At 34.8% G+C, this 60586-nt stretch overlaps 1 protein-coding gene across 1 annotated transcript; it reads left to right on the top strand.

The window, feature by feature from the left end:
• The first annotated feature begins 11823 nt into the window (after nucleotides 1–11823).
• On the top strand, nucleotides 11824–20369 carry LOC118737592 (putative tyramine receptor 2). Its single transcript, XM_036468192.1, has 3 exons — nucleotides 11824–11832; nucleotides 13262–13420; nucleotides 18872–20369. Exons 1-3 carry the CDS (start codon nucleotides 11824–11826, stop codon nucleotides 20030–20032), a joined length of 1329 nt encoding a protein of 442 aa, XP_036324085.1. The 3' UTR covers nucleotides 20033–20369.
• The last annotated feature ends 40217 nt before the right edge of the window (nucleotides 20370–60586 follow it).

Raw genomic sequence — 60586 nt, 5'->3', positions numbered from 1 at the left:
AAGTCCCAGTTGTAGAACAGGAAATGAGCGAAATGACTAAGTGACTGACTAACTGACGCTTCAGAAACTATGTAAGAGCATATGACTTGTTGATTTTTTTTTTTGTATGTGTTTTGCTTTGTCATCTCTGCCGGTGTTGACGGCAGTCCCACTGCTCCTGCCACTGGCGTTGCTGCTGCATATTTTTGCGCGCGCTATGAAAAGGCAAAATAACTTGCATACTTTGAGAGTTATGTGCAAAAAATGCAAATATGAAGAATGACGATGAGTTCAAGGTGGTGCATACATATGTATGTATATATGTCTATATGTACACCAGCATGCCAAGGCTTTATGCAGAGTAGTTACTTCCATTTCCATATAAAGGACCAATAAATATTTTTACTTGAACGAAAGAATGCTAGTTTTTTGCATACTTTTATACTTAAATATATTTGCATAGAAATATCTATGTATAGGAGAACAATTCGTTTGTGCTGCGGCAAATAAACGTACATATATTCATGCCAGAAATCCATATTTTCTTTTGAAGTGCACCAGAATATCATTGTGGAGGATTTGTAATATTTTGTTCAAATAGTTTCATACACACTCGCCATCGTATCGCATGCTTGATAGAGGGTTTTCAACGGCGTTAGCGAGTACTCCAGCAGAATATGCCCTGATCCTCTGAGAAAGTATTTAATATTTGGAAAAGCTAATTTCTCATGACATCGCCAAGACGACAACATGCCATTGCCACAATAGAGCATTTCAGATGCAGTCTAACTGGGTCCTAGACAGGCTTAAAGAGATTTCAGGATATCAAACCCATCACAGATGGCCAACTGGGCTAATAGTAAATTTTTGTTCTCTCTTTATCTCTATCTAAATTTCAGAAATCGGAAGACATCCTGAGATATAATGAATGAGTTCTTTTCAGAAGAAATATACAAAGACCAAAATCTTTCTAAAATGAAAAAAAATCCTAAATAAATATTCAAGAAGTGTATAGGCAGCAAGTGGCGTAGAAATCTGTAGTGTCTTCATATCTAACTTCTGTGCGGATTGAAGTCGGTTTTGGTTTTTGCTTAAAAATTACTTGTTTATTATTGCAAACAATTTTCCGGAATGAATTTTTTATCCCATTATTTGGGTTAAAGGTTAAGCCAGGAAAATATTTGCTAACTCAGCTGATATTGGGCATTTTTTGAACCATTTGCTGATAAAGCGCGTCCTTCAAACGAATTCCGAGATAGTGCATTTTTCAATGAAATTCTGAGTTAGGGCATTATTCAGCCAAATTCTGTAGTAGGGCGTTCTTGAGCCATTTTCGAACCGGCTGCCAAAATAGGTTGATCTTCCACTCAGCCCCCATTACTCTGTTTTCTGCTGATCCTAAGGCTTTTTCTATACATAAGAAAAAATTTAAGTAAAATAATGCTACAATTCGTGGGAGTGATGGGATTGATTATTTTTTCTTCAAGTTCACTTATCACAATTGGTTATGTTGCTTACAACTCTTCTTCCTTGCGAAAAATACATACTTAAATTAAAATTTACTAAGCAAATTTTTTGTGTTCTACTGTGTCACTACAATCGTACACCCACCTTAAATTTTTATAATATATGCGTACATACACATACATATATGTATATACAAGGGCGTAGCCGGGATCTTATCTAAGGGTGGGCAAACGAAATATACATACTTGTGAATTTTTTTTTGATATATTTTTATTTAATGATTTTTACGCTAATAACAAACGTCTCGGATTTCCTGTTCCGAGTTTTTTTGCACCTTAAGTTCTATCCAGAATTACAGCAGTGGACGGTAAGTGAACAGCTGAACAGTTGCCGCAGTGAGATCCGTCAGAGTAAACACAAGCTTTTTTCCACACGCTTTCCGGGCAAGGTCCGGTAATTACAGCGTAAAATTAAGTCACTCAATCACAAGTGTCAAAAATGTGTCAACATCTGCCAAAGTGCCCAGAGCTTGAGGAACGCAAAAAACCACATTTCGTGGCACGAATTTAAAAAATCAGCTCTAAACAATGATTTTATAAAATTTGCTTTCGGATTTAAACAACAACAGCTGTTATTTCAAATTGCAATTTTGCACATTTGTGCCCTGAAAAAAGTCCTGGCTGTTTCGTGCACAAAGAAGAAGACATTTCCGATCCAAAAGTGGAACGTATTCGCTCTCTATTACCGATTTTTCTAGCATGAGGAAGGCTTTCTGCGCTGTTTTGGTCACCTGCGGGATCACGCGGGCTCGTGTGGAACAAACCTACAATTGCGGCGTTCGACGGCTTCCGTCAGTTGTCATCTTGATTTTAAAATTTTCATTAAAATTAAATATTTTTTCGGTACGTGCATGTTGTACTGTTACTCCCAAAATTGAGCGTACGGCGCGTATTTCTATCAGTTCACTAGTTAACTATACCACCTTTACTTGGTATTTATTTATTCACTTTTTATGTAATTTTTCTCCTTGCTTTGCCTTCTTCTTTACTTGACTATATTAACAATATTTTAAGTCATTATAATTTGAAGCTTAACTAAAACAAACCTGAATACAAATGCTCTCTAAAAAAGTGTGATTGATTCCACCTGGACTATATATTTTTTTTGCTTTTTGCCGAACTTCATTTTGAAATTTTCTGAATTATGTTGAAATCAGCTGTCCGCTACACGGTTCCTTTGGCTTTCATTCGCTGTTATGATAGTTACTTCACTGCTAAATAACACTGTCTTGAAACAGAAAGACGAGCCTCTACTTTTAATTGTCCACTACTCATTGCTTCGCATATCAAAGAAATTTATATACCAGTTCCTCCTTTCTCTTAGCACATTTACCCATTTTTCTTACGTAATTTGCGTTGTAACAATTCATAACTACATATTTAACTTGCACTTTATTTTAACCTTCCCATTCGTGTTCGGCGGATGTTTTTGTGGCATGTCCATATATATGTATTTACATCGAAATATTTCTTTCAATTCGCATAAATATTTTCTTGCCATACATCTACCGACTGGCCGGCGTATCATTAACAATTCTTTTATTCCATAATCGGCCGGAGGGCAAAAGTTTGCTGTACGCCATTGTTCGACGCAGTTGAAGGCCACAGTGACCAGCTAAGCGGGCTGCTTTGTATTTTGCAATTGGTATTTAAATTTTTTATGAAAATTACTAAGAGAAGTAAATAGAAACCGGGTTCTAAAAAGGGGACAAATTTTAAAGCTCGTATTGACCGAACATTTGCAAGATGTTTTTCTAAGCAAAGCAATTCGTAATTAAATTTACAGAAATCAAAATAAAATGTGTTTATTCTGTTAGTCAGTGGCCCACACGACCTATACGCGACATATCGAGCCCTAACCGCGAAAATAACGAAAGCAACATTTTTTTCAAAATTTTCTTTTGGATGCAGAAATATTCCTAGAGCATTTAGGTGCATTTCTGAATCAAAAGGAACATTTTGAAAAAAATGTCGCTTACGTTATTGTGGCGGTTAGGGCTCGATATGGTACCACCTTAATATCACCGCATACAGCTTTGTATAGAATTTCCTAAAGCGTTTTTCATGATAACTAAATATCCAGTAAAACTGCTTAACATTTCCTGTTCTGTTTCATAATCAACACCTCCACATTAATTCCACCACTTAATACTAGCCACTCAATGCACTATTTAGGCATCTATGTACATAATTGCATTTTCACACCGAATAATTGCATTGGCACGAATGATTTCTTTAAATCCGGTTTCTGCGCTTCTTTTCCAAAAAATAGTAACTCACTTTATTAAAAGAGCTCTCAAACAGTGCTGCCAGTCATTCACCTGTTACCTCCATTTTTATTCCTTTTGAACTCAACGCGAAAAAATTGCTTCATTTCCATCAAAGAAATTCACCTGTTTTGTTTTCCTGGCGCACACATATTTACGCACCCCCCAGCGTTAGTGTGCATTCCTTCTTCATATTCTTCTTCTTCTTCATTCCAATTGCTTTCTTTGCCATTTAGCCATTTTAACCTTAATGAGTTTGCAGAACAAGTGTGTGTTTGTGTGTCCATGTGTACGCGCGCGCGCGTTGACGTGTGTGAATGTATGCGTCAACGTTGTTGAAAAGGCAAAGGTGTATGATTACCATTTAATTACAGAACTGTAACTACAATAACAGCAAGAATAAGAGTGGGAGTGCAAATATCAACACACACACACTTATGCACACCTTCACGATAGCTGCCAACAGCCATTCATATTTCACGCTTTTTTCTATCGCATTTTCGTTCTGTAAAATAATTTTCATTATTTACTTATTTTTTTTTTACTATTTTTGTCGCGCGTTTTATTACATCCTTGAATTGCCTTTATGCACGCTGCTCTTCGACGTATTGGATTAAATGCAAATGAAAATGTCAGCAACATAACGCCGCGTCGAAAAGCAATTAAATGCGGAAATTTAATAGCTAACGAATAAATATGTTGAATGCGGTTTTCAATCGCTTTAAATCGATTTTATTTTCTTTGAAGACTTTATTTAAAAATTTTCATATGAAGGCAATTTTATGAAAACTAAAAGCTGTGTACATATCGTCGCTACCATGTCAAACTATCGAATGTGCAAGAATGCCTTTTCAATTACGATACCTTGCGCATGCGTTTGGAATGATATTTTTTCCACACTCTTGTGCTTCCTCATTTCCCAGAATACCATTGTGTCGCGGTCATCTCAAGACCGATGTTAAGTTCCCATTATATTGGGAGCATGGTCCTTGCCATTTGTTCGCAACCTTTTAAGCGCCCGCAGCCCCAGACCTCTCTAAGCTGCGCTGCGAAGCTTTTCTAGTAAATGTGTACAGGTGCAATGTCTAGAATAGTGGAGCGAATCGCCTCCGTTGCACGTTGATCAAATAGAATTGGCTCCCCGAGAACAACATCAAATGGGCGAAAAGAGCAATCTCACCAACCCCATATATACCCATTGTATTTTTTGGGGGTCGTTGCCTTTAGCCCTTTCCAATGGACTTTATGTGAATTTAGAGCTCATTGAAGTTTTATCTGCTCTTCAAGGTTTCCAACATGGTATAGGGAGAAAAAATATCCGGTAAGCATTTCACTGCTTTGGCTCCTCTGTAGGAATTACCATCCCCACCGTTGTTTTCTACCCTCTATGCCAAATCATTAAGCGTAAGGGGATGAAGGCGCCTTTTACATCCCTCTAGGGCTTTGGTATGTATGTAGCTAAGAGCGCACTGGCCCCTTAAATTTGTCGTTAGCCAGACCGCTATTATGGTAAATGTTCTTGCTGCTTGGAAATTTTGGCTGAAAGAATCCGAGAGCTCATTCTGCATTATTTTCTGCGGCGAGTTCATCGACTCGACTGTTCCATTTGAAATTGAAGAACATTCATCAGATGTTTTAGTTGAGAAATGCTTTTAGTGTGTTAACCTCTGAATTTTGAAGGAATTTGGAAGGAGAAAGACCCTAGAAAAGAAATTCTCTGAATACTGGGGTTTATGTGTTTTCGGAAAATGACGAGCGGTTGAAGTGTTTTTTTTTTTTAAATTGCTCCCGAAGTTCATGTTTGGAGAAAGCAAGTAAGTGATTGAAGCATCAGCCTACTGCGAGCGTACCCAACTTATTCGCGTATTTTCGCTATCATAGTTAGTCGCAACACACTCTAAACCCACAAATAGAATACTTAAGCCCAACTAACCGACTAACCTGGATAGCTGAGCTTCTTGTCATTATCTCGTTATTACAAACAAAGCTTTCATTTTTCCATATGCCAGACTCCGTGCACTAAGTGGGATAGCGTAGTTTGTGTGACCTGCAAACATAAGCAAATGCATATGCATGTATGTATGTATTGAGGTGAAAATATAAATATTGCACTGAAAAAGTTTGAATGGTCTGAAAACAAAAGGAGCTAATTTAACGAAATAAAATTACAAATATTTTAAACATATATAAGTAGTTGTAACTTCACATATACATACATATGTGTGTATGTATGTTTGAGCAAAAACTAGAGCGGAAAATCTATCTAATTTTCAAATGTTTGAAAAGAAAAATAAAGCAAATTTGAATTCAAACCAATTACCTGTTTGCCGTTTGAGACTAGACGGGTTTTTAGGTTTTAACGTGCATAAATATATGTGCATTAGGGTGTTCCTTAAATGTGGGAAGCAAATTTTTACATCAGATTTCCTAAGTTTCGTGAGCTTTAGTGAAATCCTTAAATAATTTATATATATACGTATCTACATATGTATGTATATATGTATTTATGTTAGCATAATCTGATAGATGTTTGTTTCATTTATAATAACTGTTTTCAGTAGGGGAACTCTAAATATTTCTTTCTGCTCATTTATATAATGTTGAGTAGCAAGGCACCCTGTATATGTTCGTAAAATTAAAAGAATTCAAGTAAATGCACACACACACACAAGAAACGCATACACATTAATTTGAAAAGTAGCAACAGGAAAGGAATCAAAAATAAAAACAAAAAGGCAACTAGCGCTACACACTGCAAAGCCCTCAAGTCAAGTCAAGTCAAGTCGAGTTGAGAAGAGAAGAGTTGAGGCAAAGTGGATTCCATTCATTTACCACACGGCGGATCACATCCTCCACCACTCCTTGGATATGCTGAATGTGCAGGTTGGGGGAGCATATACATAAACGAAAAGTGCATGGGAGCAGCACCAACAATGAAAAACAAGAAAATGAGAAACAAAACTAAATGAAAAAAAAAAACACAAAGCGAACACTGAAGCGAGCGAAGCAGAGCAACTGTGGCATCCGTGCAATGGATGTGAAAATGGTGCAAGGGAAGTGACTACATACTTATACATACATACATACATATGTATGTAGTATGTACAAGCAAATAACCTATTGCATGTGTTAAACGTTAATGTTGCACATACGCCCTGTAGGTCGCGCTGTTGCTCGCCGACCGACCCCAAACGCAAGTGTGCACCGCGTGTAGACATTTCCAGCGCCGGGTCAGTCGAGTGAAAGCTGAAAATGTGTAGCAACAACAAAAACTAAATAAAAGTAAAAGTAAAAATACAACTATGTAGAAAGGCGAAGTGAGTGGAAAAGGTACGAAACCGCAATTATGAGGAGATGCGATAAAATTTGTTAAAGTAGTGAAAGGTTAATTTCTCTGGGCAACAACTGACGTTTTCACAATAATTATGAAAAAATTAAGAAATGTGGTTTTATGAGAATTACATTTGGAAATTTGCCATTGCCTACCCAGGGGCGACCGCTGCTAGCAAAAACTTTTACTAACTTTAATTCAGCTTGGACCAGGGATCGAACCCAGCAGCTATGGAGTGGTAGTATGCACCTCTAACCACTCTGCTGCAGCAGGCGTTAACAAGAAAGGAGAGAAATACTTGCAACTAAAATCTCACATAACTTCAACTTCGGTCCGAAATGCAGGACCTTGTCACCCTGTAGAAAGAATCAAGCCACGCCAAGAAATATTGTTTCCTTTGTTTACCAAAAAAAAAAAGTTGATATTATTTGAAGACAAAGTAGCCGGTAATTTTTGTCTTTTATATTTCACAAAGTCATACTCCTAACAAGCTAATCTGAGATTTTAACGCAAAGCCGGTGGCAGATGTCAATTCCGACAAAGCCCTTAGCGCTAATTAAAAAGAGCAATCCAAGGTATTTAACTAAACACCCTCGCATAAGAGACAGTTTTGACCTGATTCCAAGTAATCGAGAGTTGTGGTTTTATAAGAATAAATGATCATTGTTCTGATTTTTCTCCAGCGCTCGCAATCAGATTGATTTTGCATAGTCTTTGTGGCTTAGCACCCATAAAAGGCTTACTAAAAACACGATTGGTTATCAAAGCAGACGCCACGGATTAGATCATCCATTACTATGCTTTTGTAATGGCATCTGTCTGAAAAATGAATTTGTTAAATCTATAAGTCCTTTAAGTTCCAAAGTGGCTTTGTCTGCTGATCGTTGTCTTTCGTAACCGAATTGTTAGCTTGTATTGATTCGTACTCCAGATCTTCGGCCCCTTTGGTGACCGATACAAGAATTAATATCTCTCCTTCCTCTTGGACTGCCAAGCCGATAGCAGAGCGTCTTGTCGCCTTTTGTGGCAACCTATACTGATCCAGGTTCTGCGTTGCTTGGATGACACCGGGCTTAGGGTCAGTCCTTGAAGCGTGCAGAGCCTCTTAGGCAGTGCTCCCGGATCCTGCACGACGTCGAAGAATGTTCGAAAAGACTTGGCAGTCGCTCAGACTACACTGGGCAGATGACGCTTGCAGTCGGTCGACGGAACAAAGCGGTTGGCTTGGATTCCCAAGAGACGGACTGCAGTTTTCAAGTGGGAGTTGTATATTTGGAGGCACTTTAATGGTGGCGCTAGGCCTAGTTTCCTGGAGGTCATTATCATTTACTTCGTTATACAAACACCAAACCACAGCCATTCGGCGCTTGAATTGAAGTAAAATCAATACCAATATCCTGAACTGTGGTAATTCCACGGTCAATGCCAGCGATGACAGGTGTGCGATAAATACTGCAAATACGTATATATATATATATTTATATGTATATGAGTATATGTTTTTATAACTTGTATATTTCGCAATCCATATTAATTAACACAGAATTTGTGAAGAATGTGTAATCAACGAATGAAATTTGATTTAAACCTACTCTCAAATTATCAACAATATGCGCCATGTCCGAATTTTAATATTTCATTATACTTACATACATAATATGTATGTATATATAGATATTAAATTTCAAAGAAGAAGTTTACCAGTATGTAATAATTTATTTAAAATGGGGCCGGCTAACCTTCTAGTTTAGACCACACAATTAAGAGACCATTAATTATTTTCACTAATACTTGAAAACGATAAATTCCCTGGTAAAATGTCGCCTACATGAAATGGCAGAGATGTACTAGAGGTGTGAGTATTAATCGAGTTTGTTTACCTATTAGTCAGAAGGTGTGCATTGATCGATGTGTGTCCACTCTTTTCACAAGTTTAAAGTTTTAATTACCATGAATTTGTAATGCAATTAATACTTTATTGTATGTACGTCTAATATGTATTTTTTCGTAAATATTCACTCATAGTAGTTAAATTAAAAATTAACTAAGAATTTTTCACTCAAAAAGCCCTTTCCAGATTCGTTTAAATATATACTTACACACCCACATTAACATTTCCAATAGAAAACATTTAAAACTTATTTGCATGCCAAACTGTTTTGCGTCTATGCGTTGCCCAGTCCCAGCACACCGGCTAATGTTAATTAAAATTTTACACAGCAAAACGCAAACAAGCTTTTGCTTATCTACACACACATACATACATATGTACATGCATACGTTCTTTTACTTTTGTATTCAAAGCTAGACCACCACTTGGCTGTTGCCGCCTGATTTCGGCTTCCTCGAAGTTAAGCTTTGTATTGCTTTATACTTTCGATCCCAGAATCCATACACACCCAAACATAGACAAATATGCACCAACCCATGGAAACATTTACGAATTTGCAAATTAGGAAAATGTAAAGTTTCTGCCGTTCGGTGCGTGCATCGAATTTTCAATACAGCCCAGCCAGCTTCAGTTACTACTCTGACTTTCTTGCAGCAAAATTATATCAAAAAAAAAAAAGTCTTAAGGGAAGCACAGATTGGAGTAGGAAGCTTGGGTCTTCACTTTGTTTCGAACTCTGTGTTTTAATTAAATGCAGATTACGCACTTCTATGCAAAACTGGTTTTCTTCGTTTCAGCAGTGAGCACTCAGTATTTGTTTCATTGAAATTCAGACAGATTACAGACAACACCCACGGTACCCTCTAAGGAACTTTGTGCGAAAGATTCGAAAGTGTTTCTTTGTATGCAAAAGTATCGATGTGTGGTACATTTAAAGGGATATGGTTTTAAAGTTGTTTATTTAGGTACAAGGTCGTACAAAGTGGAGAGAGCTTTGCAGAAGATCAAAAATCATTAAATGCTTCTAAGGTCGTTTGACTTAACCAGCTGATTTTGATATGGCGAGCAAGTTTGGCATCATTAACACAGATGGTTCTAGTATTCTAGAACCCCCCAAAAAAAAAAAACACCAAGGTCATTTGATATATACAATGTCCGGTACTCTTCTGTTAGATTACTGGTTATCTAAGATAAATATCTAAACATATAGACATAATACAATTATTAAATATTTTGAAACACTCAAAAATTTTCAAAAGTATCAAACTACAGATTTCTTGACACACATATTTTTATAATTCCTATGACTTGTTTATAAAGAAAACTAATTAAATTCGACTTTTCGAACAAGTGGCAACCCTCTGTAAAATATTTTCTAACTACAACTTTCTTAAACATCTTTCGCCTGGAAGCCATAGTATGCTATATGCATATAATCTAATTTTCTTAATTCCAGTTCAACTTGCTTTTCGAAACAGGCGGTAACCCTAATACATGTAAATTAGATTAGAAATAAAACCTCTTCAAAACGATTTCGATTGATACCCATATTTTAATTTATGAATAAATTGTCCAGTTAGAACGACGAGTCTTAAAAATTCGCAAAAAAATTAGAAGCTTCGCACAACATCTTCTTACATGGATAACGTTAGTCCACAGCGACTTTTGACCTTCCATTCGAATCTTTTTCAACTTTGGATTCACTTGAAATAAACTTCTACATTTTTGCTGTTTTAATAGCATTTATATACATAGCTGTTACTATATTTTTTTGTGCATCGAATCAAAAATATACCCCTGTCTGACAAAATGTGTGATTCATATTCTGATGATAGAGATGATTATGATGTGCTATGACCCATGAACTCCAAACCAACGCCCTGCAAAGGGCTAGAGTGACATTTGTGAACAAAGTGTAAGAGGAAGTTTAGAAAATTGTTGCATATTATTTAAAAGGAAGCATATTTGTTTTTAATTTTCTGTGGACATTTATTAATTAGCTTATTAATTTTTCAAGCTTCGGAAGCCTAGAAAAAACCTCCAATAAGAACGACACCTGCAACTTCAACTGATTAATCGGCCAGTTGATATTTTAGTTTACTAATCTGTAATTTATATATTTGTCAATGTTATTGTGGCTTGTTAACATTTTTTTATATATTTTTAATTTTAAAGTAATTTTGAGTGGCAGCTAAATATCTTCCATAAAACTTCCTCAAATTTAATGATTGAAACACAATTTCCAAGGCCAGCTTCACCCGTTTAAGTAAAAGAGGCAAACTTTTATATTTGCCAACCATTTAAAATTTTATTTAAATAAATATAGGTACAAATGTATATCTAAAGTAAGATATTGAAACGCGTTTAGCGAATGAACGTCTTTTAAATGCACTTTTATGTAGAAGTGGTAATTTTGATTAGGGTTGCAAACTATTTATCTAAAGCGTTAAATCTCAATATATATAGAAAACAATGCCGCTTACGTACGACCACACATAACTCTAGAACGGATCGTTTTATTTGAGCAGACTTTCTTGTTGGGTTTTCCTCAACCCATTTTTAATCTTTTGCATAAAGCGATATAATGCATGCTTCTAGCATGTTTCTATATGAAAATAATATCAAATCATTAAAAAAAACAACGCAGGACATATAACTGCTATGAAAAAATCTTAGTATGGGATTAGTATGAGTTTTATACAATAGTCGATGGCGGCACATTCAAGAGTAAATAAGGGCCAAAATGAAACCACGAACCATTTACCGACTTATGAAAATTAAATTGAATAAAAGTCGCTCGTACGACATGTGACACCCACTACTGACAGCATGTTGAAGGTAAGCCGGAATTGTGAATTGTGGTTTCGGCAATAAATCTCGATACCGGAAAACGCGCCAAAAACGCAATGAAAGTGTTGCAAACACTGGAAAGTTTAATTAAACTTAAATAAATGTTCATGAATAAATAAATAAATTGCATAAAGGTTTATGAAAGCAGCAGGAATTTTTTCGTCTGAAAATTCAACAAATGTTCTGAATTTTAGGGAGCCTCAGTGAGTTCAACACAAACGAAATAAAAATCATACGTTGTCATTCCAATACAAAACCGTATCTGCCTTATTCGTATTTTAAAGTCACAACGCGATGGTATTTAGATCCAGAAATGCCTTAGGAGCAGCATGTGATACTGTAGCAGAATAATCCACATACTAGCACACTTAAATGCTGCGAGACTTCATTTAATATTTGCCCTTTACAAACACTGCTAAATACATTACTACTTGTGTATGAATCCTTATGCTTTCCAATTTTTATATATGCAAATTTTAAAAGATTTACGCCATTTACCCATTTTAAATGTTTTCCGTCAAGCAAAAAAATTTTCGGTGCAAATGCAATGCTTTATTCGCCTACGTGGCTGGTAAGAAGAAGCTAAAGAAGAAATTCGCGCAAACGTATTCTTCCCTGCAGAAAACTAATATTTTGTCTTCGTAAGTGGGTCAGTAAAATTTATTTTTATTTATGATTGCAGTTATTCGGTTATGGTTTTTCCGCCTTTTGATAAATGTCTTTTGATTTTGTGCAATTTTCCTAGAAAGGCTAAAGGTTTATAAAACTCTAAAAGTTTCTATGAACATTGTACGACAGAAAGTTAATCTGAATGCTGGTAATTTATATAAAAATTAAAAAAAAAAATGGATTGGTTTGGTGCATCGCATGCATACATCCATACATATTTATATGATAGCTCTTACATAAATAGCATTCATTGAATACTCGATGCATAAAATAGCGAATTTTTGGTGAATAAATAAGCCGACTTTGTGATAGCAGGTCAAATTTTCAAACTGCTAATATTTTTAACCGCTCGTTGACCTTCAAATCTTTATGTGTTGTGGTTGAATTTCATAGATATAGTCATATATCATATTGGGAATTCATATACATACATATATCAATAATACAATAATATATGTACATATATATATAGATTTTATATATTTTATACAAAAAAATTTAAAAGCATTAGATCGTTTGTATTTTCATTTATTACGAAAAAAATTCTACATTTCTTTTATGCAATGGACGCACACTGTACCTGGTGCATTGCTACTTTTGCAGGCTGTTTCTTTTTATGAATGCATCACATATATAGGCTCTGTTTTTTGTCCTTGTAACAGATATTTTGTCATGCAAATATTCCTTCCAATCTACTACTGCTAAGACCTTTCATCTAATAGCTTATTGCACCCATTTTTATTTTCAGCTAAGCGAAGACATCGGCTACGTGTTATACTCGGCGTTAGGCTCCTTTTACTTGCCCAGCTGCATAATGGTTTTTGTCTACATACGAATTTATTTTGCTGCCAAAGCGAGAGCGAGACGCGGCATTAAGAAGCATCCACGTAAAACGAACAACGAACAGGTGAGCATTAGAGAAGTATATACGTACATATGTATTTTTTCATATTTTTACAAAAAAGAGGATACATTTTCTGTATATGTCAGCTAGTGCACGCGAATCATATGTCAATATCCTTGGAAGTAACGTGTATGGTTTTTGTGATTTTTGCTGCCAGCAACAGCACTCGTGTACACGCATGCAATGATTTTTGCTGAAACTCTCACTCACACAACTACATACATGTGGAAAAAAAATGCCTTTGCTTGGAGGTGCAGAACTCATTTGCAGCGATTATTGCTGATTTACAGGAATATCTGCTGTGAATATCTGTATCAATTGCTGGCATTTCCAATTGCCACTATCAGATGAATGTGCAATATGTACATATGTATGTATGTATGTGTGTGGGCAATGGATTTATCCTACATATTGTCAATTCGCTGAAGAACAAACAGCCGTTTTAAACGATGCATATGGTGCTTCGCGTTGTTGCTGCAAGCGGTCTTTTAGAAAAGCCTACAGCATTGATGAAACAAATCTGACGAGCTAAGAGCAACAGCAACACCGAAATTGCATACAAAATTCGGCGAGTTATAAATATTAGCGGCATGCGTGTCCGTCTGTTTATAATTCTCTGCATTCAGTGATTTTTAAAAGCTCTTGTGGTTTGGCGTTTTCCACTCAACGGAGTTTTTTTTTTGGTTTTGCAATATGAGATATTCACTTTCTGATCGGGGAAAGGCCATTGGCGAACGTCTAATTGAATATTGTTTATTTTTTGTGGCAGCTGTGGCCGCGTGATTAGAGGTGCGTGTCGCCACTCCATTTAGCCAGCAGTTAAATTTAGAAAAAGTGTTGAAAGTGCATTTAATGTCGAGGGTTCCGTATTATGGAGATGTAGGTTTTGCTGTAGATAGAAAAAGAGTCGTGGATATGTAAGGATCACTGAATTATTTTGACCGACGATCAGGTTTTTATTTTCACCTTAAAAAGTTAGGACAATCACAATTGTTTCTTTTTTGAATAACTTTGAACAGTTTTCAAACAGAATGTTCATATTAGAGGCAATAGTCGTTGGCATCAAATACCACATACTGTGAAGTTTCAAGAGTGTATAACGAAATTTAAAAAAAAAATGGCAGCATGCAGAATATCTATCGCTGCCATAGGCGTACGTAGGTAGGGGCTGGGGGTGTTGCATAATCCATAATCCCTTAAGGGATCTTCACGTCCATTTCCACAGTTTTGGTAAACTGCTGATTGTTACTCGATATGTTTATAAACAAATGATTGGTACTTCTTTGCTGTACAAAAAATAAATTGTAACAGAAAATTTAATATATTTTACTCAATCATATCGATCATTTACTTAAAAAAAAAAAGGTAAAATAATTACTTTCTTCTAATATTTTCTACTTAGCTTGTACTTGAAATTTAAGTTTATATATGCTTAGCGTGCACAGAGATTTTGTAGAAAAAATAAATAAAAAATAAAATCATCGCTAAAACAATTTATTGATTCGCAGAAGACCCCCTAAGACAATTCTTTAAATAAACAAGTATTTTTTTAGCAAAAAAACAAAAACGAATGCAGTTCCCATGTAAAACTTTAAGATTACCGTTAATTTCTTCATGATCCCATGATCGGATATAAGCCCAATTAGGCTAGAACCACCTCTGAGGTACTACCTTTCCATAAAAAAAAAAAAATATTATTATAAAAAAATATTCCGACGTACAGAAAACATCCTCCTTTTTTTAATTGGTTAAAAAGAGAAAAATTAACGAGGTGAATTATTATAAATTTTTTAACATATCTAATAAAATTTACATCACAAATAATCTCAGCTAGTTAATTAGTTAAGATACTTCCAAATGTTAAAAAAAAACGGTGAAAATTTTCTTCTTGCCAAAACGAACGAATATAGTATATTAAAACTAGTGTGTCGCCAAAAAAAAAATTACATCGAGTAAAAGATGGCTATGATTTGAGAAACTAAGATTCGATTTTTTAAATTTTTATTGGCACACTCTCGGTTACATACGTACATGAATAAAGTAGTATATATGTGATTTATTTTGAAACGAATTTCCGTCATCGCTTGTCAAGCTTGGTTTGCAGACACAGACTAAGAATAATTCAGTCAAATGAGGGCATAAGTAACAAACTGACATGTACATACATATATGTCTGTATTTCCCAGTAGAGTCCTCGCTTAAAATATTAACTGCAAATTTCCGAACGCCGTCATTTCTAAATGAATTTTTGTGTTGTCATACCACTGCAATATTATAGCTGATTTGTTACTTAGCACTTTAATACTCTACTAATTCTGACTAATTACTGGAATTAGAAAAGCTGTAAGTGTTCTTAAAATGACATTACTACTGCTAAAGCTAAACATAAATTAACTCATTTGCAGCTGAAAAGCTACTTAAATGAATGACAGCTAGATTAGAACCAACATAAAGAAAACTGATAAACGTGGCTAATTGCAAAATTTAGTGACAGAATCGCAGCTTAAACTGATTGCAAATTTACTTAGGTAAGCAGATTTAAAATATCAGATAAACAGTGGTAATCAATTAATGCATTTGAGTAATGGCTAGATTTTAATTAACCTTTTTCGTTTCTGCCAAAGAGCGATTTCATATATACACATACATGTGTAAACATATATATGAATATAGATATATACATACAAATATGTATGTACATATGTGTCACGAAAATTATAAATGAGTACGTTGAATCCAAATGCCTTAAAAGGAGCGCACAGAACTCGTTTTGGCTGTGGAGCAGCAGGATGTGTTGCGCTTGGCATTCTGGTTGCTTGTCGCGCTGTTAGTTGAAACCCGTGTGTAACGAGCTCAATTCATTATTATTCCTCATGATGCTCATATTTTAGCTCATTTAAATGTTACGAAACGCGAGTAATGAAAAATGACGTATGTACGTGCCACTTTGGCGCACTCACTCATACTCGAATAACGCTGATAGATGAGCTAGCGAGCGCAGTAATATGTCAATTACAGCTATGTATGTACAACCATAAAAAAAAAAAAATTATGGAAACGACTAAAACGAAAAAATTGGAAAAAACACAAAACCAATATTGTAATTGAGAATTTTCCAATTTCGTACATTTGTACAATGTTTGACATATTCTCATTATTGCTTTCGAAGCCACTGGGGACACGTTTGCGCCGAAGTTTCGTTGCCGTATTCGCGTATCGCGCGGATTATTAATGAATTTGCACGATGAAGCATACAATCGCTGTAAAATGGATTTCCAATTTATGTTGTTGCAGTTCATTATCTGTATTGAGCCGTGTTACATATTCATGAAAAAATTTGCACACATACATACATATCTACATATCGTCACCTCAAATGCAAAAAGACGTAACACACAACAACGTTGAAAATGCAAAAAGCATAACTAATGAAAATTCATCAAATTACAACTCCCCACAACATTTTATGAAAATAATTAAAATATTAGTCGCGACTTTTTCCATTTCATGTACGATGTTGTTACATACATATGGGCATATACATACATACGTGTATGAATGCAAGTGTGGACAAAAAAACAATGGAAAACAGGTTAAATAGGTTGAAATGTCAAAGCAAACATGAAATTGTTTGAATAGGTATTTAGTGTTATTGAAATTTAGGTTTCAATCATTTTCGTGGAAGAATATGCTCACTTAAGCATGCACGGCACGCTTGATTTTTTCGTTTCGGTGTTTTACGATTCCAAATAATTTCCTAACGATTTTCTTTCAGCGCTGCCGCCGATTACACTGTGCTAGTCGGAAAATTTGAACATTGTTAGGTCATATGTGGTAAACATAATTCAATTACGTTTGTTTTGGCCATCACAATCGTTTTTCTGGTTTGGCTATAGTTTTCGAGTTACGGTTGAACTGATTCGAATATTTTTTTTTTTTTTATGTTCGGTGTAATACCAGGATCATTTGTAACAAAAAAAGCTTCGAGTGTTGCCACCAGTTTGAAAAATATTGAAATTGATAATACAAATTAAATATTACATTATGAGTATCATACCAAAGCAGTTTAAGAAGGTATTCAGTTCAAAAAAATTTAGAGAAAATTTTCCACCTGTTTGAAAGTCTTAAACTCAGTAAAATTGATCAAATTAAACAAATATTTTAATATGGATATCAAATTAAAAAGGTTCAGAAAGACTACAAACACATACGAATATATATGTATTGAATTTTTATTGTACCTAAATATTGAATAAATAGTTAAAATATAAAAAGTAAGTATTTTTTGGGGTCATGTTGGTGAAAATTTTAAACGCGAATAACTCGAAAACTAGAGCCAAACCAGAAAAACGACTATGATCAATGCAATAAGCGTACTCGAATTATATTTATTTACCACTTGTGAACCATCGATGCTCAAAAGAAAATTTATCGAGCACAGTGTTATTGAAATTTGATTTCTCTTGAGGTCACACGCAGTAGCATGTAATGGTTGTTTACTCGACAATCAAAATGAATTTCATCTATTTTTTAAATTTTTATTTTTTTTGTTATTCTATGAATGGTTTGGAGCACTCACTCACTTAGTTTCGTGATAACCCCTAAGCACGTTCTAGATATGGAATCGCGTATTTATACCAGATTATGAAAATAAGCATGCCCTGGTTTATACAAAAAAGCATAACAGATATATGTACATATGCACACTAGACTGCCTCACTCCCTTATACAATAAAAAAAAAAATAAAAAAATCGGTACTGTTTTTCCATTGGAATTATAAAATCCATTATATTTTAAGATGTGCACCAAAATATTTCGGAAAAATATTAAGATTTAAGCGAGCTGGTCCAATTTGAAAATACCTCCAAAAATGGAGTTTGTTTTGAATAAAACTAGTTTCTTAAAGATGTTTTTGAAAAAATCCCCTCAAATGACAAAACCGTTTAAAAACTAAAAAAAAAAAATTAACGGAATCGTAATAATGAGATTTTTGATGCTGTTTTTTAACCTTTTTCAAAGATTGGCATAAGAAAAACTTAAATACCTGAATCTAAACTCACCCTTTTTATTTCTTTGCTAATCAACTCATTCAAAGTTGAATTAAGATGTGTTGGTATTTGAAAAAAAAAATGGGACACGAATGACTTTTTTTTGGACGGCTGAGATACCATAAGTCTAAATCAAAATAGTTTTGGCCCAGTTATTCAAGATTTTCGTAAATCAATCTTTGAAAAAAGTAAAAAAGGCAGCATCAAAAATCTCATTATTCCGATTCCATTGCACTTAAACCTAAATATTTTTCCGAAATATTATGGCGAACGTCTTAAAATATAATAAATTTTGTAATCCCGGCGGAAAACCGCAACTTTTTTTGGTGATGCAGTCTAATATACATACATATCTACTCTTTTGTTCCAAAAAAAAAACTTATTTGAATTTCCATTCTCCTGCAGGTCACCAGCTTCACCACCATCGGCAAGAAGGGCACCATTCCAATGCCGTCGTCGAGCGCCATTAGCGCGCTGCAAATGAATCAGCAGCGTCAAATAGCCACCATTGAAACACCACCGAATAGCGCCTCGCTGCCAATGCAGATACCCACAGTGACGTGCGATCTCGCGTCGGACATTTCCACATCGGAGGCAGCCGACATGGAGCCGCATCCACTCGTCTATCCGAATGGCAACTCAACCGTACCGTCCCCGCTCAGCATGCTTACGCCTGGTTCACCAAACTGCACGCTGTCCGCGACGGACCGGGAAACACTGAAGGTGAGTACAATAGCGACGAGCCGCGGCGCCCTAAATGTGCCCGTGCCACCGTCAATGGCCGCTGCAGCTACGTCCAATTCACCAGCTTCCAACAATAACAACAATGATAGTGCCACGCCCATCGGCACTGATGGCGTGACTAGTGGGACGGCGCCAACAACAACTGCCACAGGAGCCTCCAATGCCATGTCCACCGGCGCGACGCTAATGGCACCGAACGCGAGTGGTGGCGCAGCGGCGGCGACAGCAGGTGCATCACCAAATGAGTTACGCGTCTCCCCAATAGCAGGCCGGTGTCGCGCACTCTCGGTAGGTATTGACACCGATATGGTTAGCGAATTCGATCCATCCAGCTCCGATTCGGGTGTGGTAAGTCGTTGCGCAGTGGTAAAGCCGCTGAAGTTCCGACTATGCCAACCTATCTTCGGACGCAAAGCGGCAAACCAAGCGCGACGAAACGAAGCAAAGGCGACTGCCACAGCGGTGGCGACATCGAAAACATTGAAACCCTCCGAAGTGGTGAAAGCCGCACTGGAACCGGCCATACCAAAGGTGCAAAAACCACGCGATCCCGAAAAGGAGAAGCGGCGCATCGCTCGCAAAAAAGAGAAGCGTGCCACACTTATATTGGGTCTAATTATGGGCAGTTTTATAGCCTGCTGGCTGCCGTTCTTCTTCCTCTACATCCTGGTGCCGGCCTGTGGCAGCTATTGCGACATACCGGATTCGGCGTTCGCGATCGCTTTCTGGCTGGGCTACATGAACTCCGCCTTGAATCCGGCCATTTACACCATCTTCAATAAGGACTTTAGGCGCGCCTTTCGACGTATACTATTCAAGTGATGTTTGGCCTATGTGTGCTGTTATCGGTGCGTTCATGCGAGCATTGAGAAGGCCACCGAACGTGCCATGGGCAGCACACCCATTGGTTATGGCATGTACCATTATAGGCGATAGATTTGGTTATTTGCTTTTGTGCGCTACAAAAAAAAAGAAACAAAAGCTGGAAGCGGAAATGGAAGAGAACAACTCCAAATATGTATATTTGTCCAATACCCATTTACTGTGAATGAATGAAAGGTATAGACTAGGATCGTCTTTAAAAAAAATATATAGTCCAGTACTTGCAATGGTAATTTCAAATGTTTTTTTTTTGTATGTATTTTCGCGTTCAATCTAATTCGGTTATTGCAATATTTTTAAATTGGAATATGCAAATTTCCACTGACTGCACATAAACGTTATTTCATCATTGTGTATAATCGTTACGAAAATTGTTGACAAAATAAAATTAATGCTCATTTTAAAGCAATGAATGGCTGTGAAACCAATGGGTAATTCATATTGCTTTCCAATTAAATAGTTTTGCAATTTGATTTCTTAGTTTCTCTTTCGTCGATTGGCTTTCTATGCCAAATCTTAGTTTTTCTGTACCTACTATTGGAAATAAAAGTTATCTACTTGCAGCGAGTCATAACTTTGCACATTTTAAAACCAGAGGCAATATTTACCTACGACTGCTAAGCTCAGTTAAATATTTTCTTTATTTTCCAACATTTTCAATACTACAATGCTTATATTTTTTGTAATTCATCAACCAAGGCTAATAAATTACTTCTAGATACAATCTTCGCTATATACATATTCACATGTGATATATTTTATAACAAAATCCACTGGAGTTACTTCGCAGTACGTAATCCCACCCTCTCTTAAGCTCTGCCATATCTCGAAGCTGTGGAAGGAGGTTAACTCTGGCCAAGATAGATGCAAGTCTATTTTGCAAGACAATTGAAGGACAGTAGGCAAGATAGTTTGTTTATTCTCCTTTGTCAACTTACATGGTGAAAAACTTGAGCATGTATATCAGTTTGCTTGCGCTGCTCTAACAGTCGCAATGGCCGAGCGGGCAAATTACTGGCGTGCCATTCGAGAGATCCGAGGATGGAATGTTCAGGTAGCGCGATTTGTTTTCTTCATTTCATTGAATTTTTTGTAATGCATTTAATTCTCTTTTCATTTTTGGACTTTATTGTAGGGCAATGCGATTGCTCGATTACTCGAGCAAGTTGGTTAATTAGTTATTCGGTTAAACAATTACTCGAGCGATCAATATTTTTGACAGTTGCCGGAATTGCATTTCAACCTTATATATTTATATCAGGAACAGGTAGAGCCTGCGAATTTAGGACTGCGGTGACTTTTTTTTAGTAAAATCACTGAAGAGGACAACGCTCAGAATGACTACACAACCCTCTTCCAACTCGACACTTCTATCTAAAGAACATCCAGCCTACTCTACTCGTAAAGGTGGAGCCAGGTTTTCATTAACTTTTAGCGATCACTTTAAGTAAGTTAATAAATCTTTGTAGCATCCTTTGAGGGTAGCAAGATTTCTCAGCCATGATTACTCTCGGGATAGACAGGTGCTTTGTTGACCTCGTACACCAACTGCTCATCCGCAGAGTGGAGAGTACGAAACTGGAAGTTGAGGGGCAATATTGAATTAGAAAATTAAACGTAGGCTACCTAAAAGAGTCGTATTTTGCTTCTCTAGAGGTACACCAAGCTAAAACGCTATTTTTAAGGGACCGAAAATAAGCGTTGTAATGTTTTTCAAAAACTACAAACTTTTTTCACAGAGTAACATCGTTGTTGGTCTTCTGATCATCAATACATCCTGCAAAAGAAGTTTACTATCAAATGTCAAATGATACCAGTTAAACTGAGCCAAATATCTTCCAAATTTTTATACCAATCGATTGGCCAAGACTTTTGCATTTCACTGAATAAATAAGCGAATCAAAAACAAGTTACAGTCGAATTTCACTACTAAAATTTAATGGACTATAAAACGGCATTCTCGAGATATTCGTCGAGTTCACTGTGACTTGAACTAACTCGGAACCCCGGCCTTCAAAGCCAATGGTCTTACCTACTGAGCTAAGTTCGCCATGTAAACTGTTGTTGCTTTTTCCAGTTTTTAATTTGGTCAACTCAACTACATGATCAGGGCAACGATTTTGTTGCTATTTAGAATTGATGATATGTGTATTGTGGTTGGTTTTTGTATTAAAGTTCTATTTTTCGAATACAGATATTTGTTTTTTATGGCCTTTTTTACTTGGCTCAGTTGGACTGATATCATTTGACCGAAAAAATAAAATTAACCTTTTTCCGGTAGAGTTTTATTTTTATTTATTTTTTTTCAAATAAATACCTTAAAGGTCCAAACATTTATTTTTTTCTCGAAACTTTTATTATAATAGGTATAACTGGTAGGTCCCAACTACTTTTACTTCTTCCATTTCCTTAAATGGTGGTAAAAAGTGCCGACTTTCTTAGATGGGAACAACATAATTTTCCGAAAAATAAAGCCAAATACTCAAGGGCTAACACCACAGCTGCACTAACAGTATAGAAAAATTGCTACATTTACTTATAAAAATAAATTTTCTATTCCATTCAATTCATTTAATCAGATTAAAATGGCAATTCAAAAATTTCTAAATTTGTCAACTATTTTAAAATTCTCTTCCGTTGGCTTTTTCCCAACAATTAAAAATCTCTGCAGCCAATTCGACAAATTTTCCAGTCAATTATTTATTTTTTTTCCCCCCCTTTTGATTGCAGTTCACAAAACATTTACAAAGTTTTCTACAGATTTGGTTTTGGCATACATAGGCACACATACTTTTTAGGCCTGCAGTTGCACTGAAGTCAACAGCAATACGTTTGGGTATTTGAAAATTTAATAAAAGAAGATAAATGTGTCGTGCTGAACGTTTACATATACATACATACATACATACATACTTAGGCACATACTGCAAAGCACTCATGTAGAAACGTTTTAGTGAAATATCAAAAAATTTGTTGATTTCAGGCTGTAAACCATTATTAGATATACTTCAACAACTTGTCGATAAATCGAGTTTTCGAGTTGAATTTGTTGATAACCCCAAATATTTCTGTAATGGTACTAATGGCCTGACCACATGACATTTGCATGCCGAGAGTCGAACAAATACAATCTAAATAAGTATGCAGCAATGAAGCAAACGCCTCCAGCTAGGTACGATATGAGTTTATGACATTTATGCAACTTCATTTTATGGTGCTGACTGCTTTAAATTGCACGATATTTGCACAAATGCATTTGCCATAAAAACATTTTCATATGTACATATGTTTGTTGAAGCCATTATAAAGAAAGCACATACATATGGCCAGTCGGATCGTGCAGCATGTGGTTCCGAAAATAATTCCTTTTTAGGTAAGAATTTATTTACTAGTGAACCCGCATGGCGTTCAAACGCCCAAAATGGAACATAAAAAACCTAAATAATATTCCAAATATTAGTCACAGTTATCACAGCGATCAAAGTGCCATATTTCATCCAAATCACCATTTACCGATAAAAAAGATCTTAGGTAAAAAATTAAAACTTTACCGCACGTCTACAGGTTATGGTCTTTAATTTGACCTCTCATTTTTGAAATTCAAAAGAACGCTGAAAATTGAATGAATATCACAGAAAATACCTTCTCGTATAATACACATACAAACACTTTTAGATTAATATGTTTTTTTTTCGAAAAGGTGGCCAGCCTAATTAAAGATATTTTCAAACTAAAGCGCTCATAAATTTCTTTCGATTCACACCCATATCTAAGTATTTGATAAAACTTGTGTAAACGTAACTAAATTCGACTTTTCAAACAGATGGATGTCCTTTTCAAAAGTTATTTCAAACTAAAATCTTCTTAAATCTCTTCCGCCTTACATCGTGATACACAGATGAACTAAATAATTTGTATTTGATGAACATGTTGCAACCCTCCTAAATAAATGTGAGAAATAAAGAGTTTTCAAAACTATTTCGATTCCTTTAATAATTCGTCGAGCTTATTGAATAATTTGAATGTAACTTTTTAAAAACGTGGCAGCCCTTCTCAAACGTTTCAAATGTTCGCACTAAATATTTCTTAATACTTTTTCGTTTGACTCCCGTATTTATATAATTTACATAAATTTTGCATTAGTTAATTAAACTAAATCTTTCAAACAGATGGCAGCCCTCTTGAAAAGTATTTTCAAGCTAAACTCTTGTTAAGGCTCCTTTGACTAAAATTGCGATACATATTTTAATTAAGTGATAAATTACGTTGAGTTTGATTTTTTAAACATGTGGCAACCCCACTAAATATAGTTCAGAAATAAAGATTTTTGAAACCTCCTTAGATAGATACCCAAATTTTAATAATTCATTTAACTTATTAAATACTTTGAATTTACCTATTTAAACAGGTGGCAATCCTTTCCCATCACCCCGAAAATAGTCTTAGCGTTGAAAATAAAGATTTCTTAATACACTTGCGTTCGACATTCATATTTTGATGTTTCGTATAATTTCTATATAAGGTAACTAAATTTGACATTTCAAGCAGGTGGCAACCTTGTTCAAAATATTTTCGAACCATTACCTTCTGAAATACATTTCTTTCTTCTCTACTTCTTTCTTACTTCTCTTACTTATTTCCCTTAATTCAAATTGAATTTATTTCTCAAACAGGTGGCAACCCTCCTATAGTTAAGTTAAAAAACAAAGCTTTTCAAATATATTGCGATTAGTACCCATTTTGAATAATTGATAAATTTGGTTTAAATAATTTGAATATAGACAAGCTTTTAAAAGGTGGCAACTCTTTAAAAAAAAAATCCTTACCCCACATCTACAGCCCGAGCCCTTTAATCTGACACCTCACTTATGAAAATAGAACGAGCGGTACGGATCTGATGGCATTTATTATTAAAAATTTTGATTTTAATTGTTCAACAGGTGGCAACTCTTTTCAAGCGCTTTAATTTGACATCCCATTTTTGAAAATCGAACGAACAGTGCAGATCTTTTATGCGGAACACCAAAATGCCTTCGCGCATTATATATATAGATATAAATTGGAAATTTGAAGTACAATTTATTTCTGTATGAAAAGTTAATAAACATCTGGTGAAAAAGTATTCGCATCCTTTCTTTATCATAAAAAGGCTGAAAATCTGTAAATCATGAAAACTTCACTGCTAAAATCAACATTTTGCAATGCTTTGACTTCGGCAAATTAGTTCGAACGAGAATAAAAGGCTTTACAAAGCTCTCCAAACCAACAACAATCACCTTATGCAAAATTGACTGCTTAAAAAAAGCGAATTAAAAACGTCCGGTTTTTGGAACTACATACATACATACTTCTGAATGGAAAAAGAACCGTTCAATAAGTACATTTTGGAAGAAACCTAGTCCGACTGAGTTTCATTGCATACAAATATTAGCATTTATACTCACACATACATACATACATACATACATATTCAATAGTGAAAAGCCAAGACTTACTACTTAATTAAAAGATTTGGTTAATTAACTGGTATGAGCTGATTAGTTTTTAAACCGATGCGATGCGATGCGATGGTTTCGAATTTCTATAGGAATTTCTGATTAGAAAGTGCATACTTAGAAGTTTTATTTCATTTCAAAATGAATGCATAACCCATATGCAATCAAAGACTATTTAGATTGCATAGTATTTAACATTTTCGCCCACAGAAGGTGCAGAAGGTGCGTGGAAATAAACCAATTTACAACATTTATTGGCAAATTGTTGTTTTCTCAAGTGAATTAAAAGTTTGTGGCATATTTCAAAAATTAAAAAAAAAATTAAAAACTTATTAAAGTTTTGAATACAAAATGTTAACCAGTATTTTATGGTATGCACAATATGAGTAACTCTTATCAGATTTTCTTATCGTATTTTTTTTTTCTTTGTATAAGAAGATGTTTTATTTTGAATGTTTGCTTTTTTGCTTTTTTCGTTCACTCACACAAACACACTTATCTCCATTTATAAATATGTATGCAACAGTTTCAAGTATATACATACCTAAATGAAGCAGCAAACATTAAATGAATATGAGAGCTCATCTCAGAATATAAATGTGTTGATCAGGCGTTTTAATATCATGGCACTTTCCACTACCTACATACATATCTATTTACTATCCTCTTGCTCGTAAGCCTTTAAAAGCCACTTCAAGTAAACAACTCGTTTTATGATCAGTGCTAATCCACTTATTTATATTAAATGGACATCTCATAACTCTGCACTACTGATGCAGATGAAAATGGCGCGCCATTTCTTGAAGTGAAAGTATGCATTCATCTTAGGTAACTAGATAATACACATATCGCCTTGATTCGAATATGGTATGCGATGGAGGGAGAGAGAAAGACAAGGGAAGTGTGTGGAAAGGTAGGATTTCATAGAAGTTTGTACGTACAGTTTTTATTGTCTTGCCATCAAGCAATGCACATAATCCTTGTCGGAAATTAAAAATTGATGCATACTTCCACTCCCACTCGCACTCACATACACACACACACGCATTTATTTATTTATTTATTGCGTGCACGTACATACATATATAAATTTCCTACGGCGTCTTATCGACTAAGATATTCATAGTGCGTTAAAATAATCGGTTGCCATAAGCTTCACGAGCACTAAAGTGTAACGATATTTGTTCGCAGGCATATGTATACATATGTGCATATATGTAGCTTGCATTAATATGCATCCACCTATATATGTATATGTATGTATGTATGTACCTCAAATGATTCATGGAAATTGTGTCTCAGATGTCGTCGTCGTCGAATGAGGATTTTCGAAAATAAATTAAAATTGCTTTTGCTCGAGCATAAATTGCACACGTACAAAGAAATGCTTATACAAATGCGTGGGTATGTACATTTTAAAACCTTGAGTGTGAGAGTGCTGCTCAAATTTGCCAGCCTATTTGTTGCATTCATACTCAAAAGTGCAGATTTAAAGCGCTTGCTACTTAATTATGAGTGTTTATATTGCCCTACTTATTGGCTTTTCAGACGCTCTACAAAATTGCTTCACAATTAAAACTACGTATGCGTTGTGCTTAGCTACTATTCAAGTTCACAGTCTAAGTATAAATTTATCAGCCATTTGCGAAAACCAAAATAAATTCTCGCTTAAAGCAGTCTTTGACATTTTCGGGCATATTTTGAATTGGTGCAAATAAGAACATTTTCGCAATGTGGTTTAGGCAAAGCCATCCTCGCGTCGATGTCTTTGACTATATAGTTTTATCAGGTTCATAATAATAAAAACAACTTTCACTAATTTTTGAATATGTAAATATATTCTGTTGCACAAAGTCAATGTCATTGTCTATATTTAAAGAGCGTGTTGTAAAACCTCAGTCACCGTCAGCGCAGGGTTAAAATTAGCAACAGTTAACCTTGCAGTTTTTGTGCATCTTCAAGCTGTTGTCGCTAAGTCACTCGAAGGCATAGGACACATAAACATAAATCAACACACATGAGCATATGCACACATGCATACATGCATACATGCACACGAGTATGTACATAAATAAAGCTAGTTAGAAGAAATGTGTTATAAATAACATTTGTGAAGGTTACAAGTTGCCCACGGCCGAAGCAGTGTCATACAAAAATCATGAAGAAGAAGAAGAAGAAGAAAAAGGGGCTGCGGAAGGACGTGCAGGACTAGGAAATTTCACAAACGAACGAATAAACTCATTTAAATTATCATATGCGCTGGTGATTGTGCATGTTCATACATATGCATATACCTGCAAAAATTTGTGGGCCAGGTGGTCTACTGGGATGTAGTTTTAAAGTGTAAGCAAACGGACTAGGTTGCATACTAATAGTGAAAGAGCGATAACACGAGTACCGAGTACAGAATATCGATGATTTTCATGTGTACTGAGTAAGTATCACGAATACGTGTTAAAAACTTTTTAAAATAATTTTTGTTTTAAATTACATAAAAATTTCGAATGGAAAAAGAAATCGCCTCGCCTTCGACAATGAATGGGGGAAGAGGGTGGTCTTCGACTCGATAGCTTGGCAATTCTGCAGTATAACTGAGCTTCCATTATTCAATGTATTCTACCTTAATTGTAAATTCGAAATCAACGCCATTCTCGAAGAAAATTTTTTTGAAATAGAGCAAATCTTTCCTTTCCGAAAACGGGCTTCACCACATTTGTTTCTTGTTTTCTACATTTCGTCAACGTTTTTGCAAAACCGCCCATCGACCAGTTGCAAAACCGCCTAAATCGTCGTTGTGGCAAAAATGAGATTTGGTAACCCTGAACCCCAGGCTTCAATATGTATGCATAAAAATCGTTAAATCGTTATTAAAACAACAAAAACTATCAAGGCAATGCCTTCAATGAATAAACCGTTCTTTCGCACGTTTTTAAAACGCACCTTTAAAAATTATCAAATATTCGGTTTATATAAAATCTTATGAAGTTCAGTCCATAGTCCAAAAGGTGCAGTGTTGTCTAGGTGGTCCCATGTTATGCAGCGGTGGACCAGAGGGGGTCAGGTGCAATGACATCGCAATGTTAATGTAACCATATTACCATATTATCTCCATATGTTTGGACCAGTTTGGTTACAAGGAAGCCTGCTTCTGTACTAGTATTTAACCTAGTCACACTTTTTGCAGGGTACATACACCCTCACTAAGGTATACAGACATACATATGTATGTGCTTAGTCATACATATACATACATATGTACCAGTTAACATACTCTCTTCCTGAGTGAGTTTTTGTGTACTCCCATTGGCAACACATTAACCCAACACACTTGCACTGGTGGAGACAATATTGACATTGACACTTTCGCAAACGCATCCGTTTACTTTTTTGCTACTTTAGCGAAGGACTCGACGAAGGACGATGCCTAGCCAAGCCAAGCCAAGCCAAGCCAAACCAAAGGCAGTACTCAAATACGTCACAGCGGCATTGGAATTTTTTCCTCAAGCCAACATTCGGCACCACATGTGCTAATACATTTACATATGTACAAACAAGTGCTTGTTCAGTTCACATATATACAAGCACACACACAGAGATATATTTGATTGAGGACTTGCATTTGGCAAATATTCTACACCTTTCCACAAGGCAAGTAAATATGTAAGCACATTGAAATTTAAAATATCTTTATTTTGTTATGACATATGGGCATTATCTATATGAATTTGTGTTTATGCAATTCTAAACATTAGCAAAGGAATATTTTCGTTCTATGGTATGTATGTATGTATTGAAAATGTATCTATGCAATCGTTGGTAGAATGCGTATTGGTTTGGTTAGGTTAGATTAAGATCGGTTCGTATAGTGGGAAAGCGTTTCTGAAGGCTTCTTATTTTCCTACCGTAGAGGTACAGATTATTACTTCCGTTTATCAAGTCAACTAGAAAAAAAAAGCGCGATGCCAAGTGCTTGAGTCACCATTTCTGGAATGCTGGATAACAACATATCCGATATCTTCTTCAGAGCAAACTTGTTATTGTTTTTGGTTGGCACGAACGGATTACAGGAGTGGAGCTACGATTTCACAACTCCGAAAATTCGGATTAATTACATCATAGGAGCTTTATTTTTTATAAATATGTGCATATCTTTTTCGCAAATATTCAACATTCTTTCGTTTAGCATCTTCGGGATCTTATTTTCAGCTTTTCCTTTCATTTTTGTCACAATTTAACGTAAAAAAAAAGGCTAAGCAGATTTTCTGAATTTTTGAAGGTTGCCGTTTTTTTTGTAAGTGTCGAGAATGGATTTTTATCCTGTCTCGCCTGCAAATCTGTGGGTCCCAACATACCGTGCCCATTTCCAGTTCAGAACTCTGCACTCATGCATATGTATCGATGTATGTATGTATGTGTGACCTCATCTCGCATACTAAACAGTAACAATTGAAATGTTGACAAACGCAGCAAAGTTCCTTGTGCCAGGAGTAATCGTCGCGGATTTTCTGTGCTTTCACTTCGAAGCTGTGCAGAAAAATTTCCAAAAATCTTCGAGCGCCAATAACAACGAAAACTTCAAGCAAGAACAGGCAAAGAGATGGAATCAGGAATATCAACTTAAACCAACAAACAAAAGTAGCAATCACTCATATCAGTCACTGTAAAATCAACCAAATCCATCGGGCATCCCCATGAAAATGAACACGGAAATTGAAATTATTTACGAAGAGTATATACATCCGTTGTACTAAACAAAACTCTGGGGAAAGGTATTGTCAAAGATCTCCGTACGAAGCATGTCGCTAACTTTTAAGCTTAAATTCGTTATATAACAAGCGTACCTACCTCGCTGCCTCATTTGCGGTTAATATTCTTGAAGGTTCGGTAGACTGGCCTTATGTTTTGGAGAAATTATTTTTGAATGTTCCATATCACAACTTGCGTCATGTTTCACCATTTTATATTGGCATCCCGAAATCAAACTATGCAAAATTCGCGCCCCTAAGCGGGATGGCAGATTTTGATCCGTCTCTTTCAATTGGAACAATTCGTAATGCGTTAACAATTTACTACAACTAGTTCCTAAGCCCTTTTTTATTATAGTCAGTAAGGAATGGTTTTCCATTGACTGAAATAAATAAATAAATAATTAAATAAGATGGCTCTACGAAGCTACGAGTAAACTATACAACCAGTCTGAAATTGCAAAAGAGATTTCTACAGTGATCCAGAACCATAGAGAATATTACAAATTATGTTTGCATGTATCCTTTTTGATATTTGTTGCGATATCTGCGAGCTTATCTCTAACTACACAAATCTTTATGTTTGCAAAAGATTCAAGTTAATTTAAAACGTGCGTTCATGAAAAACGCTTTCCAGCATCATTCAACTGTTTCACCTTTTCCAATTCAGCAAGTACTCTCAGCTTTATTTTGCCTACTTCCATGGCATGACGACTCCTCCCTCTCATGCCATTGCTGGCATTTTTTCGTTATCATTCAGCAGCAATGTGCGCTTTGTAACAATTGGAGCCTGCAATACTTATATGTATTTCCATAGCATTGAGTACTCTTTTTGTACATATATGCTCTTCTTCCTAGCTTTTCGTCGGCTCAATAGGAGCAAACAATGATGTCAATCTGTATGTCAGAAAAATTTCATAGTTGTTTGCGTACACGTTTGTACTTCAACTCTGGTGTCACGCGAAATATTTGAAAATTGTTTTTGGCAATGCTGTTTGTCTTCCTCCACGCTTTTGTTGTTGTTGTTGTTGGTAATGCATTGGCAGAAAACTTATACAGAATGCCTACAAACACTCATCAATTTGCTGCTACCGAAAGGTTTGTATATATACATAGCATATTTGAAGGGTTAAGCACTTAGGCAAAGAGGCACTAGCTGCCTTATTGTTTCAATAAGTACGTTTGGAGAGGAAATATTGAAGCTACTGTAAAACAAAGATATGCACGTATCAGACAGATGTTTTGTTTTCACAAGAACTTCAGTCTTTTTCGGCAGGAATCCTTTGCTCTATCGAACGCACAGAAGTCAAGTTTTATTAAACAGAGTAGAATAAAAATTAAAATAAAAGAGCCATGGTTGTTGCCAAAGAATCACTCACATTTGAGTGAGAACTATAATATTTACTCAATTATTTTACACCAGCGCCTTAGTCCTAGATTCAATACAACACACTTGAATTTAAATGTGTAATTTTTAAATTGAAAACTTAATTATTTACATGCCAGCAAATACAAAAAAAAAACATTTAATTAACATCAAAGTAATACAGGCTGGCTGCATTATAGATTTTTCCTCTTGCTGTTGTTGTGGTCTCGTTGGTGTGCTATTTGTATATACAGTCATTAAATATCAATTAAATAAATAAATGCCAACCATTTGTTATGCAAAAATGTGCGCACATTCGCCAGTGCAACAAAAACAATGTGACTTGAAAGTACAACAACTGGCACACTTGAAAAAGGTACAAACACAAGCAAATTGAGATATTACCATAAAAAGTGTTTGTGTTTAATACATTTCCATATATGTACGTATGTAAGTGTATGTGTTTGTGGTATATGTGGCTACTTAATATGTAAATTAAACTGTTTGTATGCAAATATTGAGAAATTCATCGAAATGGTCATTGTGTAAAGAAATACTGATTGTCATTTTAAATTGGCATTGAAATATTAAAACATTTACATTTCAGATATTAAAACACAAATTAAGAAAACTTCTCTATTCAGATATGTAATGAAAATGAAACTCCAACCAAATTAACACGATATGTTCGGCACCGAGTTAGAAAAAAATGTTAAGTGAGCATGCCTTTTGCTCGAGTTCTGCTAAAAAACTTCTCGGCTAAAAAACTTTTTTCTAAAGAGTGTAAATAAAAAGTGCAATATTTGGATGAAAATTTGCGGAATTTTCTTTACTTTTGCATTAGGTTTGGAACTCTGAATTTTGCGGTTTTATCGTAGAATTAACCACATTTTTATAAAAGAAATTACCGAAAAGTAAAATACTTAAAAAATAGTTGTCGGTATTGTAAAAAATTCGCTGTACCTAAACCTTATTGACTGACTGCACATATTGACAATTTGAGTACGAATTTCAGACATAATTTTGTGGTCAGCTGATTATGTTATTATTATTAATTTATTCTCGAACAAATTGAAAGTAGTAGAAAATTTATGTAAGCAAACTTCCTTCGGTGACCCTTTTGGCCACTTGGTCGTCAAGGGTTAAGATTTTTTGGCTAAAATGTGAGATCTCATATGCCAATAAATAAATAAAAAAAAACATGTTTGTTTAGCCATAATTAATTGTAACCAAAAAATGTGTCAAGTTTCCAAAAGTGCGTTGGTTTAAAATTGCTTTTTTTAGCTAAACGATATATTAGGTAGAGGCCTGTATGACTGTCAGCAGGCTGAATATGACTGTCAATTACATTTGTCCAAGCTTGCACCGAACCGAGAATTGCAGCTCGGAATTGCCTTAAATTATGTTTGGGCCTACTGCATAAAGAAAAATAAAACCAATAGGAACAAGAAAATTGTCTCTATTAAAAATTTTAGGTTAAGGAATAAAACAAGCGAAGTTTCGTAGTTTATTATTGATTTTTTGTAAAAATCCTATATAAAAGAATGAATTGACTTCTTTAATAAATCGTAAATTTCTTCTTTTTATGTTGGCTTTCCACTATGCATTAAATGGCAAAAATGACAAATGTCAAAGTTGGGCATTCAGAAATAATCGTCCATTACGTAATAAAAATAGTCACTCTACCTTATACTCAGTTGCGCCTAAAAAAAAAATCACCCAACAATTAGTCATTCGCCATACTAAAACCATGTGAAAAGTGAACCGGTTCGGGGAAAATGAAACACATGATAAGGCTAATTAAGTTCATTTCCACAAGGCATTTTTTCAATTGGAAAATTTTTTTGTTTTTTATTTATTTAGGTCTAAAAATTAGTGGGAGTTTCTTTTTGTTTTCATTCAAAAGATAAACCCGCTAAAGATAAAAAGGCTATCTTCTTAAAACAAAAAACCACGCACTGTTTTGTGTTAGTTTCGGCAAGAATGGAGTTACGGACTATCTGTACGTATCTGTTTTCTTTTTTTTTTCAAACAATCTAAAAAAAACGACAAACGTAAGCAATGAAATACAAGTTTTCACCGACTTCTCTATTTATATTTTTTCTTTTTTTTTAATTTTGTGCAAAAGAACTTCATATGCCTGACTGACCCAAGGTTTGTTCTAAAGCAATTAAATAATATTTTTTTATTGAAATATTTTCCAATAGGTGGCTTTCCTCGTTTAGACATTTCAGTTTTAAAGCTAGTCGTCTTTAATTTGATACCAAACTTGTTTAATTTGGATAAGCGGTTTGTTTTTTATCAGGAAATGACTTTTATTTCAAACTAAAGGAAATATTTGGCCGAGGTGACTTTAAAAACAATAACCGTCATTTTCGAAAGTCGGTTGTGTTTTATTTTTAATTTCTTGTATTAAATCGTAACAAATGCACGCATTCCTTTAAAATTATTCATTTATGATCAAATTTTTCATAAAATATATCTGTAAATTTCATAATTGTACTTACAAATTCAAGCTGGTTAACAAAAAAAAATTGCAATTACTAGTTAAATTTTTTGTTTTTTTTTTCATAAACACAAATTAAATACGTACATACATGCACGCATGCATGCACTTAACAATAACACATTAATTACCGTTAGCATTACAAAAACTGTAATTTAGTATCACTATTACATGCCAATAAAAATATGATGGCAATAATTTAAATGATACCCAATTTTTTCCAACTTTGCTCGCATTAATTTTCGTGGTTGAAAATGTTTAATAAAACTTTTTTTTTATTATAATTTCGTTACTTCCCATTTCATTAATATCATTTTGTTCTTTTTTCTGTTAATAGCGTTGCTAACACAGCAAGTGTTGACAGCATACACTTTTTCATTTGGCAGCGTAAAAAAATTGCAAATTTTTGTTGACATCAAAAATTACAAGTTCAATGGCAATAAATTTTAGTGGTGTCATAACATGGCACGAGGACAATTCAGAAAAATTTCAAAGCAATTGCTCGGTTTGGGCGGTAATTAAGGCAGTTATTAATTGCCGTTTTTTGTTTTTTGGTCAGTCGCAGAATTTAAGAAATCGTTTCATGCGAAAACTTTTAATGTTTCTAAATTTATAAAATACACAAAAACATTAAAACGTACATACATACATACGAGTATGTGCGTGTTCCGAAAACATATTCAATGTTTGTGAAACAACAACTCGTCATTCGGTGGGACTACGTAATCACTCATACGCCCCGGTCGGAAGTAAATGCCTTTTTTTAGGACACACGCATATGTAGTATATGGGCAAATCTAAAAAGCAGGTAACTTGTCTGTTATTTCGCTTTATTTCCATTATTGTAAACTATACCCAGCTGGTTGCATAACTTTTGAGTTATAGGTGCTTTAATTCAAAAAAATATTAAAACTAAGTCAATTTTTTGTGTAATTTTTAAGAGGTGAAAAATTAATTATGTCATAACTTTTGAGGAACACTATATATTGGTTTGAAATTTTAGGTGCAATTAGAACTTATGTGTGTACTTCATATGCAGTTGGCAGCTTGGCCTTGAAAAATAACTAAATGGCAAGTAACTCAAAGTTTGTAACTCTACTTTTCACAACTTTCAAAACTTCCTTTTTAAATATGACTTGTATGCGCTTCAGAATAAACCAACTTTTAAACACAAAATATTCTGCGAACTTGGGCGTGACGCTACGTCACGTGACGTTTTACACTTTGGGTTGTAAAAGAAAATTGAAACAAGTTGCATTAATCCAAAAAGGCCTTTTTCGATAACATTAAGGAATAATTAAGGTAATATTAAAAAACCGTTAAGCGCAAACTTCAAAACTGAGGCAGTTATTTATAAAATAGTTAAAATTTAATAAAAATTTAATAACATTTTCAAGTACCTTTATCTCGAAAACTGGAGCCAACCTGCTAAATCGGGGGACGCCACTGAATTAAGAACATCTCAATTAAGTGAGCTGAACTTTCAAAATCTTTGCTCAAAATTTAAAACTTGCACAGCGTAGTTTGAACCCAGCTTATTCTTTTGTTTTCTATTTCAGCGATCTAAATGTTTATTCCTCGTCTAAATTTTGAAGCACTTGATGAAAATGAATTACACTTGTACTTATCGATTTTTTAAGAGATTATGAATAGAATCATTAGTAAAACATAGGTGTTTCCATAAATTAAAAAAATCGATTTTTTTTTTAAGTTAACCTGTTTTTTGGGATTTGCCCATATATGTATGTAACAAATTTTTAACAACAACCAACAAATGCGGTTGCAAACTCATGTATGTATGTATGTACATGTGTATAAAATATAAAATTCACTTTGTAAATCACGACACGCCCTTCAGCTTAGTTTATTGCTTATTGTTGTTTTATATTCAAATGCATTAATAATTCACAAAATCCTGTATATTATCTCAAAAACACATGGGATCTGTTAGCCGCACAACCGTCCAACAAGGGTAATGGGGAAGGGGACTGGGCTGGCTGGTCTGTGTGGGCGCTTGCATGGGCACGCATGAAAAATTAGCTATAATAAATTTTCATTTTCATTTCCGCTGCTTGAAGCCACAATGTTGCATTTAGACGAATGTGCATGCAATTTGGTGTGTTCATTGAAACACTGCACCGTAAACATATGTATATGTATATATGTATGTATGCATGCAGCCAAATATTCATACATATGTACATTACTACATACAATGCACTGCGGTTTGTGTTTATGTGGAAAAATTCGCTTCATTAATTTTCACGCTATTTCTGCGCTGATTCGTTCCATTTTATGTATTCTATATTCTCTGGTTGCACCAGTGTGCCGCAGACAATTACTTTGTCATTCCACTCACCACATTACAAATGCACTGGATACATTTAAGTGCGCGGAAAAGCGAAAGATTTGCACAAACTGCATCTATGTACATATATTGGGGGAGAATGCGTTACGGAAAATACTAAAATAAGAAGATTTTGGCACAGCTTTGGAGGCATTGAAAAATAACGCGAAAAACGAACATAGCCCACCGCCACCTCCCTTACACGGCGATGTACATGCTTTTTGCTCACAGCGGCAAAGTGTCGGATTTTTCATATCTAGCTCAGATAGAATCCCAAAAAAAAAAAATCATAAATCATTAGAATAACTTATGTGATTCATATATTTGTGTGGTTGCCTAAAGGATAAAATACATTGACTTATATGTAAATATGTATGTATGATGTAAGCTCGGTGACACCTCTACCTGCTGAAACCTAACGCGATACAAAGCAGTCGTGGGAAAGTAGATATATCAACTAACGTGTGCTATTTAGAGATATAGAAATTTCTAGAGGCATAGCTGTCAAAGTAAACACATGTCTTTGGTATTTATGTTCAGTATACTTTGGCAAATTACGATGCAAAAAATTTACACCGGAACAACGTTTACAGCTATGATTCCATGTGTATGTGAAATCCCCATCTCGCCAGCTAGGCTATTTAAAAAGTTATAGACGAACATATTTTTTGTTGTTTCCCCATAAGGACAATATTACGATCCAAATGTTTAAAACGCTTTTTCTCGATTTCAGGGTCTTCAACTTAGGAGGACAGTACGTAAAACTTTCATTAAATTTGTAATCTAGTGATAGTAAAAATTCATTTTTTTTTTTAATAGACGACAACCACCTAGCATTAGGAACACATCTCCCAAACTCCGGGTATATACATATGTAACAGTGCATAACTGCTTCACTTCAAGGATTAATTTAAATCGACATTCGTTACAACACTGCGCCAAACAGCTGTTGTGCGACAATATCACAGCAGCTAGTACCTAAAATGCACCTTTTCGAAAGCGCCTGTTAAAAGTTAGCGATTTTTGAGAACTTATCTTACATGTCACTCGCAAGGTTAAGCTTAAAAACAAAAAACAAAGTAAACGAACCCTCTAGAAACACCAAAATTGAAATTTTGCGCCAATATACCTGCATTTAGGCAACGCTGGGAGATCCATTTACCGCCACATTCGAAGCCGGACTTTCGGTTTGATTTGGGACGACCATCATTCATTTCATATGAACGCTCTAGTACAATGTTTACTTGTAAATTTCTTTTGAAAAATATGCCGCATAACTTAATAGATCGTTTTTTTTTTTACTGGCAATCGCGCTTTACCCATTTTAGCTAGAAATACAAAACGAGCTATTAACTAAAGAATTCGAAGAAGCTGACTGCGCGGAAAAATAATTAAATTCTTGACAAACGGCATAATCGTGCTGCTCGCTGTCTTTGCAATCAGAGTATTGCCAACAGCAATTATACAGTAATGCTTTTCTCTTACGTTTGCTTTGCGCATTTTCAGATCAAATCGCGATGCATGCTTATGAACATACATGTGTACATATGTATGTATGTAAGTGGTGGCGGGTGAACGTGCAAAAGCAAGTCAAAGCAGTGAGTCGCATAATTTACTATTCATTCCATTAAAAACAAAGCAAAGAAAACGAGTGCAACACAAGAGTTATGCACACTCAGACATATTTATTCAGTGCACATGTGCTTAAAGTGAATTTTAATTAGAATGTCAAATAAGCGCACACATTCACACACGCATACGTACAAATTAAACACTAACACATACATATATATACATAGTGCATAATAAACTCACAAGCAAACTTTATGAAAATTCAATTGAATTGAAAAATCTGAGTTCTCTGCGAACTGTGGCGGCAGAGCAAATGTGCAGAAATTGCGAAGGCGCTGGCGCTGGCGCTGACTGAGAAAAGCGGCATAAGCGTGCATGTAAAAATCTGAACTTATGCGCAGCACAGGATCGCCAAGAGATTTGGAAAAGAAATTTATGAAATGTGAACAAACATTTCCTTCCTTCCTTCCTTCCGCCCACCGGATCGTCCGTCCACACTTCCGTGTACTTGCAATCCCGCTGTTCCGCTTGAAGATTTCTTTTTCTGTGTACTTGTTTTTTTTTTGTCAAATTTTTTCGTATGTTATTCCCCCTGATTGCAAGTTGCAAGTGTGCCTAATGCAGCGTGCAAATATCCACAGAAGAACGCTCACACCCACAATCATATATGTATGTACATATGTAGAATGCAGGCAATGCCGCATAGAGTGAAATTTGGAAGATATTTTTTAAATTTTTTGTGCATCGAATGCGACGAAGAGTGGTGCGGCCGTGAAGAGCGCCAGCGGTGTTGTGGCGCGCTCGCGACAGGCGACACGTGTGACACAACGCCGTTAACTCGTAGCGTATGTGTGTTTTACTGCCTCATTGCACAAGTCCCTTACATAAATGGAGGATATGTACGAAGAACACATACCCAACAAAGCATAGTTTGCACTCGCAGTTATTTTAACAGCTCAACACAAACCATTTTGGTTTCTTTTTTGATTTTTGCTGAAAATTGAGTTTCTTTTTGTTGTTTTTTTTTTATATGTTCATCTAAGTTAGACCTCAAACTTTTACTTGTATGCTATTGCTGGTACATGTCATCATTTCGCCACGAAATTCTAGCGCCATCGGTGTTCGAACGGAAGAACAGTTTTTTTTTGCAACAACAATGAATGTGTTTTTCACTTTATGTACACATGCAACTTCCAAGCAAATATTCCCAATATTTTTTTCGCACAAAAATCCCATAGCACCAACCTTACCATTTGACTATAAACTCTGCATTGTCATGAGTTTCTAAACTTTCGCAGCTCATCTCACTGGCCTAAATGCCTTTCGCGGCAGCTGGCCTTCATTAAACCAAAAAAATAAGGAAAAATAAGAATTTGAACAATTTTAGCCTTAAATGTTTATTCAGGCGAAAAAGTACCGAAATTACTAATTTTTGTATTGTCACTCGAAGAAATCATAATTGTTTTCTTTTTTTAAATAACTTTGGGAACCTTTAAAATACAATGTTCATATCAGAGGCAATGGAATTCGGCATAACATACAACATATCTGTGGAGTTTGATGAGTTTACCATGAAATTCAAAAAAAAAATGGCAGCATGCAGAATATCTGTCGCAGCTATTTTGAAATTTTTGAAATTTTACGATTTTTGTTTATTTTTGAGTGTTTAAGATATTTCGAAATGTCAACATTAAACGGTGAAAATGTTCTCGCCAAAACAAACGAATCTAGTTCACAATAAGACTAGTGTCTCACCAAATGAAAAAAAATTACGCGGAATATGAGAAACTAAAATTCCATTATATCAGTGCCGCGTCACTTCAGTATCAGGGTCAATAAGTATCGATATTGAAATCAATTCGCCCACAAACGTACTTTGTCATTTGCTTTCAGTGAAGTATAAAAAAAGAGGACTTGATTTACTTAATAATTCTGGATAATTACTTACCAAGCAATTTTCCTTGCTTAGTCAACAACTTTCATCCATTTCAAATATACAACTTGCAAAAAAATAACGTCGGACAATAAAGAAGATATAATGGCAAAAACACGTCACTGTGTCGGACTTGTCTGAACAGCTCCTTTTGAATTTGAGGAAATAATAATACTCTATATTTTACTGACACTAATGTGTGCAAATAGACCTTTGAGAGGTTCAAAATCTAATATCACGTTTTAAAATTAAAAGACTAAACTCTATTGGATGTTTGAAACTGAGTCGCTCTTCAACATTTTTATACCTTTCATGAGCATGAAATGGTATTATAACTTTGGTCCGATGTTTGTAAGTACCAGAACAAATAGAGATAGACCCATTAATATGTATACTTATATGATCAGAACGTCGAGCTGAGTTGATTTATCCATGTCCGTCTGTCCGTCTGTCCGTCTGTCTGTCTGTCCGTCTGTTTGTATGCAATCTAGTCTCTCAGTTTTCGAGATATCCGTATCAAATTTGGTAGGTGGGTGTATTTTTATAATGTATTAATCATTTGCCGGAACCGGAAGGATCAGACCACTATAACATATAGCTCCCATACCACTGATTGTTCAGATATGAGATTTTTCGTAATAACTTCTCCATTTATATAGCTAGGAACATGAAATTTTGCAGTACTTGCACCCATTATCAACAGAATACTTACAGTGAAAATTACAAAGATCGGGTCACTATAACCTATAGCTCCCATACAACTGATTGTTCAGATATAAAATTTTTCGTTATAACTCCTCCACTTATATAGCTAGGAACATGAAATTCCGCACTGTTTTCAATAATTATCAACAGAAAACTTACATTGAAAATTAAAAAGATCGGGTAACTATAACCTATAGCTCCCATACAACTGATTGTTCAGATATGTGATTTTTCGTTATAATTCATCCATTTATGTAGCTAGGACCATGAAATTTCGCGCTGTTTTCACTCATTATCAACAGAAGACTTACAGTGAAAATAACAAAGATCGGGTCACTACAACCTGCAGACCCCATACAACTGATTGTTCAGATATGAGGTCTTTTATCATAACTCCTCCATTTATGCAGCTAGGAACATGAAATTTCGCACCATTTTCACTCATTATTAACAGAATACTTACAGTGAAAATAACAAGGATCGGATGACTACAACATATATCTTCCATACATCTGATTGTTCAGATATGGGATTTTACTGTAAAACTTCTTCATTTGAACAGCTAAAACCGATAAATTTCGTAGGATATTTTATAAATAATAATACAAAGTCTACTGAGAAAATCATCAAAATCTATGCTGTATAAGCTTTATCTCCTATAGCACTGATTGTTCAGATACCAGTTTTTGCCATATATCTCCTTTATTTAGGAAACTAAACCCAATAAATTGTGTTACCGGTTTACATACCGATCACATAGCAGTGAAAATCACTTAGATTGGTGCCATATAAAGTATATTTTCCATATCTCTGATTGTTTAGATGCGATTTTTTATATAAGTATGTAACTCCTCTATCGATGTATGCAGATGTATTCAAAAGCGGTAATCTGTCAAAGTAAAATTTTCAGATGTTCATGAAAGGTATGAAGCCTTCGGCATAGCCGAAGACAGCGCTGCTCTTACTTGTTTTAAGTAATATTAGTTAAAGTCGCACGATCTGAAAATGATATTTTTTTTCTTGTATGGCCACCCCTAAGGGTTCCTTGGAAGTGCTGATGAAAGACGAGCTAAGTTGCTTGAATCTTGACCTTGAGAAGACAGTGAGCGTAGCTTAGAATAAAGTGATTACATCTCACCATCATCCAAACAGCTACAACAAAATGGGTCGAAAACGATGGTTCGCCCGAATTTATGTCAGTCCTACAACATCCTATAGGGAGACCAAAAAACATTTGCCCTTCTATTTACGTTTTTCTTTAGCTATTTTCAGCACTAAATACGTATTGTTTCTGAATACGAGCGAAATCCTTGAAAACATGTTTATAATCAACTGTTTACCGTTTTTATTATTTATACATTGGTTTTTCTTTTACTTAAACTAGTGTTTATTCATGGCTTTTCCAAGAATAGAATGAAAAGTTAACCGAATATAGAATTTCTGTTTTCATGATTTTAGAAGTGAAGTCAATAAAGCCGAAAGTTCTTCAAACTAAGATCAAATTTTTTCAATATCTTGTTTCACCTTAATCCGTTATGATCTAAACGTAAGTATGGCATAGAATTCTATTAGCTTTCCTATTGAATGCTAAAAGTGCATTGATAGATGATTTCCCTATTCCTTAAAAATTAACCGTCGATTAACTTGAATGAATCAATATTTGTCTTGCCAGCACCGGACCACCAAACATAATTAGTCCATATTTGAGTCCACGAAATTTATCTGATCTTTCTAAGATTAATTCGCTGACATCCTTCCCTTCGAAACGCAGTGTCCATGTACCCAACAAACTCCTTCTCTAATTCTTTATATACAAAAAGATTAAACACATCTCTTTTCACACGCAAATCTGCATTTTCTAGTTTATTTACTTCTTTCTTCATTAAACGACTCTATTTACAATTTCCTTCATTTTTTAAATTTTCTTCTTCTCTTATGGATTTGCTTCTGACGGTGTTAATAATGATATCAGTAGCTTTTATTTTTGTTTTCATTGCTTTTGTTTTTTTTTCACCTGTATGCCATTATAAACACAACAGCAATGACACGGTACTACCTCCAACACATTTATACTAGTCAAAGCAGCGCAATCGCAAGGGACCGTGAGTGCAGAAAGTGCATACATTGCTTTAAATTTTATTTTTTCAATCACAATCACAAAATATGTTTGCTCATTAACAAATACAAATTCTCAGATTGAAAAACATTTCATACACTTTGGTATTTTTTTATTTATCATTTTTCTTAGTCAAGCGAAGGGAAGCAGTTTTAGTTTATCGCCTACTTTCGCAGAAATTTCTTACAAATTTTCGTCGTTGAATTTTTAATGGTTTACATATGTAGATCTGTTAAGCATCGTGCGAAAATTTTTCATATACTTAGAAAACTTTAAATTTTTTATTTTACGGTAACAAAATTTTATTCCAGTCGGGTAGGAATTAAGATAATAAATGTTACTGCTCGAATGTTATGTACGTAAATATTTGATAACGCATAGATTTAGAAAGATAGTAGCTGAACTTAAAAATATTGAATTACATTTTTGTTTTCAAATTTTAAAGCACCTAAAGTTTCTACGAGCTTCACATTGGGCAATTTCGATTCTCAATTTCCATTTGAAGTTGTAAATATTCCCACCACAAATTCCAATTTCAAAACCAATTTCGACTACAGTTGTTTACCAAATAAATAATTTTTTTAGACGTATAAATCATACAAAGCTATAAAACTTCCAAGTTGCTAAGAAAAAAACGTATTTGTTTTTGGAGAAGTACGTTTTGATGTTGGAACCCATCTGGGACTTACCTGCCATCACTGATGGTTATTATGACTTTGCAATTTAATAGTAAATTCTTCTGTGAAGCGTTACAAAAGGTCAGCACTAATATGACCGCTAAGTCTTAGGTGGATTTTTATATCAGAATATCATTTTTGTGAAAAGTGCATATAGAGGGTACTGAATAAATATAAGACCTTGATATTCTATTCAAAATTTTCCTTAAAACTTAATTGAATATACCTTTTTTTACTTTTTCTACGTTCAAGTAATGTGCCTAATGAACCTTCGGATGGCAAGCCGTATAATACCTACAGGGCGGATGAGCAACTGAATGCGCTAAGTATGCAATATTATGTTAGGAGTTTGTGTTTCCCCGATGCGTCGCTATTTTTGAAACATCGCTAATATCGGTTCAAAATTCGATGTTTGTCATCGATGTTTACAATTTCCTATAATCGCTAAATTGCACATACATCGATGCCAGTGTCAAAGATGTTTTGAACATCGACTTTTATTTGACGCAAAATTGCTTTGCATTCAACTTAGCCTTTATGTTTCTAAAATTTTATTACTCATTATTATCGGGTACATTCAGAAATGTTGAATTTAGTTCCGAGTGTCCAACCGGGTAATTACCAAAGGTAATAAGTCAGCATTTATCCGATGCGGCAAATTTGATGCAGTTCAACAGAGGTCCTTTACCGCAGCAAACCGGAGTGCATCAAAATTGTCAAATCAAAAAACCTCTGACTTATTCCATTTGATAACTAACCGGTTCTATTAAGAGTGCTAATCATTGAAAATGAACGTTACAAAGTAAGGCTTTGGAATTTTACGCCCCAGCGAAAATACAACAATATGCATTTTTACTATAATTATAGGAATGGTCAAGGAAGGCTTATTAAATACAGGGAAATACATCCACATAGTCAATATCGACCAACTCGAGAATTTTACCAAAAACTATTTGTACCTTCACATCCAACCCACTGTACCACGCAGTAATTCCCCATTGTACCTGCTTGTGCTTTTATTATCAAGTATTGCACATTGCGGAAAATTGCAGTAGCGCGAAACGAATGCAAATGCAAATGCAAATGTCTCTATCTAACACAAAAATATTATACATAAAAGAAGTCCAAAAATGTTTGCAAGTTTTGCATTTACCATTAACGTCATTCATGAACACAAACACAGCGTAATCCAAGACGGCGCAGTCATACAGTCGCCGCTAAAGCTGCTGCACACCAGTTTCAAAATTAAGCAAAAAAAAAAAATAACAAAACATCACAGCAACACAATAAAATCACATTTTAGCCACTATAATGCTGTGTGGTTAGCGATAAAAATTGATGTTGGTTGCTTTTGGCTGCGTCACCGTGGCTTTGGCTGCGCGCAGTTGTGCAGCGAATGAATGCACTTGCAGGCCAGCTTGTGCTCCTTTTATGCATTCATTCCTTTCTATTCTTTTTTGTACAAAACTTATTCTAATGACACGCAAATACAGCGACTTTGAAGCGACGGTATTTTCCAATTTACTCGCCTTTGTTTGTAGGTATTTCTGTTTCCAATTTGTAGTACTTTTAGCTACGCCTACTTGCGTGCCTAAATCTGCTGAATAGTAAAGAGGGCGATATTAGCAGCAACAAAGCAGCTGCGTATACTAAATATTTAAGTTCGTAAAATTTACATTTCACATTTCTTTTGTTGCATTTTTGTGCTGATGCACTAAAAAAAATGGTAAAAACAAATGTAGTTTGAAATAATACGAGTACGAGCATGGCCACAATACATAAATATAGTCTTAAGAAATTTTTGAATTGTGCAATAGCAACTTTGGCAAGATTAATTGTACGATATGTTTAGAAGGCGGGCTTTGTCAGTTCCCAATTACTTCATCATGGTTAATGGTAAAATGTGAGTTAGAATCAGGGTTGCCATTGATGAAAAAAAAATACTTACCATCCACTTGAAGAGAGTCTACAAAATCTAAAAAATATCTACCAAAAACTTGTTTTAGTTATTTTAATAAAAACTATTATTTTTTTTAGTTATTTCAGTAAAATTAAAATTCTTTATAAAGAACTTTTTGTTTAACTAATTAAATCGGATTTGAGATCATATAAATGTCATCTTTTCGGCTCGGTGATTTCTTTTTATATTCACGACGTTTTTCAAGTACTTACGAGTTTTTCGGTATTTTCTTTTTTTTTGTATAAGAATATTGTTTTCGCTTCAAACAAACCAATAAAGATGAACGATTGAAGCAGTGTGCAGCATTCAGAAAAATCCTATATTCTGAATTTTTAGAACAATTTAAGGTATGGAGTTTTATTGCCTATGGATTTTTGGCAATGATTTTATTTTCTATCGGGGTAAGGCTTAAGATTGAGCCCGAAGTTCCTCAATTTCCATAGTCCAGACTCTCTGAGTCATACAGCTGAGTACATCGCGGTTTCCTTTAGGTGTAGATCAATGGGCATCATAATGAGGACTATACATTCAGTGCTGCTGAGGGAATGGATTACAGTGTGTCAGTTATCTCCGAATATGTGTATGATCTTTAGTTTGTTGACATTGTGTTGTTTGCTTAATGCTACCGCCACCAAAATAGGGCGCCATAGTTAAATATTTTCCTAAAAAAATTATCTATATTCAGGTAAGCATCTTAAATGTGTTGCTTCACCTACTTACTACTTCATGAGAGCTTACTCCGCCAATTTACCTTTGATGTAAGCGTGTTGCGCTCTCGATAAGGAACGACCTTATGTATACTTATAAACATATTAGGCTTTCCAGTGGTTTAAGAACAGAGGAGGTATGGCTTGCAGATTTAAAGCGTTTCACCATTTCATTGTTCTTTCTACCTACTTCATTTGATAGATTAGAAAGTATGTAAGCAAAGAGAAACACTCAACAAGATAACCCGCATCACCCCTAAAACTGCTCTCACACACTGAATCAGCGATATATAATAGAATGGAGAAGGTTATGAACTTACTCAGACATCAAACAGTCGCTCCGCATCCAAGCCTCAATGTGGAAAATACTAGGTGAAACTGGCAGCCGCCAATATATTTAGATCACTTAGCAGACTTCCAAATTCGGCGAAAAATATTTTCTAGCCCGGGTAACTGAAGAAGTACAAAATGCCATGTTGTTCATGAGAATTTTCTTAGCATTTGATAAAGTACATCCATCGGTGGTAACCCCTATAAGAACACTGCCTTTATTTATTTACAAAACCTTTTCTTAAATTGTATGACACCAGTGCATACACCACAACTTTTTTCTAGGATTTTTTGCAATATTAAAAAAACAATGCACGCCCCTATGCCCTTTTAGCTTAGGATTGAATAATCAGGGTCCAGGAGATCTTATAAGGCAGAAGTTTTTAATGTTGAATGAATTAATGAGGGTACGCCCATTTAAGGAATGCGAATGATTTTGTTACAAAGAATTTGTACTTAATCCGACGATCATACAAAACCACTACCTTTTCAGCAAACCAATTTAACTGCGCTCTCACTGCTTCTCAGGAGAATGTATTTAGCTAAACGAAGTGCGAGGCTCCCCTGCTTGGCAACTAACAACCCGATTTATATAGTCATTATTTTTTATATACTTTCTTATTTTTGTATATTTGCATATACCGCGCTTTGAACGGCTAAAAGCTTTCCTTTGAAAACAAAAAAATACTCACATGCATGTATTTATGCCACATACCCGTATGTTTGTATTGTTCAAGCTCAAAAGAAATACGAATTTTTATTTTTAATTCTGGTATTTAGTTGCGTTCCACTTTTTTTTATACATATCTATACTTTTATTATAATATTTTTAGTGTAATGCGAAATTTTATGTAAAAACCAAAAACACACCTACCTGCGCACTCGAACTCTAGAACACAATGCATAGCTGCTTTGCACACTGTATTCATAAACACGCAAATTCACTTTGGACACATTATGCAAATAACTTTGAAATTAGTTTTTATTTGGCACATTTTACAAAGCTAGCAACCTACATATTTACACACTACATACATACATATGTACATATGTGGTGCTGAGTCAGCTGGTCCATACAACGCTGAAGTCTGCTCCCACTCACCCACGTTCATAACCACATTTCATTTTAATCATTTTCTATTTTGTATATTGTCTTCCACTCAGTTGCTTAGTTCGAAAACATTCAACAGCCAACACGAGCCGTATTCGTAGCATACTGTTTAGCGCAAGTGTAGGTCATTCAAGGGGTTTTTTTTTCAATTACAAAACGAAAAATGTAGCCACCGCTGCTGTAGCTAAACTATTGCAACTGCATATTTTATGCAAAAAAAAAAAAGGCTGCACACCACGTATACTATGAAAGCATGGCCAACAACAACAAGAAAAAAAGCAATGCTTTTTTGTGGGAGGAATGTTGAAAAATGTAAAAACAATGCGGTAGGTTTAATGTGGAAAATGTGAAAGGGTGCCTTTATGCATGCGTGCACGTACATATGTATGTATGTATGTATATGTGTGTGCACTCGTGTTTTTACAACAACAACAATAAATGTAACGCAACAGCCCCCGAAACTTTTTAAAAATAGCTGAGCTCGAGCCTTTGTTATGCGCCAGCACCACCACCACCACCACCACCACCACCACCACCGCCAATGCCGCCGGGCCCCAGGGCGTATGAGTAACTTTAAAGTCAGTTTGCACTAAATTTGCATTGGCATGCCATTCGCAGCCGCATTTTATTCTGAGTTTGTTGGCGCTTGTCTTTCACATACATACACATTTTTCTCTTTCCTGCCTTGAATTTTATTGCATTTAAAGTCATTACTTATTTTTGGCGTTTGCTAAACGCACTCGCCCACTCCAAATACGCTCTCGTACCAACAGTGCGACTTTCAAAAAAAAAAACAACAAATTAGTGGTGCATACTTTAAAATGCAAGTTAACATTTGTTGCTCTTCCAAATTGGTTTTCATATGCAATTTTGGATAAGAAATACAAATTGGGTGCGTTTGCAGTCAGTGGGCCGCAACTGACGGACTGAACTGGGTTGAGCTTGACATGAGCAATGCTTTGGCGTTTTTTTTTTTTTTTTTTTTTTTTTTGGGAAGAAAGGCACACTCATTTATTCATTCGATCGACCAAGCTATGCCGCTCAACCTTCGCCTTTCTGTTCTTTCATCCACGCATTCGCAATTTACGCATTTGAAGTTGGCCATAATTTTTGTGAAATTTACATTTTATTGCCAGCTCTCATTTTTTACATACATATATGCAAATGTGTTAATGCGCAATTCTTATATGTAAGCGCCAATATTGCATATTCTTGTGTATGTATTCGCATGCAAAAAATACATTTGCGCATTTGTACCTTTGAAATTGTATTCCACTTCGCATTATGTAAAAATTTGTTTTACTAAACAAATATGAATGCTTTTGAAAAATGTAAAATGCAGAATTCGTTTGCATTAAAAATTAGGAATTTTGCTTTGAAGCTTAAAAGGAATGTACCTAATGTTACATTTTGTTATTTTTGCGAAGCTCCTCATAGCTTTTTTTGCTTTCTAATTTAATCCGCTTCCTTATTTTGCTTTCACAACCCGCATTTTAAATGTAAATTATTCTAATATTCAGCGCTTTAATTTTATGCCACTGTTTAATGAAAAATTAACTTCTTGCCCTTTGGTCCCTTCACGTCGGATTTTATTATGCAAATATATAATTTTTGTTATTAAATGTTACCCAAAAGATAAGCGAAAAAAGAAAATGGACTGCTATTTATATCAAATTAACCAAACGCAGCAGATTTTTCTACATTTTCCTACATTTTCTGTCGAATGCTTGCTGGTTTCGCCCAAGAAGCTGGTATAGAAAGGAAAGCCGCCAAGGATCTTATATGTGATCAATGAACCCTCGACGCCGTTCCTTCACGTGGAGCCTTAATCCAGCTTGGCGTCGAAGAATGCGTCAGCTCCTGATTAAAGGCGATGCTACGCAGAATAATGATTTCAGCAAAATTGAGGGACCGCATGGTAATGCACATTGTTAGCATTGATATTCAGGGTGAAGTAATTGCTTACCACTGTCAACTCAGTATCAATCAATATAGATCATGAGGTCATGAAATTAGTGACCTAGGTGGATGGTGTGAAAATTTTATCAGCCGGGATATTTCCATCTGCGATGAGCGACACAGTTGTGTAATGTAATCTTGGAATCAACCCAAAAAAGACAGCTGCTTAGCCCAAGAATAAAGTTCTTGACTTAGAATGACCAAAGCTGAATAGCCAAATCCTACAATTATCTGTACGAGAGAAATGCATGGGAATCATATAAAAGGATTCTAAACTAAATTTAAATGTAAGCAACGAAGCGAAAGGTTCTCACATATCTGACATTACGAGGCAAATAGTATATCTTACCGGGCATTGGGAGGCTACCAACCACGTGCGAAGGCTGTGTTTGCTATGTCTGGATTAGTTCTGGGTAGGTTGGAGTTTAATCTGCTACAACACATACCCAGGTGGTAGCGGAGCTAATGTGAAGCGGGTCCAGCTCTTATTCTACGGAGCAGGTAAAGCAGTTATTCTGCTACATGTGGAGGTTGGACTCCAATTGCAGTAATGGCGCGACGCACAGTGTATCATTTCCATATTCTAGAAAAGATTAATTACATTATTTTATGTCGCCAAATTTCAAAACAATGTCTAGAATGTTTCTAGAAATGCCTGATAAAGATGAAACAATAACAACTAAAAAATTTAAATCAAAGTGTATGGCGGGACGGGGTTTGATTTGCAAAATTACTGAGGGCAATAATATTTAAACTTGTATATTTAAAACTGAATCTCAATGTTTAATTTGTCGGTGTTATGTGATTTATGCAACAATTGCTAAAATATCATTTTGGTTTTATTTTTTTAGGTATGATCCTTTTAATGAATATGCATTTTTGGGAATGTAGTAAACTAGGACTGAGTATTTCAGTTAAAGTAAAACGATGTTGACTTGACTTAGACTTATTTTTAGCAAACTATTATTTTTATTAGACCCGAAAACTCGTTATCCGCCACTATTCGATAAAGTTTGTATCTCAGTTTATTTGCCACTCCTCTTAGACTTGAAACAACACAATTTTAGCTGCTGGAAAGTGCAGGTTTTGATGAAATTTTCTTTTTTCTGGCCTACTGGGAATTTCATTTTCTTCGAGTAATTCATTTGCATTTTATCTCGGTCGAGACAAATTCTTGTATTTTTGCTTTGAATAGAAAAAGCCTGATTCATTACATTTCCAATGGTATCCTATTTTTGTAAATAGAGCAAGAAATATTGAACTTATAACGGAATTATGTTGACCCAACTTGATTTTTTGTCGATATTTTCCACGCCCATAATTAAAAAAAAAAATTTATTTATTTTTAAGTCCATTTCTGTCAGTTTGTCAGTCCTGTTATAGGGAAATTCTAAATATAAATTTTAGGCATTTTAGTGTTTGTAATTAGTTAAATATTTCAGTTTTTGCATTTTTTAAAATTGCAGTTATATAATAGGGTGGCGTGACAGTAACTATAAATTACCAATTTTTTGTAAAAAGCTTCGCCTATCTTATAACGTACCCTGTGCAAAATTTCATTAATCTATCTTCAATAGTTTTCGAATTACAGAATTAAAAGCAGCTAGATGGGTCAAATCTTACACTGTGCGACGAGGCGTCAAGAAAGTGGTGGCAGGCTATTGATCAATTTCGGTAAAGGCTTGTATCATCACTCTCCCCCGGGTTCAAAGGTTTTTTTTATGTACATACATAAGTCTAAATTTCGTTCGTCAGTTTGTAGATATGTTTGTCTTCTGATGTAGCTGAGAGGTGGCGCTATGGTGTCCAGGGGGAAACAGAAGGCATTTCGTGACTATACATAGCGCAGTATTTTGGCAGATATTTGTATTGCATCATCAACGGCATCCTACCGAATCTGGACGAATGAGTGTTCTGGGAAGAGGAGCAAGCATAAGTGATACCCTAACCGGGTGGACTTGGAGGTCCATCGGTGAACTTGGAGGTCCATCGACGGGAATCTCTTGGCATAGCTTATCTCATGTTTCGAGTAGGGTATCTGTTGGATTTGAAGGCCAATTGTGGAAAGGTCGGAAAAGCTATTTTCCTTCGAAAACAAATTTTTTACATTTCGGACCATTGAGTCCAAAGTGTCCAGCAAATACTCAAATTGTTTTATTTACTTGTGCTTTAGTATTGTGTATTATTCGCGTTAAAAATTCCACCATACTTGTAGTTCATACTAGCGATTTTTTTTTTTTTTAATATGACCACCATATTAAAATAACAATTTCACCCTTCTTCAAAACTCCTACCATTTGCTCAACAGTCCAAGCATTCGCGACCCATCCTAAAGTGTTAAATGACGCAAACGATGTCCATAAAAATCAATTAAGCGACAACATTCACAACTTTTTCCTGAGTTTTATGATAATTGCAAATGTGCAAAGAGGACCTACATAATAGCTTCACATTGTACGAGTACCAGCACTCCGTGTAAAACAGATGAAGCAAATAACTCCAACATTTTTCCATTTCCAACTTAAACCCTCTAAACTCTGTTGTGTTCTCTCTCTTTACGCTTTTCCAACATTCCTCTGTTTCTTTCAACGCATTGTCTTACGCTGGCGGCTCCGGCAAGCGCTCTCGAAAGAGTGTGCAACAAAACAGTTTTTTTTTTTTCAATCGAACTGTGAAATTTTAATGCCAGCTCTTCCCTTCGCAATTACTCTCACACCACTGCATACCATTCTCGAAGTGTCATGCGATGGAATTTAGAACGCGTTCCTCTATCTTCACTTCACTTTTTGCACTACTCTGCGCTTATGCCACCGCTGAACCACTGAATAAATTTACGTAATTATTCAAAGTACGCGCACAATAAATTGCAATAAACGTCCACTCTGTCGGCCAAGTATTCAACTCATGCCATGAGCGGAGTATGTGTGAGTGTGTGTGTGTGTGTGTGTGTGTGTGGGTGAGTTTGGCTCTGCGACAATCCAAGCCTCGAAGCAAACGACAAATGAACTAGGCAAATATAAATCAATAAAATCTTTCATTCGAAACGAAGTTTTTCAAACAGCAGCAGCATCAGCATCAGCAGAAACAGAAGTAGAAGCAGGGCAAAGGCGCTGGCGGCATTTAAAGATTCCGCGCGCACACGCACCAACGCTGTTTGCTAGGCGTTTGCTTGCCCTTTCGAACTTGGCCTGTGTGTGGAGGTGTGCCTCAGCAAGCTCAGCAATTAAAAATACACGCATTTACTCTCAAACACACTCAGCTGGCAGTATGCCGGCAGCCTACGCGTACGTGTCACGCTTGCCCTATGTACTGCGCCGTAAAGTGTGCTATGCATAATCGAGTTTGCGCAACAATTGCGCGTAATTAATGGCAAACAAACAGGCGATGCCGCCACGCTGGCGACGCTGTCAAACCGACGACTATGTCGCATGAATTTTGCATTGAATTGAGTCGCGTCAGAATTTGAATGCAATTTACGCGCTATTTTCTATTTTCATGTACACACATACATACACATATTTGCCAATTTTAGTGGCTCTTCATTGTTTATTGTTTATGCGAGTTTGATGAGTGGCAGTGGCAGTGACGGTGGCAGTGACAGTGACGGTGGCAGATTAGGGGCGTGTAGCAGTGGTGGCAGTCTGAAGGATATATCTAAATGACATGGCGACTCCCTCTGCGTGGTGGCAGCCATAAATACAATTCTCGCGGCAATTAAAAATTTATGGCTGTTGCGGTTCAACGAAATTTTGATTTCCAAGTCAATACGCCGCTGCTGTACGTATTTTGGTAATTAAAATGAGTTATATCCACCATAAATATGACTAACTGAAAGGAAAGTAGAAAGCTTTTATGGTGCATGCACACAAGTGAGTGACAATTGCGAATGTCGTCAAAACTTGAAAACGCCATTTTAAAAAGTAATTAATTTTGATTGTGTTTTTTTTTTTTGGGGTGTTGAAGGTACGGGGGAAAAACTTATTACTTGCGTATAAAAAGCTGTTGAATAGGCAATTTAATCGCATAGCGATTTTAAATGGACTATTTCGGAATTAAAAGATTGTAAACAAAACTAATGCCGATTTCATTTCTACCGAAAAATGCAACCTTCTCCTTGTCCTCTACGCACAAATAATAAGAAGAGGGCGATCAGAAGGCAAAATTTTTTGTAAAAAAAAATCAAAATGGATATCAATCGAAATGGTTTTGAAAAACTTTGTTTCTGAGCTGAGCTATAGAAGGGTTGCCACCCGGTCAAAAATTATGTATCACCATATGGTTGCCAAGCGAAAGGGGTTTCAAAATGTAGTAGTTTGGAATTATTTGGAAGAGGGTTGCCACCTGCTTGAAATGTCGAATTTAATTTACTTTTACACAAGTTATATGAAATATCAAAATATGGATGTCAAATGAAGGAGTTTTAAAACATCTTTAATTTGAACGCTAAGAATATTTTTGAGGTGTTGGCAGAAAGTTGGCACCTATTTTAAGAGTTAAGTTCAAATTATTTAATAATTTAAATGAAGCTGATCCCAAGATATCTTTTAATTAGAATCTATGTGATTTTCATCGCTTTAATAACGTTTTCTCTGGTAATAAATGGGATGATATTACAGGATTAGATGAAGTTGCTAATTCCTTTAAACTCTTTAAAAAATACTTTCTATGACTTGTGCAGAAAATATGTTCCAATTCATAGTAAGGATGGCTTACAAGCTCCCTTAGTATTCGAGAGAGCTCAAGCCTTTAAAGAACCTAAGAAGCAAATTCTTTAAAAACTTTAAACTTACGCGTAAATCACAGTACTAAGAATAATTTTTCAGTTATAAGACAAAATTTAATAAGTTGAATAAATCGCGCTATAAAAACTATATTAGAAATTATGAAGCGAATATCAAAATAAACCCAAAAAGCTTTTGGTGCAGCTTGAATGCTTTATCAAAGAAAAATTGTTTTTTAATCTTAAGAATTTAATTTACGCGAATCAGCATGGCTTCGTGACAGGACACAGACTACATTAACTAATCTCGCAGTTTTCTCTGACGGCTGCTTTACTACTTTTCAAAATGGCTATCAGGTTGATACTATTTACACGGATTTCTCAAAAGCTTTCGATAGGATTTCACATAAAATCTTAATAGCTAAACTTTTTAATATAAGCTTTCATTCAATATTTTTGCAGTGGATGAAGTCATATCTAGGTGGCAGAAAAAGTTTTGTAGTAATCGATGGGATTTATTCCAACTCATTTGTGCCGACCTCTGGTGTTCCACAGGATAGAGTACTTGGTCCGCTGTTTTTTTATACTGTTTGTTAACGGTATTGGGGATTGCTTTTCGACCGCTAAGTATCTAATATACGCTGATGATTTAAACATTTACCCGGTGATTAGAAACGTTACTGGCTCAGTGTTACTTCAATCGGAGCTTGATAAGCTTTAAATACTTATGGTGTGTAAAAAATCGACTATTTCTTTACATTAAGAAATGTCGTCAAGTAAGTTTTGCTAAACTTCAAAATCCAGATCGTACCTCCAATAGGATTTGTTCTACTATTTTAGATTCGGTTAAGGAGAGTTAACAAGGATTAAGCTTGAAAATGCTTTTGAGGAGGGCTACCACCTGTTTGAAAGGTCTAACTCAATTAACATATTCAAAAAGTATATGACATATAAAAATACTGCAGTCAAACGAAAGAATGTTAAGAAATCTTTAGTTTGAACATTTGGAAGTTTGAAAAGGGTTGCCACGCTTTTAAAAAGTTACATTCAAATTACTCAATAAGTTCGATGAATTATTAAAAGATGGTTATCTATTGAAAATGGTTGGGAAAAGCTTTATTCCTGACCTTTATTTTTGAGGGTTGCCAATTGTTCGAACAATAAAATTCACATTAGTTTATCAGTTTATTGAAATACGTGTGTATCGCAATGTCCGAAGAAGATTTTAGTTTGAGAATACTTTTTACAATGAATTTAAAAAAAATTGAGAAGTCAAATTAAAGACCATGGCCTGTAGATTTATGATAAAGTTTTATTTTTTTAATTAAGACTTTTTCCAACGGTATAGGGTGATCTGAAATTTTATTAAATTGCACATGCACTATGCGATTAGATGAAATATGGCACTTGGATCTTTTATAACTCGGACTAACATTTGGAATATATTTTAAGTTTTTGAAAATCAATTTTCGGCACTTTGACGCCTGGCGGGTTCACTAGTTATACTTATTAGTTATCGAACTCTGGCAAAAATGCCAGTCTTATCAGACTGAGAATATGAAAAGTCCAAAGATCACGACTCGAGAGGCAATTTTGCTAATAAGATGGAATATATTTGCTCTTCTGTGCCCCAAGTTAAGCCAAGTTCATCTACACTTGGTCTTGAATACTTTCAAAGCTGGAGCGTCGGTGTTCATTCGAACGACATGGCCAAGCCAGCAGCCAGCGGAGCCGCGGTATTTTAATTCGCTGCGCTATGTCCATTTCGTTGTAAAGCTCAGAAAGCTCATCATTAAATCGTCTCGGCGGTACTCACCATCGCCAACGCGTAAAGGCCGGGAAACTTCTACAAAAACTTTCTTTCGAATTCCACAAGAGCCGCCTCATCGAATGCTGTGATGAGTGAGTCCAAAGTAGCGCTTGTTGGCAAGAGTGATTCCGCGTATTTTTTTTTTTTTTTTTTTTGAGCCAACACAAACAGCGGGTGCTGAAAACAACATTCAGACTATATACCGTACATTATATTGTTTTCTTGCTCACTTTAATCTGTTGTTTTTGTACATATTTCTCTCCCTCATTAGCAGCAGTCGTGGGGCATTAAACAGATTTTTTAGTGAAAATGTGGCAGATAATATTAGCGTGTTCTTCAATTTTAAACTAGAAAAACAAGTTTGTAATTCAAGTCGTTGTAATCAAGTAAACTTAAATTTCTTACTCAAATGAAAATAACCAAATCCATGGCCGAATTGTACTGTACTTAACGAACGATGCTTCGTAAAAATTCACATTGCATTCGTAGATGTGTTTCGAAAACCCAAATATTCGGAGTAAAATAGCGCATGCAGAGATGTGGTGGCGCCGTAAAGTATGCCTTCAGAAAACCACAAGCGAGCAAATGCGAAGCATAGTCGTCATTTGTTTAGATACTACTAAAAAATCACACACACACTTGCACATGAAAACACAATGTTCTTTGCTGCATTCTGTACAAAACAAAAAAGTCTAAAAGTTAGCATTAAACTAATACATATTTAAAATTAATATTAACTATTTTGTAACTAACAAGTAATTGAATTAAACATAGAAACTTTGTAAATACAACTAAATTGACTGAATTGTAAAATGTAGATAAATAAACTTTAAAATTAAATAAGTGCGAACTATTTGCTGTCTCAGTAGTCAGAGTATACCAATGTATGTACTTGAAGTATATTACTCGAAATAATTAAAAATAAAAGTTAATATTGACAAACAAAGAACTTTTCTATAAGCTTATTAGTTACAACAATATATTAGTAAAGGTCGGATTTATATGCAAAAAAAAAATAAAAATAAGCCTAAAAGCATGTGGCATCATAACTATAAACTATAAACAAAATAGAGTCAGCGTCACAAATATGAAAACCAGAACGGTTTGACGATTTTATTCATTCATATTTTCCATGCCAAAATTTTCTTATAGTTTTATAACAATATAATTCATTCAACAGCAAAAACCAAACCACAAGAATCAAGTTTAATCATTTTATACAAAACTCGAGAAAATTTAAAAAAATACATAAAAATTTTTCAACTTCTTTCTTATTTTGAATATGCAATTTTATAAAGTGCAAGTTTGAAGTCGTTAAAAATTACTGTTGATTTTTGAGAATTTTTGTTTTTGTCGAGGCGCATTTTCTTGCATATAACGCAAAACAAAAATTTTTTTTATATACAAGAAAATGCGTAACACCCACGACAAAAAGAATCTCAAAAATCAACGGCAATTTTTAGCGACTGTAAACTTGCACTTTATTGTATTAAAATTTAATGAGCTACAAAATCGGATTAAAAATTTTAAAATTTGTATGCACATTTTTTTGGTATTTTTGCAATTTTCCGAGTCCTGTATGAAATAAAAAAAAATGTACTCTTGTGGTTTTTGCTGTTGAATAAAGTATATTTTTTTGGTATGGCAAATACGTCAGGCTATTCATATTTATAACGCCGACTATATATAAATTGACATATACTTTGCTTATAGTTATTATGGTACAAATTTTTAGTCTTATTTTTTATATTTATTAGCTATAAAAAGTGCAAAATCAAAAAAAAAAAACAAAAATTAATTAAATACATAAATGAAAACTTTAAACACAAAGCGATCAGAAAGCGTTCACAGCGCCTAAATTTCCACTTTTGCTGTTCGACGTTTTACAAAAAAAATATTCAAAAATGTTAAATGAAATCAAAAACTTAGGTTTACATTTATACATACGTACATACGTGTGTAGTTGTCGAAATACAATAGAGAAAATCAAACCGAAACTACCCTGCATCAAAATTTAGAGACAGTCTGACAAAGCGCTAGTTTTATCCTACAAATTTCAGCTACTACAATATTGTTGCAGAGCGGGACAGTTGAAACGCTCGGTGTGCCAGTTGCATGTGGTGAAAGTTTCTCACATACAGCCCTTAGCATATGAAAGCTGCGAAGTGAATGTCGAAATTCTCACTTCTCGTACAACACGAAAACAGCTCCGACTCTAACATCGTTGGTCACGAGATCAAATCGCGGTGATTCAGATTTAATAAATTTAAGCTGTTGAAGAAAAAATTATGGAATTTAGTAAAAATAAAGTAAGAATAAAAAAATACTTGAAAATTGTTTTTCATAAAATATGTATTGTCCCATATCTGTCCAAAATAGAACCAGTTCTGATCGAGTTCAAAATTTCTACAGAGGGAGCAATCGAGACTTCGTAGGACATCGCCATGAATTTGCGATATGTATATGAAGAACCAGTACTGTCTCTTTCCAAACTAGTTCGGCGCCAGTTCCGAGCCAGTTTGATTTGCTGGAGGGTAATGTAAATATGTATTCACTAATGTTAGTGTTTTTTTTTTTCTTTGGTTAAAAACCTGACTAAAAACTGTAGTTTTAGATAATCTAATTTTAAGCGGATGTCTTCCACTATGATTACACGTTTGCTGTTTGAACTATGAGGCTTAAGTTAAGTTTCCAAAATACACTAAAGTACTATTAACGCGTTCAAATGTACATTAATGCATTGTAAATACTTAAGTAATTTTTCCAAAATTAGCTTCCTCAGCTTTTGAATCTTTTGTAGATTAATGCTATAGGAATAGATATGACAATAGTCATTGAAATGAGTTTTTTTCTTTGTGTGGGAATAGGAAGGTTAATTTCGATAAAACACGTATTTTTCAAAATGTTCGAGCATCTCAAATATTTACGGTTTTTTTGGTGCTACTTTCTGACTAGTGCAAACAAATTTTTTAACTTCCACTGAATGTTACTTTCTTTGTGACAAGCCTCCTATGCCTCCTATGTAATATTTCAAATATCTTCCTATGTAAATATGTACAAATGTATGTACGTAATGAGATACTGGAAAAAAATGCTGCAAAATATCAAAATCACAAATAAACATAAATAAATGTAAGTACTTGAGAATTGAGTAGAAACTTAGTAAATTAATGTGTAGTATATGGGTGTTCACAGAGCGGTGTAAATTTTCAGCCGCAAAATGCCATGGATGTTTTTTTTTTTTTGTTGCTAATCACTCTAATTGCTAAGCCAGAATATAAGTGAAAAAATTGAACGCCTATATGTATGCAACACATGCAATCAAAATTTATGTAAATGTTAAACCAGTTGACATATTTTGTGAATACCCTCAACTTTGTTGGCACATATTTAGAGCATATGACTACTAGAACATGCATAAATAGTAATATAAAGAGAATAAACTTATATTGCTTGTATATATAGGCACATAAATTTGTAAATAACGTTGTAAAATTTTGTAAATTTTGTGAAGTAATGGTTTCGAAAACTGATCAACTAAACTTTGTACTCTAATTTAGACTAAAATTATTCTTATCGAAATTAAGACAAAAAATATGCATATTGTATAAGAGTGAAAAATTTAGCAAATAGGTACTTACTTTTGGTGTGTGTTTTCTAAACTTCGAAATCGACTTGTGTAGAATAAACGTAATTGAAATGGGCCTCTATGCTAAAATATTTTCGTTTTTTTTATGTTTTAATAATTTCAAAAACAACACAGTGCTACAAAAAAAAAATAAAGCAGAAATACGTGGGATGTTATGTATATTTTCTGGTAGGCGTTTTCGAGTACTACAAGAATCGAAATATGAAATTTGCCAAACACGCCAAAAATCTTGATTTACGGTTTATAAATACCGATTTGCGTACTTTTGCGCACTTATTCGCCTGTAACTTAGTTGATTATGAACCGAGTGTCGGTTTATTGCCAGGTTTTGAAAATAAAAAACTTGGGCCTTTCGAACGATGTATTTGTGAATAAAGAAACCTTAAGAGATCTGTGTGTATTTACCCAGCAAACTCACATTTTTTACTTTTATCGCATTTTTGTAAATTTTGGTGCGGTTTCTTACGCGCTATTTTATAAGAAAACTATGCTAGTCCTAAATTGATTGTGAAATTGTTTTTAATAACGAAAAAACTAGTGTTTAGTTTCAAAAATAGGATGGAAATTTACCGATTTATACAACTTTGTATGAAAACAAAATTTTTGCACAAATATTATTTTTGACTGTTCTACTGAAAAATGTTTTCCTGACCGTTTTTTTTTTTTCTTTATTCAGCATCATCAGTTTCTAGTTGTAGTGACCAGCAATATTCTGAAATAGTTTTTATTTAATTGCTTTCCTCCAAAACGTTTTTTAATTGTAGCTATTTCGTTGTGTAACTGTTC

This window comes from Rhagoletis pomonella, unplaced genomic scaffold (assembly GCF_013731165.1).
Source record: "Rhagoletis pomonella isolate Grant_MI unplaced genomic scaffold, Rhpom_1.0 Rhpom_scaffold_00004, whole genome shotgun sequence".
Taxonomy (NCBI): Eukaryota; Metazoa; Arthropoda; class Insecta; order Diptera; family Tephritidae; genus Rhagoletis; species Rhagoletis pomonella.
The sequence above is the reverse complement of the archived record's forward strand: the minus strand, read 5'-3'. Positions and strand labels throughout refer to the sequence as shown.

Excerpts from the sequence above, each read along its gene's own strand:
- LOC118737592 (XM_036468192.1), top strand. Across the intron at positions 13,421-18,871 it reads GTAAAACGAACAACGAACAG|GTCACCAGCTTCACCACCAT; the intron begins GTGAGCATTAGA and ends ATTCTCCTGCAG.